Source organism: Lathamus discolor, chromosome 4 (genome assembly GCF_037157495.1).
Source record: "Lathamus discolor isolate bLatDis1 chromosome 4, bLatDis1.hap1, whole genome shotgun sequence".
Lineage (NCBI taxonomy): Eukaryota > Metazoa > Chordata > Aves > Psittaciformes > Psittacidae > Lathamus > Lathamus discolor.
Window position 1 is genome coordinate 93,900,117 of NC_088887.1, and position 72,089 is coordinate 93,972,205.

A 72,089-nucleotide genomic window follows, 5' to 3' on the forward strand; every position below is an offset into this window, starting at 1 on the left:
GGGTGCTGAAGTAGCTGTCAGAGGAGCTTACTAAACCACTCTCCATTTATCAGCAGTCCTGGTCTGGTGGGCATATACCAAAGGATTGGAGGCTGGCCATCATGGAACCTATCTACAAAAAAGGCAGGTAGGAGGACCCTGGAAGTTACAGGCCTGTGAGCCTGACCTCAGTGCTGAGAAAAGTCATGGAGCGCATAATCCTAAATGAGATTACGCAGCGTGTGTGGGAAAATGGAAGATCAGGCCTAGTCAGTATGGGTTCATGAAGGGCAGGTCCTGCTTGACTAACCTGATCTCCTTCTATGATAAGGTGACCCACCTGGCTGATGGGGGAAAGGCAGCAGAAATTTTCTATTTGGACTTCAGTAAAGCATTTGACACTGTAAAGTGTAAAGGTTGGACTTGATTATCTTAAAGGTCTTTTTCAACCTAGTTGATTCTATGAGTCCATGATTCTATCATGGAAATGTAGCTATTAGAATACCAGGTGCCCATTCTAGGATTTACAGACATCACTGTCCTTAACTTCTGTGGCAGATCAGCTTGGCTGCTTTAGCTTAATCACAAATACTTTACTGCTTTATTAAATCTGCCCAATAAGGGTAAAAGTATCCCTACTAAAAAAATAGTACAAAGTCTGAAAATATCATAGGATTGAAATAGACTTACTGTACCAACTAGATTTCTGTTTTAAATTGTTAGATGGGGAAAAATTAAGTATCGAGGCAACTAAAATGAAATGCACTTGTAATGTCAAAAGATGACAACTAAAAGATTGTAAAAATGCTTCCTATATCTTAAATATTTCATGATTCGAACATTTAATCTTTGTAGATTATTTAAAAAAAAATGCTTAAAGGACTGCATATTTTATGCTTCTGACAAAAACCATTTGCATAGTTTCATTTGCCATTTGTTAACACTGCAGGAATAATATCAGTTTCTTTCTTATTTTTTAAATACTGAAAAGCTTTCTGCTAATAGAAAGAAAGCAATGGTTTGTTTCAAGCCAATACTGTCTTGGTCACATGAGTCCTGATATTTAAAGTATTTTAATCAATATGAAAGAATAACAGATGCAGAGCTTTCCAAATACAATGATATTTACTGTATAAAGCTTCTTCGATAGCAAGTTGGAAAAGAAATACTTACAGGGCTTTACTTCACAAAATAAGATTTTAGCCTCAAGGTCTGCATTTATTTTCTAATCTCTCTTTTCTACAAGGCCTCTTGAAACATCAGGTTTCTCTCCTTGTCCTCTTTCTAACACAATTGGCCAGTCTCTCATTTGGCTTCATTTGAATTCGACACCAGCTGCAAATATAAAAAAAAGAAAAAATTGGAAATAGGAAATTCTTTCAGATATCTGTCCCGTTTCTCCACCACCACAAGGCTATTCCTTACTGTACAGTCTACAGCGTGCTGGTCAGTCTAGTTTAAGGGACATAAATAGTGGAAACTCCTGTTATTTTCTGGACTCTGTCCTTTAAACTACAAAATTTTGCTGTTAAGAAGCATTACTTTGGATTATGTCTTCCAATGATTCTTTGTTTCCAGCAAAATACTATTGGTGGCATTAGTTTGAATTGGAGGAAATGTTTTATGTTGTACTGCAAATAAGTGATCTTGAATGCCGTAAGAAAGACCTGTTGCCTCATGTGCGGCATTTCTGACTTCTAAATCATATGCTAGCTAAAAAAAATCCTTATCACTGGAAAGCAACCACTTTTGACTTTACCAGTAAGAAATGGGTGGGAAGGATCAAGGAAAAGAATTAATTTGGGAGCTGAAGATGAAAAAAAAGAATCAAGAGAAAAGAGTAGAAGCAACCACTACAGTTGGATTGATGAAAAAAATGGATAGCTCTTAGCCTAAAATCAATAGTATGTTCAGTCATGTGGCAAGTAGAATTCCATGTGGTTGAATGAGTTATTGATGTGGGAGTTTATTTATTTTGCTGTATGCAAGGTATCACAAGCAAAACTTCAGGAGAGTGATTAATGCGGCTGAAAAAAATTCTTGTAGCATCAGCTGGAGGTTCTGTTTCAGGATGTTGTCTCTGCCCACGTGTGATGGCAATGAAACGGTGTTAGCAAGAAGCACATTTAAATACCTTGGCTTTTGAGGGCTAATTACCAATAGCTAGGGATGAAAGGGAAGTTCTGTAAACGGAACCTCTACAGTGGGGACTTTGATAATTATTTTTTTTTTACTATTAATTTCCCCTGGGAGGGATTGTGGCCAATCAGCTGTGTGCTGCTGAGTTATCAGCTGGGGTCAAACTACGAAATCTGGGCCAAATATGGCCCATTTTAAATTTCACTAGATTTGCCAAATGTGCTAGTAAGGAAATTAAAAAAAACCCAACAATTCCTATACCCAATTCAGCGCACCAGTTTGTAGCCTAATTAGTCAATCAATAATTAACTAATTAATTGTTTATTAATTTAGTATTGTATTATTTTACTGATTTATTATTAACTAATTAATTCATCAGAGAGCCGTAATTCCTAGAGAACTGTAAACCTTTTTTGTCTATTTCCTTGTTATTTGCATCACTGAAGGGCAGCTCTTTAAGGAGAATGCAGTTCCAGCCTTCATAAACATGAATACATTTCAGGAGAAAGGATACTGAAATTAATTTTTGGCAGTTACTCTGAAACGTTTGTCCTGGGTTCAGCAGTACCAGCTATTTTTTCTCCTTAGTAGCTGGTGCAGTGCTGTGGTTTTGACTTTCAGCCTGGGAACAACGCTGATAACACCGATGTTTTTAGTTACTGCTCAGTAATGTTTACTCTGACCAAGGACTTTCTGAATCTCATGCTCTGCCAGGGAGGAGGGGAAGCTGGGACAAAGCAGAGACAGGACACCCTACCCAAACTAACCAAAGAGTTATTCCATACCACAGCACGTCATGCCCACTATATAAACTGGGGGCAGTTACCCGGAAGGGCTAGATCACCGCTCGGCCGGGCTGGGTATCGGTCAGCAGGTAGCGAGTAGCTATATTCTCTTCCCTTGTTATTTCCCTTATCATTATTATTATTGGTGGTAGCCGCAGTGATTAGTGTTATGCTTTAGTTACTGGACTGTTCTTATCTCAACCTGTGGGAGTTACACTCTTTTGATTCTCCTCCCCACCCCTCTGGGAGTGGGGGGAGGAAGGGGTGGGAGGGAGACTGCGTGGCTGACTGAGTTTAAACCATGACAATGTTCCAGGTTTCTAGCTTTAATTTTCTAATGTTGAGGACTCTTCTATCTCCTCATCCTTTCACAGCTTGTGACAGAATTTGAAAGGCATAAATTTATAATGATGGAAAAACAATTCCTTTATTATTGTTTTACACTATTATGAAATAATTAGTATAGTGATTTGTATCCTCTTCCTAACTACAATTTACTAGATATTTTTGTTTAGAATACACTGCTCATTACAATAAAAGATTTTGTTCTAATTTAAGTTCATTAGGTTCTAGTTCTTACCTTTCTTTCATTTGAATTTTTTACCTTCTGTGATATTTTTTCCAACAGAAAATGTTCATCAGAATTTTAAAGTGTCATGAGCACTTAACAAGACAAAATCAGCTTAGTCAGTTACTGTGATGACTATCAAGTTGATTTCATTTCCTGTCAGTTTATGGGTACAGTCTACTAGTCAGAAGTACATGTAACAGTAATTATATTTGAAAAGATTTTATATCAAAATTTCATGTTCTTAAAACAGGAAGTTTTTATTGTGAAATTTTTGCTTTACGTATTATAGAGGAGGGTGTGCTTATCTGCAGAAATTTACACTGATTACTCTAAAACCCTAGTAAACTGGGTGACTGAACAGGTTCTTTTTGGATTTAAAATATGTAAATACATTTTACATAACCTTTACCTTCTACCACATTTATCTCAAAGACTAAGCAGATACAAAGGCTTTCTGTATAATTCTTTTTTCCTAGCAATTTACCATCCTAGCACTCACTTTCAAATTAAGCAAACAAGAGACTTCACAGAAATATGTAATTCCTGATAACACTACCTATTTTTTTTCAATCCTTTTTATGATCTTCATAATAGCAGATCTCATTAGCAGAATTTTCAAAAATACATCGTCAAATGCAAGCATAATTTTCACTTGCTCAACTCTGAGTCTCCTTAAGTGCTGCTGAGGGCTGCTAGTCACAAGAGTTGCTGTCATCTTGCTGTAATATTTATTTATTAATCATCCACTGGCTTTCTTCTCAGTGAAAGCACTTTGCAGAAGTGTAACCTGGTTTTATCCCCATCATTGATACACCATACACCGTAGAGTATCACTACTTGGATGTGGATTCCCAGAGCAGTAATGCTGTATTTCATATTCTTCTTAGAGCACATTTGATAGTCTCAAAAATATAAACACTTCCTTATGAAACTTCCTCCTATCGCTCAACAAAATGTATTAAACAGTATGTCATAAATACAGTAGCTGAACCCTAAATGAGATATTACTGAAAACCTAATGAAAAGATCACAGAATCACAGAATGATTGAAGTTGGAAGGGACCTCTGAAGGTTGTGTGTTCCAACCCTCTGCTCAATCAGGGCTGCCTTGAGCTAGTTACCCAAGATCTTGTGCAAATAGCTTTTGAAATCTACAAGGCTGGAGCATCCACAACTTTCCTCAGAAACTTCTACCAGTACACGGTCACACAGTGAAAAAAAAGTGTTTCCTGATGTTTAGGAAGAAGCTCCTATGTTTCAGTTTGTGCCCATTGATTCTTATCCTGCCACTGGGCATCAATGAGAAAAGCCTGGCTCCGTCTTCTTTGGGTCTCCTTTATCCGTTTATATCCAGTGATAAAATCTCCCTGAGCCTTCCCTGCTCTAAGCTGAACATTTGCAATTCTCTCAGCCTTTCCTCACAGAAGAGATGTTCCAGTACTTTCATCATCTTCGTGGCCCTGTTGTGGGCTGTCTCCAGTATGTCCATGTCTCTCTAGAATGTACTTGTGCCTGGGATTATTTCTCCCCAGGTGTAGGACATTGCACTTCTCATTGTTGAACTCAATCAAGTTCCTGTTGAGGACCCTCTGGATGACAGCAAGACCCCCTAGTGTACCAGGCACTCCTACCAGTTTTGTATCATGCTCATCCTTATCTCATCTTCTTGTTACTGGCCTTTTCCCTGGATAGTTGTTAGAGGAGCATGCTTGGTACCTTTATCGCCATGCACACTGATGTCAATATATTAAATACACAATGTAACTTTAATCTTCCTTTTTTCTCTTTGAATTTCATGACAGGCTATACACCTCGTAGTTGATACATTTATGAGATTAACACCTATGTCTGTGGTTGTGTGGGTGATAGGGGGTGGCTGAATACTCTGAAGGCTAATCAGGGGCTGTTAATTAGGTTTGATTTTGAAATAGTTCCCCTTTCCTGCAGGATTTACATTGCAGCTTGTAGCTCTCATAGTGTCTTCTTCAAATACCTTCTGTGAGAGTGTGGTGAGGCACTGGAACAAGTTGCCCAAGAAAGTGGTAAATGCCCCATCTCTGGCAGTGTTCAAGGCCAGGTTGGACAGAGCCTTGGGTGACTTGGTGTAGCTTGAGGTGTCCCTGCCCGTGTCAGGGGGTTGGAACTTGGTGATCTTAAGGTCCTATCAAACCGTAACCATCCTATGATTCTATGGCTATGAAATACGACATAACCATATATTTCAGGGACTCTCACTGCAACTTGGAAAATTTACATCATAAACAAAAATGTCCCCATGACCCATTTCCAGGATATAGCACATATGTTAAAAGAGACAGATTAAAGGAAAGAGAAAATGAGACAAGCAATCTCTTTTTCACTAACTTTGGGCTTTGCAAGAAAAAAAAATACAAAAATTAGTAGGTATGATAAGGCATAAAAATAATCTTTTGCAGCTATAGTAGTAGCACTTTAAAGTATTTATGTGCTTGAAATCTTCATATCAAGCAGATTTATCCATTGTAAATATAAGAAATAGCTCCCAGTATTGTAGAAGTGAGAGGAAAAAAAATGGGGGGCAGGAAGGGAGGAAGCTTTCTAAGTTACATGCTTTGCTACTGATGTTAACTTATTTACATGCCACAGCATAGAAATCTGAAATATACAACATAAAAAGAAAATAATCTGGCATTGGGAAATCCTAAAACATTTCAGGTTAGGAATGGTTAAAATATTTGTACCTTTTCAGGTCTTTCTTCTGGCACAGGAAGCCAGGAGGAAGAAGAGACAGGACACCTGACCCAAACTAGCCACTATTATTGACTTGGGCTTGACTTTTTATAATTAGTGGATGTAAACAGGCATTTATTTAAGGTAGTTAATTTTGTCTTTAGAAGTATGTCTAAAGTTAAAAGACATCACCTTGATGTTTAATACCTTCTGAGATAGATAATGAAATAGTGAAGACTGATTATGAAATATTTTCCCTCAGGTGTTGTCAGGTATTCATAGCATGTCATATAAGCTCTCGACTTAAACAATCTTAAGAATCGTGCATGTGCATACTTACAAATACATGTATATATGTATGTGTTTGTGTGTGTGTATATATGCATGTGTATGTACAGGTACGTATATGTTCGAAGGATAAAACCTGTATACATCTAAAATATGTATATTCATACTCAAAGCATAACATATTGATTTTAAAAACTGAAACAAGAAACTAAATAAAAGATTAATGTCATAAAAACATTATAATTCAAGAGCATCAGCTAAATATTATCCCACAGCTATCATCCATGTTTACAGCAGAATTTTTTTTTTAATGTGTCTTATCTGATTGCCTATGTTTGCTTTTATTGCACATATCTCTTTGATCTCTAACCAGCTATAATTATGATGTTTTCAACATGTTTTATGTTTCTACAACTGCTGTGCTCTATCAGGTTTGGTACTTATACTGTCAATTCAGGTTTTTTATGTTCTTTCATCTTTGTTGTGGGTGCCCTTTGTTTATGGAATCTAATATTAACATTTAAGTGCATGTTTCAAAGGATGTGGACCAAAAGATGTCAAACATGCATTCACGTTACAATTTATCTATATTAAGCATTTTTTGCTGCAGAAATACACAATAATCACCTAATTGATACGGTCCGATTTTTTTTTTTTGTGCTAATGGCTGTTATTTATTGCTGGAGTTAGACAGATATGCAGTAATCATACAAGGAAGGCTTTGCATCTACAGCCATTATAATTAAATTTAGTTTTCTTTTTGATTCTTTGGTTTTGGTGTTTTCTTCTTGTTTTGTTTTTTTTTTTTTTTATATCCTACTTAGTGGGTTGTATTTGGTTTCTGGTTGTCTTTACAGTGCTCAAGTGTCAGGCATCTTTATAATTTAGAGCCTGAGATGTTCCTTGGATTGGTGCTGAAAGGACAATCGCCTCTTCCTGTCTGTCTGTCTCTCCATCTGCCTTCTCCTTTCCCTCTCTCTATGTGGAAAATTTCAATAATGCAAGAGAACACTGAATGAAATGTTGTTAGAATTTTTTTAATAAAACTTGAAAAAATGCATTTTCCCTTAAAATAATGTTATAACCTAGACACCCAGGTGCTGAATGCCTAATTAGTGCTTGAAAAAAAAATCATCAACAAAATATGTATTATTTAATATGCTAATTCAACTTATTATTTTCTATTAGAAGCTATTATTACAAAGGCGTAAGTCTGATTTCATTGTAAACTGTCAGGAAGAAATGCATTTCACTCACAAAATATTAAGGTCAGAGAGCCATTTATGCCAGAATTAATATATGGGGTCAATGACTGCCATAATGACATCTGAGCCATTTGGAACATTGCATTGCCTTTAAAGTAAAAGCACAGGTGTTACAAGAGGAAGAATTTGACAACCAATACAGAAAATGGTAGCTGTAATTATGTACAGAACTTCCACAGGATTGCAAGTAGTGTTGAATGAACACTTCAGTGAGATGGGTTAAAAGAACATATCTCAGAGGAAGAGAGAACAGTGTAAATACATGGTTGATTCAGTAGGCCCTCCTGCAAGCCCCTACTGAATCCCAGGTGTACAGGTTTCACTTTTCCTAGTAATTAAAAGAGGAATCCATGTGGCATTCTTTTTGTAGTACTTTTGTCTCATAGGACCCTGTAGTATTGGAGTTAATGTGCAGAGGCAACAAGGAATGCCCTGAATTCTTTATATACAAATGCACCAGTTCCTGCAAACACACACACACTAATTTGAACATTCTCTTCTACACAAAAAGGTAAGTGTAGAAAATTCAATACTAGTCCCTATTTTATAAGCAAAGCTCAAAGCCCCTTCCCTCACTCAAGAGAGAATAAAACCCTATCATTAGTAATGATAATATACAATGAAAGATTTAAAAAAGACCGAGATATCAGGGTGGACTACCAGGGTCCTGTAGCTGTATATACAGATATTAGCATCTTTAATTTGCCTTTTTTGTGTGTCATTTTGCAACTTGATAAAATGCTAATACACAAATTTAAAATAATTTATTTTTTTCAAACAACACTGTCTGCTGGTATTTTTATTCTAGGTCTTGAATCTTCCATACAAAACTGGAACGTTGCCATCAAAAATCAGTTAGCAGAATCTGAATTTCTTAATTCTTCTAGTCATTTTATGTGCATACCTACAAAGGTATTTTCTTGGTATACTCTTCCACTTTTGCATTCTTTAGCTGATCTTCCAGACTGTTTGTTGTTTGTTTGCTTATCACAACAAAGTCTTCCTCTCATAAATTCTAGTAGCTTTTATAGTATTCTGGCCTTTTTTTAAAAAACTTTTTCTTAAGAGCTTGTTCTACCTTTCATCACTGTTATTGCAACATATAATTCAGTGTTTGGTATGAAGGAACCTGTTTAGTAACTAAAAGACACAATGCAAGTTAATTCAAACGCTTAATAGAATTTGTGTATTCCTTCTCCACACCACTTTGCTGTAAGCATCAGACTTTTCCTTACAAGCTGTTCAATTTTGAAATTGCCTATAAAGAGCCAAAATTATGAACAGAGATATCAGAAAATGGTAAAAAAGGGATGCATCAGGGTAATTAGACTTCAAACAGCTCTATTCATTTTTGGCACCATTCTATCTATGTTGTCTTTTACATGATGTAAAACATATTTTATTATGCAGAATTAACATTAGGAAATGTCTTAATAGCCAATCAGATTACATTCAGTGATCATCTCTTAATTTAATGAGGATATCATTCTATAGCTCTGAAAATCTAGCTTAGTCCATTTTACTACTTTTATCATAGCAATTACATCAACATAAAGAACAATTAGGTGAATCAACACACAGTACCCAAATTAGCAACTTCCATTAAAGTAGGTTTATAGCCCTCTTGAGTAAGACTTCTGAGTAGCTAAGTGTACAGAGACCAAATTGTTGGAATTTGTTCGGCTAAAATTTCATTGTATACTCTCTTTGGTATTTATATCTATACTAAAAACACAAATCAAAATAATTCTGCGATATGTGTTTACAGTGTGTGAGTGTGTAACATGTTTATTACTTTGAGGGCTGATTCCTTTCAACTGGCTTTTTTATTAAGATTGCAATGTAAACTGACAATTTACCCTAAGGGTTTAGGATTTTTTTTTTCCCCCATCTTTTCAAGAATTGCTACTAGAAGCCATGGGATTTTGGTGATGTTTTTTGTTGTTTGTTTTTTTGTTTGTGGGTATTTTTGTTTCTTTTGTTTTCCAGTTTACAAAACACACTGACTAGATCTGAATTTGTATACATTGTACTACAAAAGGTAAAGTGATCCCTCATGTACCAGATCAGAGTATTTGCATATGCTCTCTCAGAACCATTCATTTGGCACCCCTATGTTATCTCATCCTAGGGCTTTGATGCAGTACCAGTAAATTTAAGTTTTAAAATTCCTCTGGCAAAAGTTCTATCACAAGAGTCCCAGGTTTTTTCTCCTCTGGCTGGTTACTTCCACTTTAATATTGCAGTTTGCTGCTACCTTAGCTGTGCTGACATGACTGTCAGCAGAGACATGCTTTAAATCAGTTCACTGAAATTATTTGGGTAAAATAAAAGACTAAACAAACAAAAAAACAAACAAACAAAAAAACCACAACAAAACAAAACCCCCCAAAAACCCAGAAAAAGTTTATTTCAAAACTCCAATCATTTGGGGATTTTGTAGCAAAGATTTGCTAAGAATTTCAGCATAACAAGGGCCACTGAGCTACTTCAGGGAGGAGGGAAGAATGCCTGGAGGTAGAAGGGTAGGTAGAAACTTGTTAAACATTTTTCAGCTAAGAGACAGCCAAGTATCTGCTTGTGGCAAGGGAGGAGGCAGGCTGTAGGACAGCTTGGCAGGCACTGATAAACAACATCACTTTTCATACATACTTTTAGTGAAAGGTATAATACAATTTCCACTTGTTATGCTTAGAAACAGAACACATAAAAGCAGTTCTAGCCAAGAGTCACACTACATTCATAGAAAGATCATTTATCTGTTTCAGAATAAGTCTGGGCTTTTACTCTAATTTGATGAAGAGTAAATTTTGATCAAGAATAAATATTTCAATTTTTTGCATTAGTTTTCAAGGAGGTCATCAGCAAAATCATGAACAGGCTTCATTTATCAATAGGGTGTCTGTCATTTGTCTCTGCGGTCAAACCCCAGGAAACAGAAGGCCTGGACTCTTAAAAGTCCCTCAGCATCTTCCTACTTCTTGTAGGCATCTTAATTTATAGCCAATGTTTTTCACAACTGATGATTGCATCCTGGTGCTGGAGTTATTCAGCTTTCTTTGCAGTGGCTTAATTGAATAACTTGTATGTAGTACAGTTATTAAACAGATAACAAGCTGTCCTGGGTTCAGAGGTAGCAGTCATTTTTCTCCTTAGTAGCTGGTGCAGTGCTGTGGTTTTGACTTTCAGCTGGGGAACAATGCTGATAACACCGATGTTTTTGTTTGCTGCTCAGTAATGTTTACTCTGACCAAGGACTTTCTGAGCCTCATGCTCTGCCAGGGAGGAGGGGAAGCTGGGACAAAGCAGAGGCAGGACACCTGACCCAAACTGACCAAAGAGGTATTCCATACCACAGCACGTCATGCCCACTATATAAACTGGGGGCAGTTACCCAGAAGGGCTATATCACTGCTCGGTCAGCAGGTAGTGAGTGGTTGTATTCTCTTCCCTTGTTATTTGCCTTATCATTATTATTATTATTGGTGGTAGCAGTAGTGGTTTTGTGTTATACCTTAGTTACTGGACTGCTCTTATCTCAGCCTGTGGGAGCCAGATGGAGGAAGGGGGGAAGTGAGCAATCAAGCTGCATAGCTGACTGGGCTGAAACCATTACACAAAATTTTCAAGAGTCCTATTCTGAATCATGGTGTGTGACAGCTAGATTTTTAAATTATATGAAGGGCGGCCTTCATTGCCATCACAACTCAGTCCTTGCAGCCATGTTCATTTTGATTATGTTTCTCCACAAAGACAAGACGATGAGTTAAACTGGAGCTATGCACTGGATCTCTGATCATTATCCTTGTTCTAATGGTTGTTCAGAGAATTATAGAATCATAGAATCATAGAATAGTTAGGGTTGGAAAGGACCTCAAGATCATCTAGTTCCAACCCCCCTGCCATAGGCAGGGGCACCTCACACTAAACCATCCCAGACAAGGCTTCATCCAACCTGGCCTTGAACACCGCCAGGGATGGAGCACTCACAACCTCCCTGGGCAACCGATTCCAGTGCCTCACCACCCTAACAGGAAAGAATTTCCTCCTTCTATCCAATCTAAACTTCCCCTGTTTAAGTTTGAACCCATTACCCCTTGTCCTGTCACTACAGTCCCTGACGAAGAGACCCTCCCCAGCATCCTTATAGGCCCCCTCCAGGTACTGGAAGGCTGCTATGAGGTCTCCATGCAGCCTTCTCTTCTCCAGGATGAACAGCCCCAACTTCCTCAGCCTGTCTTCATACGGGAGGTGCTCCAGTCCCCTGATCATCCTCGTGGCCCTCCTCTGGACTTTTTCCAGCAGTTCCATGTCCTTTTTCTGTTGAGGACACCAGAACTGCACACAATACTCCAGGTGAGGTCTCACAAGAGCAGAGTAGAGGGGCAGGATCACCTCCTTCGACCTGCTGCTCATGCTCCTTTTGATGCAGCCCAGGGTACGGTTGTCTTTCTGGGCTGTGAGGGCACACTGCCGGCCCATGTTCACCATTTAGCCCTCTCCAAGATAAATATACTATAGAAGAGGCTAGCACAGTGTACTATAAATATAGACAAGCTATATTGCTCTTTTTTTTGTTGTTTTTTTTGTATGTTTGTGGGTTTTGGTTTTGTTTATTTGATTGTTTTTTGGTTTTGTTTTGTTTTTTATATAAATCAACATAAGCAGAGGCTGTTGGAATTCTGTTTTACATCAATCTTTGCATCAGGATAAAGATTGCGGTTCAGCTTCCAGAGCATGATTTTCTGTGATGAACAATTTAGTTTATATGCCTAAGTGCAGGAAAGGATTCCCAGCTGAGACTTGTAAGTAAAAACGTTGTATCATCTTGGGTCTGAATAAGGAACACGAGCTTAGATCTCTGCAGTCCCCATGTTTTTTTTCACATTCTGTGCTGGTATTGGCTAGCTTAGCTGAGCTTCCTGCTCAGATGACAGTCTTCTGAAAATACATTTCTGAGCACTTCATGAAAAGCTTGTGTGCTTAAACTGGAAAAGAAGATAATCTGGAAGCAAACTGCTTAGGGAAAGTGTAGCCAAAAAATGACAAATATTCCTTTACTGCAAGTCTGAGTAAACTCGTAGTTTTCCCAGCTTCTTCCCAGCAGACTCCAGAACTAGACAACCCCTCTGCATGACATCAGGCTTCCAGGAATCCTTAACATATTCTGTTTTGATTTTTTCTTTTTTTTTTTTTTAACTTCAGTCATTGCAATTAATAAGCCAGGCATAAACTGATCCTTTCATACTGTCCTAACCAAAAGCTAGTTTCTCAAACACAACAAAAGATATTACTCTCACTTAAATAAGGACCAAATTAAAATCTGCATATTAGAATGGTAGCCTTCTTAAGTTCTTAAGGTCTTCTTCTTAAGATCTTAAGATCTTAAGATCTTCTTCTTCTTAAGATCTTAAGGTCGATGAGAAAATGAACATGGGCCGGCAGTGTGGGCTCGCAGCCCAGAAAGCCAACCGTATCCTGGGCTGCATCAAAAGGAGCGTGACCAGCAGGTCGAAGGAGGTGATCCTGCCCCTGTCCTCTGCTCTTGTGAGACCTCACCTGGAGTATTGTGTGCAGTTCTGGTGTCCTCAACATAAAAAGGACATGGAACTGCTGGAACAAGTGCAGAGGAGGGCCACGAGGATGATCAGGGGACTGGAGCACCTCCCGTATGAAGACAGGCTGAGGAAGTTGGGGCTGTTCATCCTGGAGAAGAGAAGGCTGCGTGGGGACCTAATAGCAGCCTTCCATTATCTGAAGGGGGCCTATAAGGATGCTGGGGAGGGACTCTTCATCAGGGACTGTAGTGACAGGACAAGGGGTAACGGGATAAAACTTAAACAGGGGAAGTTTAGATTGGATAGAAAGAGGAAATTCTTTCCTGTTAAGGTGGTGAGGCACTGGAATCGGTTGCCCAGGGAGGTTGTGAGTGCTCCATCCCTGGCGGTGTTCAAGGCCAGGTTGGATGAAGCCTTGTGTGGGATGGTTTAGTGTGAGGTGTCCCTGCCCATGGCAGTGGGGTTGGAACTAGATGATCTTGAGGTCCTTTCCAACCCTAACTATTCTATGATTCTATCTCTCTTAACCCACAGAGAAAGAAAAAAGCTCCTCCAATTACAATTTGTGAGTTAGGCTCCTGTTCTGAAACTCCTTCTACCTGTCCTCTCCAGAGACAATGTAAGAAACATGAAAACAGTTACCTCTTTACTTAGGCATAATTTGAGTTAGATATTTGAAGACAGCCAGCATTAGTGTCCCTCTTATTCTCACAGCTATATTCAAGATGCTTAAAAGAAATGCAACAAGATAAAGTAAACCATGAACTTTCTACCACTTTCATATCCTTAATTCATAAATTTGCTTGGCCTTGGACTTAGCGAGTGTCGTGCCATGGTTTAAACTCTGTCGGCAAGTCAGCCATGCAGTCGAGCCCCACCCCCACCCCTGCCCCATATGGGAAGGAGAATCGAAAGAATGTAACTCCCACGGGTTGAGATAAGAACAGCCCAGTAACTAAGGTATAACACAAACCACTACTGCTACCACCAATGATAATAATGATAAGTGAAAATAACAACGGAAGAGAATGCGATACCACCCGCTGAAAATGAGCCCAATGGAGCAGAGAGTGTTGTTCCGGGTAACTCTCCGTTACATCCTGGGCATGACGTGCTGTGGTATGGAATGCCTCTTTGGCTAGTTTGGGTCAGGTGTCCTGTCTCTGCTTCCTCCCAGCTTCCCCTCCTCCCTGGCAGAGCATGAGGCTCAGAAAGTCCTTGGTCAGACTAAACATCAGTGTTATCAGCTCTGTTCCCAGGCCAAAAGGCAAAAACACAGCGCTGCACCACCTACTAAGAAGGAGAAAAAATGACTGCTACTGCTAAACCCAGGACAGTGAGTAATTGAAAAAACGAATACAAAACAAAGCGAAAGAACCCTGAACAAACAAACCCAAAACACTTAAAGCCACCAGGATTTATTTCAAAGAAGTAGAAAATGTAAAATACATGAAGAAATACATGAAAAAAATGTGCAACCATCTGGGCACGATCCTGGGCAACTGGCTGTAGATGGCTCTCCTAAAGCAGGGGTGTTGGACAGGACGATCTCTTGGCATCCCTTGACACCTCAAACGTTCTATGATTCTGTGACAGCAATTTTAAAAATAAATTAGTTTGAGAGACAAATAGCACATTCTAAGGACATAGAGTTGATTTAAGTTTCATACTCTGTAAAAATGTCATGAAAAGCAAATTAATCACCAAAGTGGTTTTCTAGGAATTTAGAGGTCTCCTCCACACCTCACCCCTATCTACTGTTAATATGAAATCTATAGAAAATTATTTATGTAGAGATGGTTGTCAAGTCTGGAACTTAAAGCAAAACTGTGTTTGGTTTAAATTTATATTGTGAAAAACCTCTTAGCTGCAGGATAAAATTTCTATTCAAAACCAAAGAGAAAAATATCCCTTACAGAATCACAGAATCCCAAGGGTTGGAAGGGACCTAAAAAGATCATCTAGTCCAACCCCCCTGCAAGAGCAGGGTAACCTACAGTACATCACACAGGAACTTGTCCAGGCGGGCCTTGAATATCTCCAGTGTAGGAGACTCCACAACCCCCCTGGGCACTTTGCCAGTTCAGAATACCTATTAATCTGGTGGTCACTTACATACACCTGAGATAAAAGAAACTCAGATTCAAGTCCCAGTTCTAATTAATGATTAACTCAATCAAATGGAACATCTGCAAAAGACAAAATTAAGAGAGATCGTACAAATAGTCTTACATCGGTATAATCGCACAGACTCCAAGAAAAGTACTTCTACATTTTACTAATACATGATGAAAAGTAACCTTGTTCTCGTTACTGTGAATATTATCTTTCATCTTCTTAAAAAGTGTATTAGCATGCACTAACTGCATAACATAATCAGAGAACATGGTACCTCAGATTGTATAAATAAATCAGTAAATAAACAAGTAAACACATTATTTTAAGTGAGAACATAATACTTTTTTTTACAAAAAGTCTTTAAATATTGTATTGCCAAAAATAAGGGTAAATGTATTTGTAACTAGCATTCACAATTCTGCCTCTGATAGTGAATATTGTGTTGTTCAGGCCATGTGCCTTTGGCTGTGGACATAATTTCTGTACATTATTTACAAGTTCACAAACTGTCAGATGCCTGGTGGGTTTAAGGGCTGTTATTCTTTGTATTTCTGACTCACTTTGCACATGATTTTTTTCAGAAAACATTTGCTTCATTTTACTTCAGAAAAAGAAAATTTAAAAAATATTCATAAGGTTGGAAAACTTTTTTGCCTACTTCTGCCTATGTGGTAACATTCTGTTTTACAAGGCACCTGTAATAATTAATACTTCATATATTGAAATGTACTTCAAAAAGCAATTTTCTATTCAACACCTTGGGTAATTACAGTGGGAAATGATTGATAACATCAGTTGATATTAAATATTGTACTGCTAATCACCATGCAATCTTGCATGCAGTTATTCATTAGTTACTTCTTTAATTTTAATAGCTGACAATTTACATGGAATGCTTCAGTTATATGAATTATCATATTTTTACTCCCAAGAGAAGCTCTACACTTCATTAAAACAGAATCATTCACATTGCTTTTCTTTCATTTTTCAAGAGCAAAGTACTTTGATTTGAAAGTTCTTTAGCTGTAGTTAGGAAAAATATTAAGTTCTTCATTGTCAAATAATTATATGCAGTACTCATACAGTACAAAGGCACTTCTGGAATAAACAAAGTCACATTGTTATACACTGTTCTGACACTAATAAACAGCTGATTGTGATCTCCAAGAGAACTTCGTGCTTCTGTGTCATATTCTGGGAAATGATACCATGCCCCCAAATATGTTGATAGTATTAGCTGACTGTTAGAGTGGCTGTAGATGCCATTTACTTTCTAAACTGCTTCACTTTATCGCCGAGGGCAGATCATAATATTTTAACACTTAGACGTATATATGACTCGGATATTTAAAACTGTTGAGTCTTCCAAAATGAGCATAAATACAAAATATACTAAGTCAGTTTCATTAATGGGAGATAAACTTGTTTTGAAAGCAACTTGCAGTAATTTGGTGGAGTCAATATATTCCCTGTGAAATATAGAACCATCTGTTGTATGAAATCTCATTATATGGTAATGCAGTGATGCACTCATTGTATAAAAACTGCTTGTTTCTATTCTATGGTCAATGTAAAGGTATTTGCTCATGCACACATGTAACCAGACAATGAAGGGAAATACAGACTTGTGTTATACACTTCTGTACACAAAAACCTGGACCCTCACAATATTAGTTTTATGCCTCCCTGGGATTTACATCTCAGCTCATACTAATGTATTGCTGTTTCACAGGCAATAAGTGCTTGTCTCTTCTCCCTATTGCACAAGAGCTAATGACCTTATCACTGCCCCCCTTGTTAACTCCAGCTCCCTGCGTCATGGTGCTAACTGCTCTTTCCTCTCTACACTATCACTAATTAACATAATGAAGTTAGACACAGAATATTTGTTCCCAACCTGGATTTAGCTTGAAGTTTTCTCCTGTTTTTTACTGCCTTTGTTTCGGCTTTTGCTTCTGATAGACTGCTTGTTTTTATTGCTACCTGTTCCTGCAACCTTTACATCTCTTGGAGAGAGAACCTCATCAAGAGTTTCTGGGAGCCATGACAAGAACAACAGATGAAAGGATACATTGGAGAGATATGCTTTGTTCAACTATGACAATAGCAGTTCACCTTCTTAGATCAATCTCAAGACTGCTGGGCACATTTTCGTTAGTATTTGCTTGGTGTAGGTTTTTGTGTAGATGTGCAGGGTTTAGGCAGTCAGAACAGTTTTGGGTGATGAGGCAAGTATTTCAAAGACGTGCATATGAGCTACTGATTCAATTCTTTATTATAATTTTAATGATTTTTGAACATATAGAAACATGCCTATATCTCGTATGTACAGGTGATACTAGTATGATATACATTTAATTTCTTTTGCTTTCTGACCCATATTCTACCCATACACCATGAAACTATTATTGGCATTAAACTCTCAGGGTAACATTAAATAGATCCCTCATTAAAATACTTAATTTATTCTATTCTCTTTTTTCAAATGTGGAAACTGAAAATTACTTTGTTGCACAATGTAGCAGGAATCCCCTTACTATCAGAAAGTTCAGTGCTGTAAAATCACATGATCCATCAGAAGTAGAAATAGAAATTTTATTTTAGCGAGAGGCTGCAATTTCTATTTTTATGGTAGAACATAAAACTTATAACTAGTTCAGTTACTTCCTGGGTACTTCATTAAAAAATCCATATTCTTATATGTGTAAATGGAACTTTATGGGCTTTTTAATTAATTTTTACAGTTTCTCATTAGTGTCTTCTTGTCCTATACATTTGGAATCGCTAGCATTGAGACTACAGGGAAACTACTACAATAGCAGCAGAAGGATCTGGTAGGAAGTTGTCTCCTCCACACATAAGAGCTTAAAGTAGGAGTAGCTTCCCCAGGATACCAGCAGAATCCCACCAGTGTGCCTAGAGGGGACAAAAAAAACAAACAAAATAAAAAGAAAAAAAGGAAAGGCAGTTTACAGGTCAGGACCTAAAGCTTTACCAAAAATAATTATTGCTTTCTTTTGTGGGCCAGGTTGGAAGGGACTTTGAGCATGGCAGGTGGGTTAGAACTAGATCTTTAAAGTCCCTTCCAACCCAAACCATTCTCTGATTTTATGATTTTGTGATTTTATAATTGTCTTTGCATCAATCTAGTGATCTTGGTGGTACTTAAACTGTATTTCAGTATTGTGTTTACTTAGCATTTAGTCAGATCCCAGATTATTAAGTGCTCCTGTAAAACATTGTCATACAAATATATAAATAATAAAAAAAGTTGGCTTTTATCTAGAGGTAGCATTATTTGTTCAGCCTGAATGGAAAAAAGATAGAGGGTTATCAAGGTGAATTTTTTTTCATTTTTCTTTTCTTTTTTTTAAGAAATACATTCTCTTTTATGTGATAATAGAGCACTATCAGTGAAAACTGGCATCAGCCATTTTATGTAAAATCATTACCACTCCTTATGTGTTTCACTAGATAAAGTGAATGGCATACTGTCCCTGATATGTTTAAACTTTTAGATTAGAGTCTTTGAGATAAAATACTTCCTTTTTCAAGACACATATTTCAGAAAAGCTCACTGATTTTACATTTCCTTTCTAAACTTCCCTTTTATTAAATTCCAGATATTTCCACAACTAAGTTCAGCACTGGAAGGAAAGAATAAAGGGGTGGGGGGGGAAGGAATAAAAATAAAGAACATCAGAAATCAGCAGAAATTTCTTATCCCAAATTGTATTACTTCAATAAGTGTTTCAGTTTAGACTTAAAGAAATGGACCTGTTTTGCAGTTAATGTGTCACAGCTCCAAGCTTTGTATATGCTCTGGTTCTCTACTGTGCCTTATAAGTGTATTTTCTCTTCTTCATCCTGACACCTTTTTGAAACTGTGTTTGTCTCCTTATTTTCTTACTTGAATCTGTCCTTTATTGTCCCAGGCAGCATTTCAAGATTGCTAGTAATGTTGAAGAAATTCAAGCCCCTTTACATATGTGCATCTTTTCTTCTTTTATCAATAATATATGAGTGAATATAGTGCTCAGGAAATTGAAATGCTAATAATCCTGCCTTGAACCTGAGATAACAAGAGCAGGTGTGAAAATATCTCCAGATAACTGAACTGCTGGCAATTTGCCTCATACCTGGCTTGGCATGTGTCTCTCCAGTTCTGGACTTCTGAAGACAGACTGCTAACCATCTCACGTTGGCTGGCATGAAAAACAGGAAAAAGTTAGGCTTGACTAGCCTAAAATTATGAGTCTCATTTTCACACGTGATCCAATCAGGATTTGAATTGAGTCTGTAAGGAGTTAAAAGGTAGCATGCTAACCCACAGTATCAGCAAGCTCCTGATGCTTGCTCTTCTGAAATTTTACAGGTAAATATTAAACTAGACATTTGAATTCAGTCTTACAGATCTAAAGCTTTCATTATTTGGGCTACAGACTTAAGGTTGTTTGACTCTGAGAATTTCTAACTGTTGAATAATTGATATCTATTGGCAGATGAGTAAAAACACATTATTGGTTTCATGCCAAGACATTCTCCTCTTTGGATTAAACACAGGCTTCACTAGATAAGCAATCCTGTGGTAAAAAAATAAAAATAAAAAAATCTCTGCTCTCCTTAACTTTTCTATCTTACTTCAGTAAGCAGCAACATTCCTCTGGAAAGCTTATAGTGTGCACAAGCATAAATGGTGAAAGACAAATTCTAATCTTGATATTATGTCTCCGTATATTATGCTTTTTTCCTTTCTCTTTCATTCCTTTCCAGCAGAAAATAAATTCACTAAACACGCTTAAAATTATCTCCAGTGGCGTATTTATTTTTTCATTAAAACGTTTCTCTTCTAGGAGCATTTAGTCATGGAGCCTGGTTCTCTACTGGCAGGGTCCTCCTTTTCAGTTTTAAAATGGTCAAAAAAACCTGAAGAATGCTGTAAAAATATTCCTTTACAATAATGGTATCCAAACTTAATTCACTTGGCCCAAGATTAAAGTTGACTAACAGAAATGTTTTCAATTAAAGTTGGGATACCATCAACATCTTTTCACAGGCAAAAATCTGCTTTTGACAGCAGAAATACTTTCAGAAGTAATATCTATGGTCTTATTCGTGCCAGATGCTGTAAATTAATGACAAGAAAAAGAAATTTATTTTTGTTGAGCTGCATTACCACATTGATTTCAAAATCAAAGATTCATCTGAGAACAAAACTTTAATTAGTACTAGGCTACTTAGTTTGAACCTGCCCTATGCTTGCTAATAGATAATTGTGGCATACAACTTTTCAGAGGGAGGCAAATGTCCATGTATTACAACTAAATCAGTCAATTTGCACTTCTATTCTTGATATGATTCACATTTTGGACTTTGGAGTACTACTTTTTGTCAGAGATAACTGGAAATTTTTGCTAAGTGGCCAACATAGAAATTAGTAACAGAGGACCAACAACCATTCAGAAAAACAAAAATGACGAAGGATTTCGGTTGAGGATGTTCTAGGTGTTAAACGTGTACCCATCTAATCTGATTTCTTTCCACATTCATATTTGTTTCTAATTATTATTTTATATTCACTACTGATTTTTAAACTAGGCATTGTGACTTTCATAGCTCAAGTGAGCTCTTAGCATGGTCATGTAGTTGATGTTAATAAGCACTATTTCACAGTCTCTAACAGCACAAAAGAAAATGTAATTGGAAAGTAAGGAAAAAATTTCTTTATTAGTTGAAATAACCATCTCTCCAAAAGCACTGAAATTATCTCCTAAATCAAAATTATGTTTGAAATAGACAAGTTATTTGTGAAAGTCTGAAATGACTTATTAGAATCACAGTTGTCTTTAAAAAATGCTACAAAAATACTGTGAAAACTGACTGCAAAAATAGCAGGGTGGGATTCAGAGACTTCCAGGTCAAATCTGTACTGACTGTATGGATAAATGATGGTTCTAGAATAGAACAAATCTCAGCCAAACATTCATGTGCTATGAGAGCCTTCCTTAAGAGAAGAATTTTTTGTACTGAAATTTGTGTATGTCAATGACACATTTGGCAGCTTGCTCTGCTCTGTACAGCTGGAAGCAAGAACAGCATTTCTACTGAATTCTGCTCTCAGACAAGTCTGTGATTGAATCATTCTGGCAATTTGAAGAAATCCTTTGGCCACTCTGATTTTGACTTTAAGGAATAAATCCCACTTGTAGATAATGAGGATTTCCAAACTGCATGGTGCATCCTCTTACCTTCAAGACCTTTAAGGGTGGCTTGATGTCATACTAAAACTGTTCCATTTGTATCATGAGCTTCACAGGGAACTTTGTACTACACCCCCCATGCACTTGCAATGAGCCCACAATAAGGTCTTGATGCTACTGAAAACTATGATGTAAAAATAATGTATAACTCTCCATAACATGCCAGTATGTAGACAAGTAGTGTGTTTCATGTCATTTTGTTCTCAAAAAATTTGGAGATGGAGTGAGAGAGTCACCAAGGGAGAGGCCCAGTAGATAGGGATCTTCCTAGTGCCTTCAAAAGATGAATGTGTTAAAGGTTCTTTGTGCTGGCTCTAAGCTGTACAGGGAAATGCAGCATGTGCTAGTCAAAGGACTATGAACAGCACAATAAAAACAATTATATTTGTTTTGTTGTGCCTATATTACAAGTTCTCTGGCTGGACAATTCAAACTGAAAGGCACAACTTCTCAAGGATCGGACTACTCGGCCAAACTTCAAATGTGGACTTAGATGTGGTTTCAAAGAAGTGAGAAGTAAGTGATCACTTTAATCTTTTAAAATAATGTAATATTGGTTCCCAGAGGCTGGCAGAGGATTGGAATATGGAGACAGAGGTGAGCACCTTGGAAATTTTTCTTCACCGTACAGGACAGGAGAATTTAAGGTAAGTAATCGGAGGAGGAAAAAATGAAAACAGAAATTAAAAACAATGGAGTAAATAGGCAAGCAGAGAAAAAAAAAATAAAGTGTTTACTTCACAGAGCATTGCATTATTGAGAAAATACCTATAAAATTCAACTAGCACTGCCTTCCACTGACCTTGTAACTGAGCAACTTAGATGGTATAGCAGCCTAATAAATGTAACGTAGCAAAATATTATGGTACTGTAGTTTGGGGAATTCACTGATGTCTTTGACATGCTATCTTGTGTTTATCTGTGAGGAGAGAGAACATCATCACCCAGCACTGCTAACTAGAAGAGGAATGGTCTGTTCCCTACTCCTGAGGCCGGGTGGCCCACACTGCCTTATGTTCACACTCTCTTCATACTTGTTCCCTATTGAGAAAACTGGCAGTCCCCACACTAGTCAGTAATTGTTTTCCTTCTGACTCAAACTATGCCCTGAAGAACCAAGCATGAACTTTTGGTGGTTTTTTTCCAATTCGGACTGTCAAAAATAATGAGAGGGCTGTACAGCATCGTACAGGACAGGTGATTCTATTGCATGAGCTGTTAACAATTAATATGTGTTAAGTATCCTAGGAGATAAGGTTATGCAAAGCCTACTGGGGTAGCACTGAAAAACCATATAGGGAAAAGGGAGCTAAATCTAGTTCAAGATCATTCTTACTGCTTCCAGGAGTAGTCCCTGACCTGAGCAATATCTGGAAGCATGCTCAGGATTTGTCTTTGAGAGAGTTAATTAAAGCAGTCTGAGGGAGTGAGCTGACAGTTAATCATAGTGGATGACTGAGGATCAAGTGATTACACTTACTCCCTGGCTTTCTTTTCTTCAGCAGCCTAGACATGCCCTGACATTTATAAGGTTCTGAAATATGTTATGTATCTTCCATATAATGATTAATTTTGTTTCACAAAACATATAGAAAAACAAGTTAAATAAAGAAATTACCCAGCCTATTTTATATATATATTATGCATATTATACATATAATATATATATGAAAAAATAGCTTGAGGATAACTTCACATACCCCAGTGGTCATCAAGACAGTGGGAAATGTAACTTTCCTTTTAGGCATCTGTCAGCCAAGAGTCTCTTGCTCTCACAGATTTTTCTGTTTGCTCATGCAGTGTGGAATGATCAGCTGCTACTAAAGTTCTGCTTTGGGTGGGAAGAAGAGGAAACTGGTTTTCTGTTGGTTTCTCTGTTTTTCCATTTTCTTTGATCTAACCTGCATTAACCTGCTATGGAATAAGAGAAAACCCAGAACCTTATGGTTTCACTCCTTCTGCTCTCACTTTACATGATTTTCCACCTTATTAATTCCACCCTAGCTAATCTTCCACACTTCATTGTAAATACAGGTGAAGAGGACTCAAGGAGGAGAGAAGAGAGGAGCAGAGAAAACTAGTTCCAGGTTTTACAGAAATGTCTTTAATATATGTTTCTGTCATAATTACCAGAATGTTAGACCAAACCTATGATAGTGTTTGAAAATAATGGATCTCTTCTGTGCCACAACTGACATTAGATTTTTGCAGATAATATGCAGATGCTGAATAAATAAGTCTGAGTGCAGGTCATAATTTTTCTGGGGTTGGACTTAATCGATTTTAAAAGGTTCCATAAATAAAACATCCCTAAGAAAATACCATCTTGAGTGAAAGACTTTAATTTTAATTCTTTTTTAAAACTGAAAAAAACCCACAAGTATTCACTGTATAAGTGAAGGAAGGAGAACAAAAATCTATTGTGGAAACTTCATCAGCTGAATGAATAATTTGATTAAATTATGAATTTTTTAATGCTGATTAGGTACAGATGTATTTTCTCTTGGTTTGTTTCTTGGTGTTGGTTTTTGTTGGTTTTTTTTTTTCCTATAACTAATTGCTTGAAAAACCAAGTACCATTTTTGTCCTATCCAGCACATAGGAAAAAATATATTTTTTTTTTAAAGCTTGCATTAATTTAACAAAATTAGTAACTTATCCAAGTTGTGTAGGCTCAAAAGTTTCCAGACTGATTAATGGGATGTGGGGTTTTTGTTACTCTGAGTTGATACCATGGGATAAAATTAAACAGTCCCAATACTAATGATTTTAAGCTCTCTCTTAATTCCAGAAATCTCTCAGACTCCTCTTCTGTTCCCTGTTCCCTATGATACAGCACAAATAGTATAGTGGATAGCTTAGAAAACAGTTTGAGGAGGCTAGTTAAAAATAAATTATGGTAAAAGATGATTCTGGGAAGGTGTGCTAACAAACACAACAGAATCATGGGTTAAAAAGTGCATGACATTCCTGTCTACATTGATTGCCAAATAAAGCTGTATCTGTAAATACAACTCTTTATACATATGGTCTTCTACAGATAACTAAACAAATGTGCATTTGAGCAGATTTAGAGGTAAGGATATCATAAATCATGCTAGCTATTGTATGAGCCTTGTTCTGACCAGCCCGTACCTTTACTAAGGCCAAATGGCCAAGATCTGATGAGAACTAAATTACCTTTCCAATGTAACTTTTTGTTTGTTTGATTGATTTTATTTTTTTTCCTCCTGGAGCAAAGTATTCTTTTCAATGCTTACAAATAAATGCTTAGCATGTAAGAGGGAGATTGGAATTCCCGTTTTACCAGCAGTATTTTGCCATGTGAAACTAATCTGAGTGATCAGAAATAAGGTAATTGAAAAATAGAAATTGTGTTTGGTTCATAAGTCTGGTGGTGGCAAAATGGATATATATGGGGATTAATAATTGCTATGATTGTTTAAGTAACATCTCTAGGCTTACGATATCATGAGCATATATTTTATATAAGAATGGATCAAAATAGCAAGGAGGACAAAAATTTTGGGGACGTCATACAGACAGAAACTGAACTACAGTTTTCTACCTCCGTTGTTCAAACTCTGTGCTCTGTTTGGCTACTAAAATCTTCCAATATATCAGAGTACTTCAGTTTGAATGACTGTATAGCTATCCAACACCTCTGTCTGGCTACCCCAATTAAAAAATACATTTTTATGAACATGTGTACACAGATGTGTGAAGACAGATTCAAACTCTCACTTCTCTAAGCTAACTAGAACCATGCCAGTTGTAGTCCAGGAAGCCATTTCTCCAATCAAGCAATGTGCTCAAGTTACCACTGCATCTCAGCAGGTCTTGTTACATCCAGCGCAGCTGTATCGCGGCTCTTTCATTTAGGACTGACCTTATTCACACAGCTATTTCACTGCATTTTCATATCATTTAGAGGAAGTGGTTTACTTTTTTTTTTTTTTTTTACCTTTTGTGACTATGCAGAAACCACATCAAAGATAAAGAAATATTGGAAAAGACAAAGTATAAAAAACTATTATTCTAGTGAATTATGTTTGTTTAATGATAACAAAATTGTCCATCTTCCATTGTTTTTTTCTCTCTGTCTTCTAAGTCATATTTCGTATGTTACAGATTTGATTCCAAGCCAAAGGCTGCTAGGATTTAAACAGTAGACATGAACAGGAATTACCTTTTACATAATGAATAGATACCTCTGTTTGTCTTATTAATACAGCAAGTGGTCCACTTCAACAAATGTGCCACCACCTGCTGCTTAAGCAAATGTCTAGTCACAGGTTCATCTGAAATAAAGCATTTGAGAGCATTATCTCTCTTGATGAAAGCATCCTCAAATGAATTTATTTGCAGCTTAAGAAGGAGATGAGGAGATAGTGGTCTAGAAACCCAAGACACATGTTTAGGAAAAAAAAAAATTAACTACACCTTGACATATATTTTTCTCAAAGAAAACAAGAACAGAATAAAGCTAAGTATCATAAGAATAAAATCAATATGAAATTAAATAATAGCAAAAAAAAAAATCAGAAATATGTGCTTCATATACTCGTATATCTCAGAGGGTTTCCTTTCAAAAGTAAAACTCAAATCAAACCCTACTGAAATAGAGAAGAAAAATTATTACCTTGCAAATAATAAAAACTCTGATCTGACAATCATCTTGAAAAACCCAATAACTATATATTAATGTACTAAGAACAATTTCCTTTTATTTATGAACTGAGAAATATGATTGGAAACAGTGTCTTACCATGCTTTCAATAGGCAAGTCATTTTGTAGAAAAGTGATATAATTTCTGACAGCTGCAATGCAGTCTGCATTTTTTATTTCATTTAAAAAAAAATCTACAGAACAAAGCAGAGCTATGATTTGTTGTCTACCTATTTTTTACTATAATACTAAGCTCCATAATAATTCACTGGGAGAAAGAATGAATATCCTAAGGCAGTTTAGCAGTCCCTGTTTCTTTCACACTTTGATGAGATGGGATGTTCAGAGAATCACGGACTGGTTGAAGTTGTTAGGGCCCTGTGGAGATTGTTTATTTTAATATCTATGCGCAAGCAGGATCAGCCTGAGCTCGTTGCTCAGGACTGTGCCCAGTCAGGTTTTCAACATCTCCAAGGATGACGACTTCAACCACCTGCCTGGGAAACCTGTCTCAATATTTACTCACCTGCACCCAATACAGTGTTCAGCATGGTCTAATCCACAAGACGTAAATTAAAGAGTAATCCAACTCCAAAGCATTAAAGGTTGCTTTTACTAGTTAAAGTTCTTGGGTTATGTTATAGTCCTTTGAGTCACACCTAATGTCAATTTATAATCACAAGATTTTCTGAGTAAGATAAAACAGAACTGTGGAGTGGAAGGATCATATTTTTGCCTTCCTTTTTATTTACAGATGTAAGATATTTTCGTTCATTTACTTTCCTAGTTCTCCCCAAGAGAAGTATGTTTCTCTTCATGTTTCTCTTCATCCTCTTCTCACTCCTATTCCTCATTCTCGCTCCTTTATCACCCTGTCTTTGTTGAACAGCTTTCTGTCTTTCAAGTGTCATTGTCATGACAGACATTTTGCAAGCATTTTACAAAAAGGATTTGCTTCACAATATGTCCTAAGGTGTATGGATATGAACATGTCAGTATGATGTCTCTCGCTGTCATTCTCCTGCCACTGCTGTATCCTATACCTAAAGACTTAGCTGCTGCAAACTAAGCTTTTCCTATTTAATCCATTCATAGTCTATTATCACATGTTCTTAATTTTTTCTTAACTTCTTTTCTGCCTTCTGCATATTTGAATGCAAATTAATGTAGAATTTCCTTCCCCTGTATATATTATAGTTGTTCCCCTTAACTGTATCACAGTTCTTCAACTGATTGTATTCTCACCTCTTTCATTGCTCATCAAATGTAAAAGCACAGCGAGGAAGTCTGTTTCTTACAGATACATCAAATGCTTCAAAACTAACCATTCCATTTAATATACAGTGCAGAGGGTTTGAACTCTGCAGCTCCCCCAGGGAAACTATGCAGAAACTCTGCATAATTCTTCAGGAGTGTGGTGGTAGAAGTAACGTAGTTGGGCTCTGCTCAACAAATTTTCTTAATGTTCTGCTTTTCTCCTAGGTGTCATCTGAGAAAAAAAGTTGGCTTTGGTTTGTTTGATTGCTTTTTTCCAGCTGCAGGGAGGAGGGAAGAAAGGTGAAGAAGATTTTTTGTTTTGTTTTGAGTATGTACCAATAACTTCGGGCATATTTTTTGACCTTACAGAGACTTTCTTTACTGCCTGTTCCATAATGATCTTTCTTCTACCTAACCTATCCTACTTCAGTCCTTCACTTCCTTATTGTAAAAGAAATTCAGAATGAGTGGGATAAAACTCTGCTGATTCAAATAAGTACTTTGAACTTAACCTGTTGAACTGGGCTCCTTTCCAATTGTCTGTGCAAAAGGGTAGATCCACACGCAGCAATTACAAAAGGAAACTACAGCTTTTCTGTACTTTCTCCCACAATAATTGCTTATCTTTCACACAAAATATTAGTGGTTGTCTCAAATGATTCATTTAATTTAACTTTAGTTCCCAAAAGCTGTGCACTGAATCTAGGATAGCTATACTGGACCCCTCTCCAGCTGATGAAAAGACATCAGTTTCCCTACTATAGCAGTTTCCCTACTCTTTATTGACTACTTGGGCTTGTTTGGATGTGATACTGAGTTACTACATGTCTAAAGCTGGGTGAGATAAATGCTATGTTTATTATCTCCAGACACAACAGTACTGTTCACTGTTCACTGTGACTCTAGGCATTCTGTAGCAAAATCCCGTGTATACTATCCATTAAGAGAAAAAACAGGAAAAAATGTATATGCATGTATTATATATATATGTGAAAGCACAAGAGAAATATAAATTATTCTACCTGATTCTAAATGTTCCCTGCAAAGCTAAACATTATACATATATGTATAAATATGTATATATTACATATATATATTATATTATATCAAATATGTAAAATATATATTATAATAATTATAATATATATTATCTATAAAATATATATTATATATAGAAATATATATTTAGATTATATATGTACATCCAAACAAGCAAACTGAATGAAGTTCTCATTACAGTCTTAATCCTACAGTCCTTACAGTCTTCAAACTACTATTAGTTTCAAGCAGCTAAAGTATTGCAGTAAGAAGGTGAAGGTCACCCTGCCCTTTCCAGAGCAGAGACTTACTGTCTCACCTAGGCAAGAGGTTTAGTTTCTTGCATAATATATTTTGTTATACCCTCTAGTATGATAACTTTGATATAAGATCCTGAACTGAAATGAAAAATCCAAAACATTCTAGACTAAATGGAAACAAGTCTGAGATGCTGACCGATAAACAGCTTTCCATCTACGGGAGAATTTTGTTTCCTGCTAACTGTTAGAAGCCAAGCAGGTTAATACCAACAGGTAATCTGTGAGGAATATGTTATGTATAAAAATAACAGTCTATATAGGCCTTTAGTAATAGCTGTCATCTAAAAAATCTCTGCACATAAAATTATTGCTTTAGTGACACATAGAGAAGTGGACAAAAAGAAGAAGCAACTTCTCATGCATGAAATTAATTTTGTGTATAAGAAATAAATAATGTTTCCTATGTTTAATATCTCCATTTAATTATCTAGTCATAATCAAACCAAACAGGAACAAATGCTGTAGTATTAAATTCTTTACAAATAATTCAGTTTTATAAACATATTTTACTGACACTGGGCTAGTTCTCAACAGTGAAATACTGAGGAGTTTACAATACAATTAAAGCAGAAATCTTGAAAGTAAGTGGGAAGTATATAATAGCTTGTGAAGCAGAAAATGGTTCCCAAAATATCGATGACACTTTGCAATGGCTTAGTAATGCCCTATAGTTCATGTTGCTTTTATACCATTATTAAAAGGAAAGTACTGGATTTTTAGTGAGAATAACAGATTTTATTTCTGTGGTATATACCTTCTAACATAACACATTTTACTTCAGGTGCAAACAAAACCCATCCCTAAGGCATCAATGTTATTTTGTAAGGAAGAGACAATTCTGAAGATGTGTTTTATTGAGAGGCCTGTGAATTTTGAAATATATGTAGTTTGGGAGAACTGATGTTGAGGATTTTGCACTGTGCTTTTAATATTTGAACATTAAAGGCAGTGTAAATCTTTCATTTACTGCAGAGATGCACTTTCTTTGGAGCATTTTGGATGTCATTTATGCTTTCTACATTTGCCCATATACATAATTTTTTTAAGGTTGTAAAAAACAAAATAAATCAAGATCTTCAGATTACAGACTATTAAGGAATCCATAACATTAATTTTGTGATGTTTCTTTTTTTTTTTTTTTTTCTTTAGATCAATACCTGGAAATGTGACAACTTAAATGTATTCTTATTAATTTAAAACAACGGATTTTTTTTTTTTTTTTAGCTTATCTAGTTAAGAAAAAATCTACCGGAACCAAAAGGTTATACAACCAAGAGAGACATTGTAGGTGGGAAAAGGCCATTTCAGTGTTTTGAAGGCTGCATGGAACATAAAGTATTCCATAGATCTGTTTAATTCTATATTAAGCACAACTTTTTCTTTTTTTTTTTTTCCCCTCAACCCTTCCATTGGGCACCTATAAATTTCACTGCAACACTTCTAATACTATATGAAATTAAAATTACAGGGTATTTCCTGTTGTGTATGCACAAAGTATTGTTCAATTAAAAACATCAAGAATATGTGGAGTTAGTAATCTCATAAATATCATCACAGGAATCCTCCAGCAGCACTTGATTAGATCTGTGAAGGAAAAATAGATACTTGACAAAAAAGCAAACCCCACCATAACAAAGTTGGTTAAGAAAAGTAGGTATTTCAGGAGATAGAAAGATCTATAATGTTGCACATGAACAGATGATTTCTTTGTGACATACACTGTTTACTTATTAATTAGTATATAGTGTATAATTAGTATACAGTATACAGTATATAGTATATAATTATATACTATAGTATATAATTAGTACACCGTGTGACATACACTGTATACTTAATACTGATACTTAGGAATTACTGCAAACTAGAGTCTGAAATATTACAGGACTAGGAGATCTGTGACAGCACCAAAGCCTCCTTTAGCATATTACAAAGGAAAGTGGTATTCGCCTTGAGAGAAGAGTCTCTGGAAAACATACAGTGGAAGCTGGCTCATAAATAGCTCTAGGATGAACTATTAGTGTGCCAATATTGAGAAGATGCAGGAAATAAATAGGATAAAAAGGACTGTATTCATTAAGGTGAGATTGGGTGAAGATGTATAGAATATAATATGTGACAGTTTACGTTTCAGTACTGCAAAACTTCATCTCTTTAAAAGGCTGTAGTAGCTGAATGAGTGCTGACATTTATCTAAATTCTCTTACTCTGAGAACATCTATACTTATACTGCCTGGGGTAAAAATGTCTAGGGGATATAAATTTTGACTTTGGCTCTGAGACATAAGGCGTCTGCTAATGGTCTAGGATTAGCAAGATTTTTACCACTGGCATTTAGTTGCTTAATTTGCCAGCTATAGACATTTTCTAACCCGCAGCACAGTATTCTGGCTCTAACCACTGTCAGAAATACTTGTCTGATTCTGGTGCACTCCTAGGTTCTTATTTAGATTTATTTTTCCAAAGGATGGTATCAGGTGATGTTACAGCAGTCACAAACTAGCCTTACTACGTGTCTGTTGGTCTTTATGTCTGTCTTCTGATGGAAAATGTCACTCAAAGGTCTAGCAATGGTAACTGTCACCTTCATATTTCTGAATAAAATGACGACTCCTTCATGGTTACATGAGAAAAATGGTTTGTTAGGATATATGTACCTGCTTCGAGTATGTTAATAGTTTTAACTGGTACCATGTAAACTTTGTCATTTGTTTACTTCATCAAAATGCTCATTCCATTAAGGCAGTGCCTTCAAAATGGAGGCAGTTTGACAGTAAAGTTGTTAGATATTATATAATCACAATTATCTGCAATTTCTTTCTAGTAATCAGTACACAGATGTAAGAAATTCATCCAACAAGGAGGTGTTAACAGCAAAGCTTTTCTGTTTATAATTCTGCTTTTCAGATGCTGGTTTATTTATTTCTGTGGTTTAATCTAGTAACTGTATAGTATGAAGCACTTGGACAGTCCTAAATAACATAAACTGAACTGCAGACCTCTCGGAAGTTTAGGCACCAGCAAGCTACAGTATCCAGATCTCTTCCATTTATTTGCAAGAATCCCACTGTTTGGGATTCTCTTGATATATCTATTGACATTTAGGATGAACAGATCAGGTAGATATGATGCAACACTTATTCTCCCAAAAATGTTCTTGTGAAAAGGAGACTAGAATCCATGCTAGATAGAGCATAGTGCATTTTAAATGGCAGTAGAGGTCTATGTGGGAGGACATGAACTGAACCCTTGAAGTTCATCTGAGACCACTATAAATGCTTAAAGCCTTTTGCATATATTATGATAATGAAAATATCTCCAGGCTCTTATCATCATGTTAGATACCTAAACAGAGGCCTAAAATTCTGGCTTTCACCATGAAACCACTCAGGGTTGGTCAGAGCTCTGCCTAGGCTTTCTCCTTACAATATTACCATTACATTTTTTTTAATTTTTTTTTTTTTTTGAACAGTGAAAACTCTAGGTCTTATTTCAGTTGCCTAAGCAACAAAGACAGCTAAGCAACTGAGCATACCTAAGATGTCTTGTCTAATTTCAGATGTTCTGGGGTATTCTACGTAGCCCTTCCTGTCACTCTAGAAGGCTATGGGTACACTGGAGGTCTTGTGATATCTCAATTATGGAATCTCAAATAGAACTAAACATTGATGGCAACTGAATTAAGCATGGACTGACTATATAAGGCTTAATACAAATGAAGAAGTGTTTATAAAGAGTTTTCTCCTGCCAGCCACATTCTTTTCAAATAAGTCGTTGCTCCAGTACAGATGGCAATCATGTCAGGGGCTTTCCTAGACACAATAAACTCTGTTGTGCCCTGACTAGTCCCAGGAAGGCTTTCTGAGCTAGCTGAGGCCTGACAGCCTGATTTCTGATAAGGCTGCCTGAGGCTTCTGCTCCTCTCAGGAGTTTCTCAGCCTCTGCACGAGCTCTGAATTCCTACAGCTTCCTAGAACTGGTCCAAGTGTTCTTTACCCACACTTCCCAAGGTCTGCAGACTTCTCTAGCTCAAGAAGCTGAGTTCCATGGTAAGGAAGAACCCTCCACTGGTTTAACTCTGCCTACTCTTCTTAAATAACATAATAATAAATTTTAAAATTAACGTATCAAACATGCTCCCTTTTACTTTTTCCTTTTTCTCCTTTGCAGAACATAAAACTTCCAGAAAAAAAGAACATTGTATATTGCGAGATACTGAGATCCTGCAGTGGTGAAGGGAAAACACAGGAAAGCTGAAGCTGGATTACAATATTGTTGTGATATTAGTAAGTCAGTTGTGTCCGTATCTACCAGCATAGGAGGAAGTGTCCATGCTGATGAACATCAGACTGCTTTAGAAAAAGAGATGATGAAGCTGAAAGTCATATAATTCATGAACTAGAAACAAGGACTTGCATTTGAGTAATCCATTTTGAAAGGAAGAATTTGTCTGATAAATCAGTCCCAATTATTTCATGTGATACAAAGTGGGAGCTAATTAGATGCTCAAAGTATTTATACAAATTAAGTAAAAGCCAAAACTCTAAAGGGGGTAATTAAATTTATTTGAAATTAGTATTTCATTGAAGAGGCCTGGAGAGATGCCAGAAGCAGGATACCTCCCTCAGAAAGCCTGTTCTGCACTATTCTATGAGTCTGATGGATGTTCAAATGACTTAGAAGTTACAAGACTCTTAAAAATATATATATAAACCCATGAAGGGTTCACTCTTCGCATTTGTGTTCATATTTCCTCTATTTGTTCAACTAGCAACAAATGGTGTTAAGGGATTATGGAGAGAAAAAACTTTAACTGAGGAAACAAGTTAAAAATAATTCACCTCTTTCTCAACAGGGGTTTCATTTTAACATTAAAGATACTGTTGCAATGCTACAGCTATACTGTATCCTAGATACAGTTTTGATTAAAGGATGTGCCTATTACACATCTCTGCAGGGATGTGTCTAATAGCCACTATGGCTCAACATAGAGCTACTTACCCTACCTTTTACCAGTTGATGCAAACAATTTAGCTTTTGTTAAAATATGTCTGTAGAAAATTATAGCAGGTTTTTTTCACCCTCAGTCCATCAGGAGTAAAGGTAAGTCTTTATTCACCCTTGCTTCACTCCCTACAATCACTCTTGTTTTACTTTTTTCATGGCAAGATGTGTGCAGTGACATTTCTGAACAGTTTTCACACTCCTGCAGAACCATCCTCCATGGGTTATGTACATGTTCTCACCAAGGAAAGCACCGGCTACAGTTTTGTGACTGTCAGGTCTTGCCACTCCGGTGGTGTGAAGTCTGGAATTTCCTGAAGAAATGGGCACTTAACCATTTTATGAACTGACAAAATGGTACTTTGTTAAATCATAATCTGTGCTTTCTGAATTTTAGGAGACGAGGCAACACCCCAAATTCTAAATTTGGCGTGATAGGCAATTTGAAAGGAGAATACATTTATAACTGTCAGAAGAAAATGTGAAAAATGCTTTTCAATATTTTTTGGCTAAAGAAGAAGGAAAAGAGGATCCTTATTTTTCAGAGAGGATCCTTTTTTTTTCAGACTTGAGATAACATATGAGAAAAAACAGTATTTTTGAAAAATCAGAAAACATTTTTTATCATCCTTACAGAAGCCAGAATATCTTCTTTCTCTATTGGATAAAATCATAATACATTTCCCCCAAAGTAATATTTTTTCTCAAACCAATACTTAAATGCTGAGATATGATTCAAATCAGGAGTTTGAATATTGAATTTATCTAACATACTCCTCAGCCACCTCCTTTACCCTCAATATTCTGTTTGTATGATTTGTATCATAGTGACTCCTAGAAAGCCCACTGCAGCACTTGCTCAAAATCTATTTCTTCAAACTCAGAAAAAAAAGTCGTTCTTGCTCCAATTTATCTATTCTTTACCATTTCCTTTTTATGCCATTATTATGTATAGACCTTCTATACTGCAGATCTCTAATAAACTGTAAAACTTGTGGTGTGTTCTTGGACTATGCAATCTGAAAGGATTATTTTTGAATGAAGAATAGATTTACTTAACTTCTGGATATCATCGCAAATCTACTGTAAGTTATTCTATATTTATTTAATGGTGCTTTCTCTCCTTCCTCCTTTGCCTCCTGCCCCGAGGTCAAAAGAAATAAATATGTATAGGATAAGAATATCTGGTAAATAACTTAATTTTACCCTTGTATTTTACTCAACACTGAAAAGGTAAATATGCATATGTACATGCACATCTTTGTGTGTATATGTGAGCAATATTTTTAGGCCATGGATTCAATCTTTTAGTACATTTTATTATGCTGCTCTTTGAAGCAGTAAAATTAGTTATGGTACGTTTATTGATGCTGATTATAGGGATGTCTGATTTCATTTAGCATTCATACTGCACAGTAAGTGTCTTTTATAACCACCTTACTTTCACAGATGATTTGTCCCACTGTAAAATCATTAAGGACATTCATTAGAATTTGTCACTCTGTTCCAGCAAACTAATACTTTTCAAAATAAAGGTTCAGTTGTTTGTGTTTAAATTCAGTCGTGTTTTCTTTCAGGCTTTAAGCTACTTTGTATTTAACGTATTGTTAAGTGACTCAGGCACTGCTTAACATTGTAAGAAGTTTTTCATTTTTATTCCTGTCTTCTGATCAGAGCCAGATTTAGAGCTACCGCGTTTTTCTTCAGTGCTAGGACCCCTTCCTCCTAGTTTTTACATGATTCACTGGAGATTGTTTTCTATGTGTAGGGGAGCCCTTCAGCAAGTCTCTTTCCTTATTGAGAAGCTGCATTAGAGTTCTCAGGCCCTTCAGATCTTATTGGCCCTGTTTTGGCCTTTGCAGATGGGTAGACTACAAAGTGGATGAAAAACTGCAGAAGGCTGAACTCAGAGGATAGCAATCCATGGATCAATTTGGCAATCAGATTAAATAAATTTTCATTAAGGATGGATACAAGGCCTCACCAATGGCCTTGCTGATGGCACAGAATGGAACCACTACAAACGTCAAATATCTCTAGATGATATCAAACTGGGGAAGCAGATGATATGCTGGGAAGATGGATGTTATTCACAATGGCCTCAAGAAGCTGGAGGAATGGACTGACAACATTCATGAAAGTCAAACAAGACAAATCCAAAGTCTTGCAACTGAACTGGAATAACTCCATAGGACTATAAAGGTTAGGGACTGACTGAATAGAGACAAGGTCTTCAGAAAGATGATGGAGAATACTAGAGGAGAACAAATCAACCATAACTCAGCAGTGCACCTTTGCAGTTATAAAAGCTTGTTGTATTTCTGTCTGCATTATTATAGGCATAGCCAGCCATTCAAGGCAAGTGACTGCCTCCATTCAGGACCTGTGAGAGAGCATATGGCATACTGAACCTGGTTCTGAACCTGTTGCAAGACATCAGGAAGATGGGGATGAAAGCATGCAACATATTATAAGGGGTTGAGTGAATTAGGTTTAATTAACCTCAAAAGAAAAAACTGAGGGAGATTAGTTTCATTCTTGGCAACGCACAACAAAAAGATCTCAAGTTTCAGTAAGAGAAATTATGACTATATATAAGCAAAAACAGATTAAAAAGTTAGTGATTAAGCATCAAAGGTGCATGAGTTTTTCTGCAGGGGAGCACAGGTGCATAAAGAGTTTTTTTGTTTGATTTTCAGTGGAATCATCCAAACATATCTGAGCAGCCTGATCTAACTTTAATGTTAGCTTTGCTTTGAGGAGGGGCTTGGATTAGACAACCACGAGAAGTTCATCTTTGAGACCAACCTGTTCTAGGATTCTATGGTATTATTGACTACATTTCCATTAAATTTGTTGACACCAGCCACCTATGTTACATTGGACACCTATTGTTAGGTACCTGCAGATTACAGCATCTACATCTGAGCTAATCATTTTGTGTTCCCTGCCCCCTTTATAGACAGTGAGATCTCATTTCTGCCAATTTCATAAACTACTTCAAAATAGAATTCAAGGTACTTTATTATATCTATTATTTATTATTATTTATTATGAAAATGATAGTATGACTAAATGATGTGGATGTTAATATTCATAGAATACCCAGGTTGGGAACTCAAGTATCATGTGATCCAACCTGCTAGGCAAAACATGGCCTAGACTAGATGTCAAAGCACTCTATCCGGTTGAATATGTAATGCTGGAGAATCCACCACTTTCCTGGGGAGATTATTACAACAGCAGATTGCCGTCATTGTGAAAATTTTTCTTCTCATGTTCCGTTGGAATATCCATGGGAGTAATCTGTGCCCCTTACCCCCCGTAACACTAAAGCTGGGTAAGATGAAATGTACCCTAGGCTTTTTCTGAAGTTACTAACTCTATTAAAAAAAACCCTCTCTCTTCCCATCTACTGGACATATGCACCTTTCTAAAGGATGCTTTTGTTGTTAGGAATAACCTGAAGTAATTAAACAAATCCTACTTTACTGGCAACCAGAATTAGCATGTGACTCTTTGGAAGCAGCTGAAAGACACACCTACAGACTAACAGGATATGGAAATTTCAGTTACTTCCCATTTCTTCACCAGGTCTTTAGTTCTGCCCAGAGTACAGTAACTAGTTGTATTTAAAAAGTGCAAAGAAACCAGAAAGCAGAAATGGAGAGAGCAGAACTAGAAATCCTAGAGGTGATAAAAGCAGCAAATTGAAGAGGAGAGACCTACATGCACGTATGTAAGGCAAATACATTTTAACCATCCAGGGGAAAAAAATCTTGGTCCAGAAACTGCTTCATTTAAAGGAATCTGTTGACTTGAGTAGATTTTGGATAGAAGACAAAATGTACAATTTTGCCATCCAAAGGGACCTTGACACACTTGTGAGGTGGGCTAATGCCAGCCTCATGAAGTTCAATTAAGCCAAGTGCAAGGTCCTACACCTGGGTCGGGGCAATCCCAGGCACAGCTGCAGGTTGGGCAGAGAAGAGATTCAGAGCAGCCCTGCGGAGAAGGACTTGGGGGTGTTGGTTAGATATAAGGAAGTTGTTTAGTGTGAGATCGGTGAGGCACTGGAATGAGTTGCCCAAGGAAGTTGTGAATGCTTTACTCTGGAAGTGTTTAAGGCCAAGTTAGATGGAGTCTTGAGTGACATGGTCTAGTGTGAGGTGTCCCTGCCCATGGCAGGGGGGGTAGAATTAGATGATCTTAATGTCCTTTGCAACCCTAACTATTCTATGATTCTATGAAGTCACTAAAGGAAATATTATGGGGAGGTAGTGTGAATACTCTTTAGCAGACAAAGTTAATATCTTGTTCTTAATAAATGGTGTAAAACATGATGTCAGAACAACCAGAAAAGGCAGCTTCTGAGAAAATACTGTATGTTGAGAAAGTCAAGAGCAAGAACATTTTTCAAAACATGCCATGTCTGTTTTTCTCTCATACCAACGTACTAAAGTAGCTTCAGACCCTAGAAATTTGTTCCTGCTAGTACACAATAGGAGTTTGCCTGACTCACTCTGCACTGCTGACAAAATATCCATATGCTCATGTGTACTCAGAATGCTGTGTTAGATTTCGCAGGGAAGTTGTTGCTGGTTGTCACCGCAGTGGCAAATTCTACCCTGACACTGTTTCTCAATGTTTAGGCCACCTTATTGTGTCCTATATGTGCAATGTTATTCTTTCCTTCCTCCTTTTCCAGTCTGCTACTGAGTGGAAACAGCCTTTGATTTTGTGTCAGATTACTTTTCACCAATGTTTGCATTTGATCAGACAGAACGAGAATGGATGTACTCATCTGCAGTGCGCTGGAAGGCTAAAGCACTAATTAATCATGAGTTAAGTATAACAGGATTTATCAATAGCTAACTGAAGTGCCCAGCTAACTAGGGTGCCTAGGCTCAAAAGCTAAAAGGCACCCAGTTGCTGTATGTGCCCAGATCCAAAGGGACTACAGCCCACCTTTTCTTTCTTCACAGAATATGGGGAAGGGTAATAAATTGGTTACTAGTGTCAGCAAATGTCAGTCCCTTTTATCAATTCACAGGACCTCTCATTCAGCCTTTGTCTTAAAAGACATCTACAGGGAGGTGCCCCTGAAAAAATCTTCCCATGGTTGTTCTGGCTGCAGGAAATGTTAGCCCTAGGGCTCTTGATTCACAAGACCTTTTCAAGAAGCTATGCTTAGTTAAAGCACCAGGTGCTGGTCGATGAGAAAATGAACATGAGCTGGCAGTGTGCGCTCACAGCCCAGAAAGCCAACCGTATCCTGGGCTGTATCAAAAGGAGTGTGACCAGCAGGTCGAAGGAGGTGATCCTGCCCCTCTACTCTGCTCTTGTGAGACCTCACTTGGAGTATTGTGTGCAGTTCTGGTGTCCTCAACATAAAAAGGACATGGAACTGCTGGAACAAGTCCAGAGGAGGGCCACGAGGATGATCAGGGGACTGGAGCACCTCCCGTATGAAGACAGGCTGAGGAAGTTGGGGCTGTTCAGCCTGGAGAAAAGAAGGCTGCGTGGGGACCTAATAACAGCCGTCCAGTACATGAAGGGGGCCTATAGGGATGCTGGGGAGGGACTCTTCGTCAGGGACTGTAGTGACAGGACAAGGGGTAACAGGTTAAAACTTAAACAGGGGAAGTTTAAATTGGATATAAGGAGGAAATTCTTTCTTGTTCCAGTGAGACACTGGAATCGGTTGCCCAGGGAGGTTGTGAGTGCTCCATCCCTGGCGGTGTTCAAGGCCAGGTTGGATGAAGCCTTGTGTGGTATGGTTTAGTGTGAGGCGTCCCTGTCCATGGCAGGGGGGTTGGAACTAGATGATCTTGAGGTCCTTTCCAACCCTAACTATTCTATGATTCTATGAAAAATCCACTCTGAATTATTACACAGTTTCCCAAGGATGAAAATGTCTCAAACATACCCAAAAATATGTTTTATTGGTAAAATGACTCTTACAACTCTGTATATGTTCTTATAATAGCTGAAAATGCACCCATTGTCCTTAGGGTATAAAGTAGACATATATGCATATTAGGGTTCTTATGTTAGTGTATCTTATATGAAAGTATGCTTTTTTCAGTCACCATGCAGATCCATCTGTTACTATCACCATATCTTTTGCCTGAGTTATACTGTTTCCCCTCCCTTCAAAGCTTCATTTTCAAAATATATCAAAGGAACTTTATCATTTATCTTCTGTTTATTTTCATCGGAGTTGCTACAAATTATATTTACCCTTAAAATTTGAATAAACAGGAGACCTTTCTTCATTGCTGATGTATGAAAACTTGCAACAGGAATTATTTTTGGCAATTGTTTTCTGATAAATGGAGCACTTCAGCTTTTCTTTATTGATATGTTGATCCAGAAAATAAATTCCTTTGTGCCCCTGCATTTCCATAATTATTTTATGGTATGGGTGAAATGAGAGAGTTCAGAAAAGTTCTCTTAACAAGAATGGTCTGTAATAATTATTTGGATAAGATAGATGGAGCCAGAATATTTATACAGGAGTTGCTCAAGCTTATCAGTTGACTGAAGGTACAAACATTCATCTTTTAGTCCATACAATATAACGGGGAACTGTAGTCCTACATAGGAATTCTATAGGTTAGTTTTCTATAGGTTTGTAATTCTTATTGTAATTCTATAAGGCTATTTTATCAATAAAAGAAAAAAAAATTGTCACAATGAAAACCTTCCTACCTTCTATCTTAGTTATTTTTTTATTTCTTTTTTTTTAACTAGGGGCATCCTCAAGATGGGTAACATATGTACTTTAAGAGTGGCAATATTAACCGATGTTAGAAATAGCTGCCTCCTCCATCCCCAGGGACCTGCAGTCTCTGATGAGGCTGAGGAATGTAGCTGCTGCTTTATCCTTCATGTGTTCCATCAGTAGCAAAGCTGAACACATATTCTGGAGACACACACACACATAGCCAGTCACACAGAAGGCCACAGACCAGGAGCTGCCTCCAGCAGCACCCACATTCAGGACTCACTATAGACACAAGCACAGCCAGCCACATCTCCTCCTCCCACTCCTCCTCTTCCTCTTTGGCTGGGAGAAGCAGAAGTTCACTAGAATCATAGAACAATTAGGGTTGGAAAGTACCTTAAGATCAAGTTCCAACCCACCTGCCATAGGCAGGGATGCCTTACACTAGACCATGTCACCCAAGGCTCTGTCTAACCTTTACAAATCTCCTAAGCATCTTCACAGGTCCCCAACTCAATGGCTGATCCACCTCTGCACATGCACAGCACACACACACTCATCCCGCAGGCACGCCACATTCACAGGTCTCCCCGAATACCAGTACAGAGACATCCCTCCCACCTGATACCCTTGCCTGGATTAGAGGCATCCTATTTGCCCACTGGCCAGACGAGGGTGACTAGGTACAGAGCTCAGACAGACAGACTAGCTCCATATTGCATATCACTGAGCCCTTTCATGCCATTTTCATACCCCTTTTTGCTTACCTCTTCTTTGTTTCCCCCTGATCTGCTTCCCCTGCATGTTTCCCATCAGCTGGCATAGTCTCACCGGCTCTCTTCAACACCTGGGCTGTTAGGCTTGTATCATTGTCTGTTGCAAAGTCCTGGTTTGCCTGCAGATTCTCAATGGCTCATCTGTTACCATGATTGACCAAGTTTGGTTTTTGTCTTTGTCTTCATTATGTTCACCTGTCAGGTCTGCTTCTGTGTATATTTTGTTTCTAGTTTTCCCCTTCCCTTAGCTTCCCATTTGATAAGGTCTCCAATCAGATAACTTTGCTGGAAGCATTACCAGACTCCCACAAATCCTCATCAATTAGGGTGACAGACCAGGCCTGACTCCCTCTCTTATAATTTGTAAGTTGGATTTGTGTCTCTCTATGTTCTTGTTTATAGCGTCCTCCTTCTCTTATTATACCCCTTCGCATAGAAATGTCCTTAACCAGACACACTTAGAAGAGGTGATTTTCTCCTTCCACATACCGCTGCAGGCAATAGCTGAACAAATATACCATTAGCCATGAAGCAGTAGGGCTGCATCATATAGGTCTAGAGACATGGCGAAGGTGGGTCAGTTGTACCTATTGTTAGAATAATTGATGTAATTAAGAAAACAGAAAATCTCCTGGGCAGCTCTTCTTACTGAATGAAAATCAACTACATCCCAGCAGCAAAATTATGTTTTCCAAGATATTTTCACAACTTCAGCAGGAGATTTTCCCTCCCAAACATAATAGTCAGAATCCATTGATTCCTGTGTTCTATGCATACAAATTCTAGAATACACTGTCTGTCTCCAGGAAAACAATATAGGGGAAACAAACGCCCCTATAAAACAGAATGAACTCTTATGGGTAAACAAGAAAGGATTAAATGCATCTGAAATGTGTTTGTGTCAATGCTGTATGCATTATGCCCCAGTCAGTTGTCCAGAATACCCTAGCAGCTAATATACAGAAACAGCTTTCTTCACAATAGATTCAGATGATGCTTCGTTTCATCCTAAGCATCATAGGAAACAGGGGAGGTGAAACAGTTTCTAGTACTTACCATTCTTCAGTGGCTGTAATTGATATTTTAGACATTTACACTGCAAGCATTTTATAATGTTTGTTGAACTGTACCCCCAAAACTGAAGGAACAATATTTAAATAAAAAACAAACTGAACCCCACACTCTGGACTTTGATTTCTCAGCTCCGATCTTCAAAGAAAAAAGAAAATCTTCTAAGGTCAAGTATAAGAACTGAAAATCCTGTGACTACAAAAACCAAGAAATAATTTAAGTTTGATATTGCGTAACCACACAATTTTCCATGCCCTTTCCCTGAGCTGCATGTGCGACAATTACCCATCTATTTTTTTGTACAATGGAATTAATGATTTTATCATCTCTCCTTCACTAACATCACCTTCTTTAATCCAGTTAGCAATATCTTTTGCTCTTGTAATATTAAAATGATTCACACAAGCTAAAATCAGAGCAAGCACTTTAATGTGGTATTGAAAACTGCTACTCCACACCATAAGAAAAAAATTAAGTGTCCTACAGCTTGTTTTCTTTTCCCATTGACTATATCAGTGTAGGCTCTCTAACCCACAGATATTTGGTAGCTAATATTAATCTTACTTAAAATAAAACTCCATTTCCAAATGCCATAAAGCTGAAATAACAGTCCAAGACCTAATATATTTTTAAGCAATAAATTTATTTGGATTTAACAAAAAATTGGGAAAAGCTCTTCAGAAGAAACTGTTATTAAGGTCAAATTTGATACATATTAACATCAAGACTGCAAGCTGCTCAGGATGATGGATAAATAGGCTTTATACTGAGAGGACATGTGTCAGGATTGGTGGAACAAGAGTATGCTGCATCCTGTTCTTCAAGAGATGGTAAGTCCAAGGCTTTCTCAGAGATACAGGAACCACAAAGTCTATGGAAGTCCTTCCTAAAAATAATTCCTAGAAGTTAAATATTAAATTATGGCACTATAACACTAAAACAAACTTGTGAAAACAAGGCTTTTTGTTTGTTTGCTTGTTTTTACTTTAAATGTTATAGCAATATATATATATGATATGTTTCAGTATGGGTTATGTGATAATTTTACACTCTTAACCTGAAAAAACCCCAAAACAACCAAATCCATTTTTTTATATTAGTATAACTTTGCCATAACTAAATTTATTGTCGTATTTGCTGTACTGAGTGTATTAGCTACATGGATCTAATACAAAGTGCTTTATTGGAGTTATGAGTGCCATGTTACTATAAATTTTTAATAGAATTTTAGCATTTACCTATCTGAAGTACTAAAGTACTTCTGTATTTCTAATTAAATGCATGTCTAAGTCTATATCTGTAGACAAACTTTGTCAGATCTTGACCTAAAATAAGGCTAAGTACTTATAAGCACAGAAATGTGCTTATTGACATTATTTTGTTTTATAAAAGAAACTTATCATAGAATCATAGAAGCACAGAATGGTTTGGGTTGGAAGTGACCTTATAGATCATCTGGTTCCTGCCATGAGCAAGGACACCTTCCACTAAACCAGGTTGCTCAAAGCCCTGTCCAACCTGCCCTTGAACACTGCCAGGGACGGTGCATCCACAGCTTCTCTGGGAAATCTATACCAGTGCCTCACCATTCTCACAGTAAAGAATGTTCCAGTGATAGGACAAGAAGTAATTGACAGTCAAGAAGCAGTGGGCACAAACTGAAGCACAGTTTCATTTCCCAAACATAAGGAAACACTTTTTTACTGTGAGGGTGACCAAGAACTGGTACAAGTTTCGCAGTTGGTTTTGGAGTCTCCGTCCTTGGAGATATTCAAAAGTCTTCTGACAAGACCTGGGCGACTGGCTCTAGGTGGCCATGCTTTGAGCACGGGATTTAGAGCAGATGGCCTCCAGAGGTCTTTTCCAACCTCAGCCGCTCTATGATTCTGTGAATCCTCAGTGAATATTCATTGGGTAATTGGAAAAAATTACAAAGATAAGAGTCCATATATGTCTTGTTCTGCTTATATCTACTTCAGCAGTATTGAAAAGAACTACCTGAAACCTTAAAATTATTCTGTCTAGTATAAATATCCAGCTCCCAGTGCATACAAAAATATTTTCTTCAGTAACAACAGCTCTGTTCTAAGATTGGACCTGTGTAGAGTAAGGGCTATAAGGAAGGACATTCCATTGCTGAATTAGTATATGGGAATTCAGTGTTTCCCTGTAAATAATTTAGAAATTCTAGGTCTACCTAACTATTCATTGGGAAACTAACTAAGCTCTGAAATCATCAGAAACATACATGTTTACCTATCCATATGTTGTGAAGCACATTTATTTGTAATCTTGTTATATTAGGATTCCTCAGTTTGTTCCATAAACAACAAAACCTGATCAACTGTTTACCCATTCTATGAAATTCAGGGTGTCAACTTAAAGACCAGATGTTATTCCCCTGAAGAGAATTCTGTTACAAGATTAGTCCCACTGATTGAGGGTGTGCAGCAGAACAAGGTTCCAAATAGCTTGTCCCAAAAGTATGTATTTAATATATGTGTGCAATATGATACAAAATATGTCAGTACCATTAAAAGGTTATGTAAAAATAAATTGTCTTAAAGTGATTAGAGGGCAACTGTAAAACATTCTGCATGAGGTAAAGCACACTAATTTAATACAATCCCAGTTCCAGAGAGAAAAGATATGGAACACACTACAGAAAAGAGCCTACTAGTTTAATGAAAATATGAATAATAAAGTAAAAGTAATTAAGTAGCAGCTCAATAGGACAATTCCCATGCTTGAGAGATCACCAGTGGAGTCTAACAAGTTCTACACCTGAGCACTTGCTGATTTAAATGTTGTTGGACTCCTCAGTTTTGCACCTCAGATGGTTGTGAAAAACATGATGCCTGGGGTAAAATATTCATGTTAAGTAACCTTTGGGATTGAATGTTTTTTCAGAGCTCCTTGAAAACTGCTGCGCTAAAGAAGTGCCAAGACCTTTCATACATTGCTAAGCGAAATCTTTATTCATACCTTTAGCATAAAAGTTAAAGGTTTGTTCCAGTTGTGCTTCAACACACAGTTTAAGACTATCAGTTAGTCAACAACATATGAACCTCCTTAGAGGAGGTTCCTTAGTGGAAAAGATGCTATTGTGTAAGATTCAGCAAAAGTCTCCTTGAATCTGAAGCATATCTTTGTATACTTTATTGAATCATAACTTAACTTGCCTGCTTCTAGCACTGAATGTAGGGACTTTTTAATTAAAAATATGTAATGTAAAAATCTTTTTCTTTCAGTCTCTCCTGTTGTATTTCTTTTTAGTCCATGCTTCTTCAATACTGTTGGTCCTGTTTTCCTCTTTACCCCCAGTTTTCTCATTTCTTTTATTTATTTTTTTCTTAACTCCTCATTGGCTTTAAAGGCAAAGACAGACTAATGGTATGCCTTAACTGTGACTGCGTTGAAGATTCACCTTTCTTAATGTAGCCTATTACAATGTACCTGTCTACACAGTGGATGGATTCCTTAAACCACATTTTAGTCAAGGAGGATCTAAAGATCTACTGACCTGTCCACACTTAAATGCAATGTCATTTGAGATGCCACGCAGTACCTGTGCACATGGAGATGGCAGTTATATGTTGCATAACATCTCTTGGAAGCATGTACTGCTCTAGAATGGCAGTTGCAGGCCAGGCTGCGTAATCTCAAATGATGTTAGGTACATTTATGTGGGCAAATAAACTGAGCTACCTTGCTTACTTGCAGGCATCCATACAATAAATAGCTCAATTTGGTTGAGTTGAACCCGAAATTCTAAATTATATTCAATAAGGGTGTCTTTTCTCCAAAAATTTGTGAAGATTGATTTTTAACCCCTGGGATACATCAGATAAATACTTTTGAATGTGTGCTAAGTAGTAACCCTCAGATCACTTTGTCAGGCTTTTATGAAATTTTTGTTTCATTCTAAAAATCCACAACTCATGCCCAGAGTATCACAGCCCAGTTGTCATATGAAATACAATAGCTTTATTGATTTAATCTCTGCCTCTGGACATTGATCTTATCTTTTCCCTCCCTCCCTCCATCTCTACATTCCTTCCTCTTATCCTCTTTTCCTTTTTCCTTCCTTTACTGTTCCCTTTCTGTTGTCTCCATCTGTCTGCTTCTGAAATTATATAGACTATTATATGTCTCAAGGGATAGGAGTAAATGAGGGTTTTTTGCATATTTTGTTGATGATGTTGTTGTTATAAATATTATTATTATTACTAATATTAATATTAAAAAATTTAATAAGCGTCTAAGTAATTTCCCTCCAGATTTAGGAAAAAAGCACACATATTCCTCTGGAGCTTTAGTCTAGGAAAAAATCAATATTAAAATACCTAAATTTAGAAAAGTATCAAATTTAGGATAGGTATATAACATATTTATGTGTGTATATATAGATATATATATATATGCCACAAAAAAATATATATATTCTTATATATATATGCCAGGAAAAAAAAATCTTTTCAATATTTCACATTCTTCTGGTTTTTGAAAAGCTTATATATGTATAAAATATAATTAAATAATTGATAGCAAGAGAACAAAATGGTATTTCATCAGCCACATTTCTTAGCTAGGTGACAATTGTACTTAAAGGCATAAGACCCTGGGATGGGATGCCAGTAAAGTGTGCCCAGACCATTCAACAGAGTCAATAGGATATCAAGAGACTGCTGGCCAGTGGAATGAATCTTCCAGGATTAGGAAGGGAAAAAAATGAAAGAAAATGTCCTTTGTGAAAGTGCCATTGGAGTACAGCATAATTGAGAAGTTCCACTAGTGAACAGACGTCTGTAGCCATAGCATCAGTTTTTGAAAATCAGTATATCTCCAAGGGAGACTGGATGTATACTAAATCCAGTTGAGAAGCCAGTCTGATTATCTCCATATACAATGGGTAATTTGTGCATGGTCCAGCTGACCTCTGAGAATTCCTGTCACTCTATTAATGAGGTTTTTCTTTTGAGCTATTGCTTGAGGGTCTAGGTCTGATCCCACTGTTATCTATGCACAATATTTAATCTGAGTTCAATACAAGCAGGTCTGAGCCCTAACTGAAGATCTCAACCCAATGGAGAGAAAAATAAAGTGTAGATCCAGATTGACTGCAGTCTGCTAAAATCAACATTAAATTCTGGTGACAGGCCTGAGGTTTGATAATGAAATTGTGGGTTTCTTGAATCTATGATCTCTAAACAAGCTAGCAAACTCAGACATGGAAAGAAATCCTCACCCTCAAAGGAAGCAGTGGAAAGTTTAGAGAGGTCTGTTAGAATGCCAACACAGTTCCAGCTCAGAACAATTCCAGTCCTTTTGGAATAAAGCATAATTTGAAATTATTAGCAATACTATTATGTACTATTACTGCTCAATCCAAATTTGAAACAACTTTAGAACATCACTAGCAGAGAGTACCTAATTGCAGTCACGGAAGCATAGAATCATAGAATAGTTTGTGCTGGACTGGACCTTCAGAGATCATCTAGCTCAACTCCCTTGCAATGAGCAGGGACATCTTCAGCTAGATCAGGTTGCCCAGAACCACATCCAGCCTGGCCTTGAATGTCTCCAGGGTTAGTGCATCCACCACCTCCCTGGGCAAGCTGTGCTAGTGCTTCACCACTCTCCTTGTAAATATTTTTTCCTCACAAGAATCTCCCCTCTTAGTTTCAAACCAGTACCCCTCATACTATCACAAAAGACCCTGCTGAAGATAGGCGGAGAAAGTTGGGGATGTTCAGCCTAGAAAAGAGAAGGCTGCATGGAGACCTCATAGCAGCCTTCCAGTATCTGAAGGGGGCCTACAAGGATTCTGGAGAGGGACTCTTCCCTAGGGACTGTTGTGACAGGACAAGGGGTAACAGGTTCATACTTAAACAGAGGAAGTTTAGATTAGATTGGATATAAGGAAGAAATTCTTTACTGTTAGTGTGGTGAGGCACTGGAATGAGCTGACTAGGGAAGTTGTGAGTGCTCTATCCCTGGCAGTGTTCAAGGCCAGGCTGGACAGAGCCTTGGGTGACATGGCTTAGTGGGAGGTGTCCCTGGCCGTGGCAGGGGGGTTAGACCTTGATGATCTTAAGGTCCTATCCAACCCTAACTATTCTATGATTCTATGATTCTACGATTCTGTGATTCTATGGTTCTATCTTTATTATAGGCCCCTTTTAAGAACTGAAATGCCGGTGTAAGGTCTCTCTAGAGTCTTGTCTTCTCCAGGCTGAACAATCTCAAGTTTCTCAGACGTTCCTCATAGGAGAGGTGCTCCATGCTTCTGATCATTTTTGTGGCCCTTCTTTTAAACCTGTCCAACAGGTCTGTATCCTTCCTGTATTGAGGACTCAACAGCTGGATGCAGTACTCCAGGTGGGGTCTCAAAGTCATATTCATTCCATCTTGGTCTACATTACATTTGTACTGCATAGAATACTTTAAATGCAAAACCTGCCCTAATAAAAGCTCATTAGCATACTCTACAGACATTTTTTTTTTTCTGTAGGAAATTCAGGAAATTAAATTCTTTAATCCATATTTGTAATACGAGGAGTTGTAGAATTGGATTTTATTGACTTCTATTTTCCTTAAACTTAAATAACCAAAGACACAAAGCATAACAGGTTGTTTCATAAGATACAGTAAGCAATATGCAGATATATCTGCAAATCATCAACTAGTTTAGGCAAGCATATTCCATTTATCTGACATTTTCTAAGTTTCACATATACAAAATAGATTTCCTTGAGGTTTAATATTGAAAGTTTGCCATGATTATAAGAAAATTTGTCAGAAATGTATCCAGAAGAAATACATAAGATATTAACTGGCTGGAGAGTGTGACCTTTCTTTTCGTGAAGTGGGGAGATTCACATGCAGTAAGCATTAAATCAACCACCCTCAGTAGAGAGGCCTGAGATTTTTTATAAATATCCCCAGCTGAAATAATGTGTTGCTCCTGGAAGTTATTAGAAGTGGAGATCGCTGTTTTAACACAGTTATTTATATTTAGAATAACTGCTAGAATTCCTGAAATAATTATAATTGATTGACCATTCCTGTTATTTAGTTGAGTCAGAAAGCTGGTGTGTGTAAGGGCACGCTTGGCTGCAGACAGCCATGGGCTCCTGATACAACAAATGTGCCACTTACTGACTGCAGTGCAGCAAAAACCTCCAGCAGCTCTGATTTTCTTCCAGGACAACTTCTTAACAGATGGCACCTTGTCATTGTCAATGGCTTGCCATTCCAGGGAGCTGTGAGGGCCCATGCAGAGACTGATGCTTTTCTTTCTCTTCCTGAGACATCTAACAAAACTAGCCAATAACAACCTCTTTCCTCTCACAGACAATTCCACCTTATGTCAGCTGATATCTTCCAAGTCGCATCGCTTCCATTCTGCTGCAAGTGTATCGAAAGGACTGATGATGTTTGACAGCTAAGCCATACACCAGCTATCTGCTGTTGGTGAAAGTGAAATGCAGAAAAGCAAGCTAGCTTCTGGTGCTGCTGCTGGTCATTCTGCTCAGCAGCATGAGCTGGCTTTTATCATTGCAACAGCCCTGTGAACATCAGAGTAGACACAGAAAGCAAATAGCTTTGAATCACTTTGAGCGTAATTAAGCATGAAGTATAGCTGAGGGCTTTATTTGATCCAGACTGGTCATTTTATTACTAACGCACTCTACAGAAAGTCTCTGTATCTTTGCTGTGGTGGCTTTCTACAACACTCACTGAAGTACTTATGCTCTATGCTTTTTATTTAAAAAGTAAATTGGCACAATTAACTTTGATTTGTTGTAAAAGTTGCAAACAGTGTACATGAAGGTTTACTCTCATGCAGTATTTGCATGTAACTGTGCCAAAACCTCCCACTGCACACGGTGGAACTTTCTGTAGTATCTCATCCCTGAAGTGGAACCAACACATTAGCACCATAGTAAATAAGATGAATCACAGGTCAGTTATCCTATAAGAGTCTAGAGGATGGATCTAAAGACTCCAGAGATCTTCCTTTTGTTCAGTGAAACCAAAACAGTTGTGCATGAGACCTTCCTCAAGGCAGTGATAAAATATTATTTCTCTCTTAAACTCCTGGATCTTGTACAACCTATTCATAGAGATGTACCTATGAGTTCAATATTTGATGGATGACATGTTCATTGGTATATACTATATTGCTAAATAATTTTATTCTTTTTGTTCAAGAAATGATAATTTTTACTTAAGTTCATCATCCCATTTCTTCTTTCTACAATATGATTTATCATAGAAAAAATGCTGATTTGAAATTTAGTGCACTAATATTTACAGAAAACCCTTTATCTACTCAGGTAAAGTTTAGAAGTTTTATGCTATAAGTCACCTTTGCAGTTACATCAAGGAATTCATGCCATGTAAGAATTTAAACTAGAGTCAGAGAACATTTTTTTATAATTATTTCTAATGCACCAAACCTAAGATCATGATATAACGTTATTACCTTGTCTCACATATAAAAATGCTTTCTCAGTTAAATAAGTAATGTAATTTTTGTATACTGTTTCTGCTCACTTAAGCTCAGTCAAAAATAACACTAGGCAGGTCACTGTATGAAAACCAGTGCAAACATTGTGTAGTAAAGCAAGTCATCTTGAAAACTTGACAGATGGAACTAATGCTTATTCATGAATTGCTATAGCAATTTGGTCCCTTAAAACAAAAGTCCTTTACACATTAAAAAAAAATAAAAAAAAAAAAAAATCTTACACTATCTAAGGGAGAGACCTAGGTCACCTAAGCTTACCCATCTCAGGTTAAGTTATCTGTCTATGCTCCTCATACATCCAGAGCAAGATACAGGTGTTTCCAGAGGGTGATAAATCCCACTGTAAAATAGGAGAGCTTTTGTATTGTTTTCAATTTATTAATTACTATTTCTGTAAATTAGTTACCTTTTGCAGATTTCTTCTTTCAACTGATTGCTTATTCTTTTGCCTGCAAGTAGCTACTGCTATTTGAAATACCCACGCATAGCTGAGACATCCATAAATTACATGCTCATGAGACACAGAATATATAGAAGACTACTAACCTTCTCAAGAGGCAGTTGATAGCCCAGCAAAGTAATTTAGGAAAACTCAACTGTCTTTAGATGCTAATTTTTAGCTAATTAAAGCAAGTTTTAGATTCTCCTTGAGTGTAAGGAGACACAAATTTATGTGTAGATGTGGTGCGTAGAAACATATCTCAGTGGTGGACTTGGCCGTGTTAGGTTAACAGTTGGACTCAATGATCTTAAAGGTCTCTCTTCTCAACCTAAATAATGCTATGATTCTATAAAGGGCATTTAGAACCAAACTATGTGTATTATATAACCCTGTATGCCATGAATACATATGTTCAGATGTTGCATCTGTAGCCAGTTAGATGGGATTAAGCTGATCTAAAATTCCTAAATTGAGCAACTAACTGAATCGTTTGTAAAAAATTATTAAAGAGGTTATGTGTTCTCCTAAATCAAGGCCCAAATAACTTTAGGAGGAAGCAAGAATAAGAGCTGTGTGCCACATCCAAATAAAACTATACAAGTTTGATTGAGTTTTGAGCTAAATTTGCAAATCTGAGGGGTCTTGTGTGTTACTGAAAAATCAGAAATCTAACATGTGTATTATCTTTTTCTTCCATGCTTTGATCCATGCAATCATTTGCCAGATTCATATCTAGATTATTCATTCCAAAGTGAGATTAAAAATTTGCCAGTACTCCCAAATGGTTGCTTTTGTTTGTAGTAAGATAACCTATAATACCTCAATGCCACAGTTCCTGTTGGGGAGTTAAGGCAGTACATTTCATTCATCAGTCAGCCTCACATCTCTCTGCAATAACCTTTACAAGGATACTCTGTCCTGTACATGTGTACAGTACAGGGGGTTAGTACCGAATTCAGTGCACATTTTATGTATCCTCATGTAGTCTGTGTATTCAACTTCCCAACATAAACAATGGAGACTTATGACTTGAGTCATCTCTTGAAACACAGACATCTTGACCTACCTGAGATGTTCTAAAGTATCCAAGAGATGCACAGAACTGGTGATTAAGACACAGGATATGCAGAATACCTGTTTGTACCTGTATGAGTCACCTGTACAAGGCTGACATTGATATTCCTGGAGCAGCAGTTGGAGACCAGGAGGGATAGCTCATAGACTTTCAAAGGGCAGTAGGTATCTTTGTATTTGGACAACCAAATAAATCTCCAGAGTGTCTTGGACCATTATGGCTCATGTACTTCAGTCTCTGGTGCCGTTCTGTCTCATATGCTTCAGTGAGTAAAAAGCAGCTGATTCACCAAGTCCAGTTTGGCACACAAAAATTTATAAACAAATATCAAACAAGTCTATGTCTGAAAAAGACCAAATTCCAAACAACAATATATGTCTTTGGTTTTAGTGACATTAACTTTAGATCCAAGCATTGTTCAATGTAATGAGAAGTTTTGTGAAGACAAATTAAATGGCACAACTTTACATAAAATCGCATGCAACACAGGTCCACCTACCTTCTTCTAAGATAGCTGTAATAATTTTATTAATTTTAATATTTGCTTGTGATGACCTGAGACTGAAGAAGAAATTAAATTATGCTTCTATTAGCTTTGGCAACTGTTTTTTTTATGGTTTTGTTGTGGTTTTTTTTTGCAGAGCCAAATGTTAATCATGGATGGTACAAGGCTGAATCCCACTGCAGTAAAATCCATATGATTAGTTGGTCGAATAAGCAGTTCTGGTTTTGGCCACTTCCTAATGTGCCTAAATGCATTTGCTGCAGGGAATGAGATTTTAAAGGGAGAAATAAATACGCATTGTAGGAGCTAGTGTTAAGTATTTCAGTATGTTACCTGAACCTCTGGAGAAATTGTTGGCAATTCACATGTGTTCTCTAAATACTTTTACCAATGTGACAGGGATGTAATTGTTCTCCACATGGATTTACTGTAAGCTAGAGCACAAATCGTCTATTAATGAAAGTGAGACTTATAGAAGCATCCATGACTAGGCAGCCAGTAATTTCTTATCCTTATTCTAGCGCTAAGCATCTTTATAATATAAGAAAATAATGTAGCACAGTTGTTGGAAACTCAGAGGTCTTGATTTTGTTCTCTAATTTACTTTTGTAGCTCAATTTTGTATCGTGCAGAAATTGCTTCCTATTTCAATAAACAAAAAATTGCACCTTTCATCTTGTGTTTCTTAAGCAAGATGAATCCATGACATGTTTTAATGTCTTAGGTTGCATTATGCCATGTGGTGTAGCTGAGCAAACTGAAACCCACAGCAATATGAAGCCTGTAGCAAAACCAGAAGAAATGGCTTGTGTTCCTGCTCCTCCCCATCACCCCAGAAAGCAAAGACACAGATAATTATCTTAGAACAGTGGGTGGAAGCAGTTTAATGGCATTTTGCTGCTGGCATTTCTCAGACAAAAATGCTGTCAAGCAAAGCCTGAGATGTAGAGATCATTATTTACTCAGATGTGACTGTATACAGATTGACAAGTATCCTTCAGTTGCTGACCTGTAATGTAAATCAGACAAAAAGATGGTCAAAGCAAGGTTAATTCTTGTTCTGTGACCATTACCAAATCACTGTCAACATAATATGAATGTTCTCTGTGCAACTGTGGTTATTGGAAAGACATTCTTATCAGAGTTTTGCATAGTGCGTTTGTGGTTTATTCCACATGATGGTGTGGTGCTTTATTTCCCTTTCTTGAAGAGGATCCTTAGGGAATAATCTGAAGAGTTGGGCAATGAGAGTGACTTCCTGACTTCTGTTTTGTGAAGGAAAAACACAAAAGGAAACAACTTTCTTTTAACTTTTATGAGACTAAGAAGTGTGGATAAACATAAATATTAATCTAATAGACCATACTTTGGAAGCTATTTGTCCATGACAACTGACAGCTATGATGTTCATAAGCAGTCCTATTTTCCAAGCATTATGACATAGAAGTGAAAAACAGTTCAATCTGAATACATAAACAACATCACAGCATAGCACATCCAAGTGACATATTGATTAGAGCTTAAATGAATAGCTTGAATTAAATCTCGGTTATGTGGTGAGTGGCTTTTTAGACAGGGCTAGAAGCATGAATAGCCTCTGAATTAAATGAAAAAGAAACCCCTTTTGAATAAAATTAAATTCTACTTCTGCCTTCTCTCTCCTCTTCCCTCCCTGCCACACTTCTGTACCAGTACCTCTTGAAAGGTTTAAAGAAAATACAGGTTCTGCCTTCAGAAAAAGTATTGAGAATTTTTACATTAGTGTGTACTGTAGTGTTATTGTACTTGATATGGAGATGAAGAATATGCTAGCTTGAGATTGTGCATCATTTTCTCTGATCTCAGCTGGAGGTAGGATTGTTCAGAACTGGCACAGCTTGAATATTGATACAAATACAATTATAACATCCAGCTAGCAGAGCTGAAAAATTAGTAATCAGTTTTATTAATAATTATGTGTGTAATCTTAAGATCCCTGACCCCTACTGAGCCATTTAGGAAACTTTTCAAAACAAAATGTGCTATAAGCATGAACAGCTGAATGAAGAGCAGGTCCGTCAAGTTGTGTCAAAGGGTGGATGTTTTCTAGAAGAATTTTGAAACAAAATAAGTTATTACTTCTATTCATAACACAGACAATACTCGAAGATGGAAACTCCCACTAGATACTGCAAGAGTGGAATAATGTTTATCACCACCACTGCCATGCTAAAAGGAGGAGAAGAAGGAGAAGAAAGACGGGAGGAAGGAGGGAGCTAACTGAAATTTTAAGCTCTTTAGAGAACAGGTAGTGTATGAATTTGATCCCAGTTTGAGGGGAATTTAAGGTGCCTTTTATCCAGAAATATTCCAAGCAATCTCAATTGACAGTTCATTTAAATGTTTGCTTGGGTACGCAAATGTTGAAGCACTCAAAATTGCTAACCCCTTTTAAGTCTTCTTTATAGTTAAAGATATACTTCAATACTGGAAGTATTACTGGCTGGAGACCAGTCACAAGTGGTGTCCATCAGGGATAGGTGTTGGGACCTGTCTTATTCAACATCTTTGTCGGTGATATGGACAGTAGGATTGAGTGTGCCCCCAGCAAGTTTGCCGATGACACCAAGCTGTGTGGTCCAGTTGATATGCTGGAAGGAAGGAAAGCCATCTAGAGGGACCTTGACATACTTGTAAGGTGGGCTGATGCCAGCCTTATGAAGCTTAACCATGACAAGCTCAAGGTCCTACACCTGGGTCGGAGCAATCCCAGGCACAGCTACAGGTTGGGCAGAGAAGAGATTCAGAGCAGCCCCACGGAGAAGGACTTGGGGGTGCTGGTCGATGAAAAAATGAACATGAGCCAGCTTCAGTGTGCACTCACAGCCCAGAAAGCCAACCCTATCCTGGTCGTCATCAAAAGGAGCATGACCAGCAGGTCAAAGGAGGTGATCCTGCCCTTCTGCTCTTGTGAGACCTCACTTGGAGTATTGTGTGGTGTTCTGGTGTCCTCAACATAAAAAGAACATGGAACTGCTGGAACAAGTCCAGAGGAGGGCCACAAGGATGATCAGGGGACTGGAGCACCTCCCATACGAAGACAGGCTGAGGAAGTTGGGGCTGTTCATCCTGGAAAAGAGAAGGCTTCATGGAGACCTCATAGCACCCTTCCAGTATCCGAAGGGGGCCTATAGGGATGCTGGGGGTGGACTCTTCATTAGGGACTGTAGTGCTAGGACATGGGGTAATGGGTTCAAACTTAAACAGGGGAAGTTTAGCTTGGATATAAGGAGGAAGTTCTTTACTGTAAAGGTGGTGAGGCCCTGGAATGGGTTGCCCAGGGAGGTTGTGAATGGTGCATCCCTGAAGGTGTTCAAGGCCAGGTTGGATGTAGGCTTGTGTGGGATGGTTTAGTGTGAGGTGTCCCTGTCCATGGCAGGGGGGTTGGAACTAGATGATCTTGAGGTCCTTTCCAACCCTATCTATTCTATGATTCTATGATTCTAGTGATATAAATTACCATAGACCACTAAAAGTCATACTGACATTATATATACAAGAAATGTATTTTTGACACAATCATTGAAAAGAAAAAAAAAAAAAAAAAAAAAAGAAGAAAAAAAGTTAAAGACTCCTACTGGCTTTTAAAAGGGTTGCCCTGGTATTCTACAAGGAAAGAATTACCTGCCACTTGAGTGACAGGATCTCTAAAGTTCTTCTGCTTAAAATGGAAGACATATGGAAGAGGTGTCTTGTTTGAGAAGACTATATAGCTCAAACACATGCTGAGTGCACATTGTAATATCTGCAAATTGGCATGGCTATTCACTGTCATTCCACAATCACTTTCAGTACAGTCATTAAATGTATTCCTTATATCTTCTATAGATATGCTAAAGATGAGTTTCTCTTTAGGCTGGACTTTCTGCAATCCTGTTTAGATTTTTTAGATAAAATTTGTCTCTTTCTTATGTGACTTCTGTGATGATTATGACTCTTACAATCATAACTCTAGAGATGGTGACTCTACCACTTCACTGGGTAGCCTGTTCCAGTGCTTGACAACCCTTTCAGAGAAGAATTTTTTCCTCATATCCAGTCTAACCCTCCTCTGGCACAACTTGAGCCCGTTTCCTCTTGTCTTATCAATTGTGTCTTGGGAGACCAACACCCAGCTCACTACAACCTCCTTTCAGATAATTGTAGAGAGTGGTAAGGTACGTCTGAGCCTTCTCTTCTCTAGACTAAACAATCCCAGTTCCCTCAAGCTGCTTCTAATAACACTCGTGCTCTAGACCCTTCATCAACTTCCTTGCCCTTCTTTAGACACACTCCAGCACCACATCGTAGCCCTTGTAGTGAGGGGCCAAGAACTGAACGCAGTATTCAAGGTGTGACCTCACCAGTGCTGAGTACAGGGGGATGATCCTGGCCCACTGTGTTCCCAAGGGGCCATATTTTACATTTGAGGTCAAGAAAATGCTATCACACTACTTTGCGCTCCTAAAAAACATATAACCTAGCCATGTTGCTATGTCACTAGTTTTTCATGGACCCCAATTTGTGATGTTCTGATATCTATAACCTGATCCTAAACTGCCAGTATATAGGGCTATAACTTCTATGTATGACAGGTAGGAATGTATTATGGAAAATAGGTAGCCCTGGTGTATTATTGTCATGGTTTTACTACAACTTACATTTTAGCTCAAATACAAACACTCAAAGACTCAAGAACTCAGCTCCAACACCTTTCTTTGTTATGTAAGAAAGCCATACAGCAGGGAGGAAAAAAAAATTGTGCATTTTATTAATTTTATTTTTTTTATTTCTTCTCAGGTACATTTATGCATCCTGCCACTAAGACAGACTTACAAATTCATCTAAATTAGATATAGATATACATATTTACAATTCTATAACACCCTGTACAGAAGATCTAGGGAAATAATGAATTTTTAAGTTTTACAGGCCAAAAAAAGCAAGAAAATCTTATATATGTAGCAGAAAAAAATTCATATATATACTTTTTATACTATCACATACAGAAAGTAAGACTGAAAGTGATACACGTAGTCTGGTCTGTTTGAAATGAAATGTTGGGCTTTTTTCTCTTTTTTTTTTTTCCTTCATTTTCATTTTGGTTTTTTTTTTCCTTTTTTCCATACATTGCTAAATTATAAAGAATAAAAATTTCACATTCTTATTTTAAACAGTAATCAGAAATATTTTAACATTTCTAGAAGTCTAAATATTAAATCCATGTCCAATATTTGGCATTTTTTATGAGACTTATCCAGAAGCTTGTGGACAAAGACAAGCAACTGAATTCAGTCTCATTTTATGAATACTACTGAACCCTTTCAGTCTACATATTTTGATGAACGTGCTGCTCATCAGCAGAATATGTCAACTTTTTTTCTATGTCAGTTTTCTGCTAAATATAAGTAGCTAAACATTTATAATGTTACATATTTCTGTGGAAATGGTTAACACATTATAAGGTTTTAACAATTTATTATCCAGAGAAGTCAGACCTAAATGAAACACTGTACAACTACAATTCTTGTTCACTATAAGGGTTTTACTATTCAGGGATATTTTAATCGTAGAAAGAGAATTTATTTCTGAAGAACTTTTTCATTTTCAGAAATCACATTTGAGTAACTATCCTGGGTTCAGCAGCAGCAGTTATTTTTCTCCTTCTTAGAGGCTGGTGCAACGCTGTGTTTTTGATTTTTGGGCTGGGAACAGTGCTGATAACGCCGATGTTTTTAGTTGCTGCTCAAATGTTTGGTCTGCCCAAGGACTTTCTAAGCCTCATGCTCTGCCAGGGAGGAGGGGAGGCCGGGAGGAAGCAGAGACAGGACACCTGACCCAAACTGACCAAAGAGGTATTCCATACCACAGCACGTCATGCCCAGGATGTAACTGAGAGTTACCCGGAAGGGCTAGGGACTGCTGGGTTGAACAACATATCGGTCGGTGCTTTGCTGGGGGGAGTGGGGCGAGTTGTCGGTTGGCTGGTGCTGAGGTGTTGTATTCTCTTCTCTTGTTATTTCCTTTATCTTTATTATTATTGGTGGTAGCAGTAGTGATTTGTGTTATACCTTAGTTACTAAACTGTTCTTATCTCAACCCGTGGGAGCTGTATTCTCTTTGATTCTCCTCTCCATCCCTCCGGGTGTAGGGGGAGGGCAAGAAGTGGGGGAGTGAGTGAACGAGCTGTGTGATTTGTGGCTGACTTTGTTTAAACCACAACAGTAACAGAGTCAAAAATATCATGCTTGCCAAATACATAGCAGTTTTCAGTCTCAAAGACTATCTCTTTTCTCACTTGATAAAATATAAGCAATATTCTTAATTATATAAGATTACATGAAAAGGCAGCCTGTTGCATTTGGCATGATTCAGCTTTGATTCCATGGTCATCTCTTTTCCTTCCAGCATTATTTATGCAGTCTGTTTAGTTTGCTTTACAGGCATGGCAGCATTCATAGGGTAGACCTATTGAACCAAACCGTAATAGATGTAATACATCAATACATTTGAGCTGAACAGCTTTAATTAGGCCTTCCCGGTCATTTCATCAATTCAGTGGAATACCACTGGGATCTGGATAACACTATGCCTTCTGTAGTGCATGAGAATTACAGCACTCCTACCCCGCTCTGCCAGTCACATCACAAGGTTAGACAATCAACGTTAATTCATACGGTAAAGTGTCTGCATTCCAGAACATAAATTTACCCCTAAAGGAATATCTCTGAGACCCTAAAGTCTTTCCAACCTTAATATGATTTTTAAATTCAATCTATCATGAAATTTCTTGATACAGTGTTCTGTTGTTGCTTAGCAGCAAATTAAAGGTGTGCTTTACTTGAAGATTTATGTTTGTCAGATATAACAAGTGTATTTGTTGCATTAGTCTGGCAGATAGGATCTGCTAAAACTTGCAGACAAACTCCAAAGAATGCTGTTCTGCTACTGCAGTAGTCCTCTTGGTTTGTACTCTGGTTGAGATCTCTTTGACAAACATATCGTGTAGGATTTAAATAATCCTAAAGCAGATAATCTATTCACATGCATTAACTACTATGAGGACAAATTATTCATGTTTCAAAATTATTTGACTATCTGCAGTAGACATTGCTGCTTAAATTTTGTTACTTTTCCTGTTTGTTTACTAAATAGCAATGTAAAATGTATCGAAATCCTTAATCAGAATAAAAGTCGTTTAATTACAATAATAAATATTTATATAAAACAAGCAGATGGCCATGTTATGGCAACCTTTAGACTTCTGACTTTTTATTTTTACTGGACAACACAATAGCCATATTTTTTTCATGTCATTTCCATGGAATTGAACTCTCAAATTCTGAGGTGGATTTCCAGCACATCAAGGGATAGAAATACAGAGACTACAAGCAGAAAAGAATAAAGGTTTGTAAGTACAGAAGAAAGTAATTTGCTTAGCTACGTTTGGAAATTATTGTAGATGGTAAGGAAGATAGAGAGTAGGCCCATAATTCCCTGTGGGCATATCTGCATACCACTCGAATATGAAACAGGGCCAAACATGCTTCAGTTATCTCCTTTAACTAGTTCAGGGACCCACATAGATGAAACTGCCTTGCAACTGGTTTAAGCCTAGGCTTTGAAATACACTGTACATTGAAGTCTATCCTGCAATGGCTTTGTGTTACTTGTCCCAAAAGCTAAGATAACTCTGTCATCCCTACAGAGTCTGAAATTTCTCCTTCAATTGTAATGGCAATTTAAGAATATCATAGTCTATTTATTATGATGTGTAAAACCTGAACAGTTAGGCAGACAACAAATTAATAACAGATAATAAATTCAGTTATATTATTGTATTTCCTTCTCTCACATAGAAAGTATGTAAGCTGGGCAAGTGCTCTTAATTAAGATAAGCAAAATCAAAAAGATGGAGAATGTCAGCAAATTATTTCAATACTACATATATTAAGCAATTGTAACTGGGTATCATTTGACCATAAAGATTACAAAATTGACTAATTAGAAAGTGAAGCATATTAGATGAAGCAGACTGTATATCTTGGTCACACAGCCTCCTAGCGTATTCAGTATACTTAGGTTTGTTTATTTAGACAGAAAGGATAAATCAGACAATCATAGAATAAAAGACTATTTGAGGTTGGAAGGGACCTCTGGAGGAATGTTTTTTAATGCTCAGGGAGAACTTCATTTGTTCCAGTTTGTACACATTACCTCTGGTCCTGTCACTGGGCACCAGTGAGAAGAGCCTGGCTCCATCTTCTTTCAACCCCCTCTTCAAGTATTTATACACAATGATAAAATTCCCTGAGCCTCCTCTGCTCTAGGATGAGCAGCGTCTCATCCTTTCCTCCTCTGATTTAGATTATCAATAAATTAAATTAATTTTCTCGAGTTGAATCTTTACCTATGACAGTAATTGCTGAGGAACCACCTGAACCAAGGGAGGACAAGCCTTAAAAGAAACAGCAGAATAGTAAAGTGCAGCCGTGACCATGCCTGAGCTGGCACTGGTGCCCAGTAACCCCTCATAACACACCACCTCTCCTGTCCTGAGTGAAGACCATAACAGATGGAGCCCAAAGTCATGGACTAAATGATCTCAGTAGATATTTTGCGGAAATCTGTGGACATTTATAGAAATTTTACAGATATTTTTTGGGGATGGTCCACAAACTGAGGGAATGATACCTGTGAACTGTATTAAAGGAGGGGAAGGGTAGTGGTGAATAATGAGGTAATGTATTGGATAGTGTGGGATCTGAACATGACATAAATAGTACGGAATAAGGGATAGAGAATGTGCTGGTTTGGGCTAGGATAAAGTTAGTTTTCCTTATAATAGCTAACATGGGGCTATGTTCTGGATTTGTGCTGAAAACAGTGTTGGGGGCCTGCCCATGGTAGCTGGGTTGAAACTAGATAATCTTTAAAGTCCCTTTCAACCAAAACCAGTCTAAGTTTCTACTGTTCCTATCCCTGTCCTTATTCTTATTCCCTGTCCTTATCTCAGCTCATGAGCTTTTTGTCATATTTTTTCTCTCCCTGTCCTGATGAGAAGGGGGAATGATTGAGTAGCTTAGAGGGCACCTGACAGCTAGCAGAGGTCAACTCACTACAAAGGTAAAGATATAGATGCTTTTCAGTCTGCTAAAATTATCCTATACTGCAACTTTTACATTGACTCCAAACATTGTAGTGCATAATCTGTCCCGTGGTTGTGAACTCAGTCTGGAGCGTATAACAAGGTAATGCTGCCTTCAGTTCCTTATAGATTCTGTAAGAATCAGTTTCTTGAGCTTCTTGGAGAGTTCATAAAGGAAGGTAGTGTGAAGTTTCAGGCAGGCGATATTTTTTAAATATTCTTTTGTGCACAGTACAGATATAACCTATTCAAATTGTCTCGGAGATCATATTCTTGCTTAGCTTCTTTACATATGAAGTGTTCTAATCTGATATTTCTTTTCTCTACAGAAGTAGAAAGGATTAATCTGTAATTGCCTTGATGGAGACACTCAAATTTTAATAACTACAGCCTTAACAGGATTTGAACAATCTGCTGTCTTTCAACTATAATATCGACATTCATACTTCGCTTGCAATTATTTAGAATTTACAGATATATTATTTTAGTCTTAGTATGGGTCTCCTATATTTTTCCAGTTAATGAAACAGAAAGACACTAATATTTCGTTATTGCAGTTCTTGATAGTCAGTAATTTAATGTAAAGGTCAAAAATATAAAACTGTATATGTTATAGTAGTTCCTGTCAGGGAACTCTAATTAAAATCACAGCTAATTTATTACACTGCATATAATTCTTCCCTCAGTTAAAACAGCAAAGAAGAATTCAGAAGAATTTGCCAGTATCTTTACTTTTCACTAGGTGATATTTAAAATTATTTTATTATGCATTAATACTCCTAGGTAACTTGCCTTGCAAAGTAATAAAAAAACCCCACTAAAATATAACTCCAAACCAATAAATTCAAACATACAGAACTTTTTTTTCTTTTGCAATTAATTGGCATAAATGAATATTGAATGTCACCAAAAATACACATGCAAAATTAACATCACAGTATCTGAGTAGTTATTGTTCTTTAGTCTTAGTGCATATTTTTATGTTTTTTTTTTTTTTCACAGAATAGCTGTTTAGACTTTGAATACCTCAGAACTGCAATCCTCCATATCCTTAAGAATTAAAGTACACTTGCACTGATGTCCCTTGTGCCCAAAATGTATCCACCCATGACCTCGGCTATTTTGCATTGCTGAAATCGTAATTTCAGAAGCTTTTGGCCACTGTGTAGGTTGAAATGGAAGGGCAGAAGAGCATGTTGAGGACTGTGAAGTGGGATCTTTCACTGGCTGATAAATCCCCTGACAAGAGACAGTCCCAGGCTCAGAGTGATTGGCAGCTCCTGCAGCTTTTGGACCTGAACAGCTGCTCATTGCAGCTGAGTTAAAAGGGATCATCTAATTATTGCCACAATAACAATCAACTGGTTCTGACCAGAAGGGACCACAACTGAGAAGTCTCTTTGTAAGCTACTTAAAATTTTTCATAGACCACACGCAGTCTGCAGTCTGCCCTTTCTGACATTAGACAGTTTAGTAGCAGTAAAATAGTGCTATGTCTGCTAAGTAATTAAATTACACTAGAGAAATACAGTAAAAAGATTATTAAGGCTGCTCGTTGTGAAGCAAAGGGCAATTTTATATAAGAAAACACAGAAATATTGGAGACAGTTTAGCTTTATTCTTGAGGCTGGATTTTGTCTTAAGTTCTATTCTGAACCAGGATGGTAATGATTATTTAGAGGTGTTTAATACGTTGCAGTCTTCACAAAAAGAAGAGGAAGAAAGGCAAAACCTGACACACCCCCCTATACAATCTGGAATAGTGGCATGATAAGGATGAAGAAGGTAAGATAAAAATATAGAGAGCTTTTCAAGATAACATGGAATACATGTCTAACAACTTGAATATTTGCCCTTCTGATCATTCCAAACTGAGGTTTTTTTTCCCTGAAAAAACCATAATCTTCACATATATTATTTATGGTAAGGTAAATGTAGACCTAGCATAATCACAAAACTTTAATAATAGCAATTTATACGTTCATAGTAAATAGAATAAGAAACCATATTAATTTAAATATTGTTATAGCTACAATAATATTTAATATCATGAATCCAGGTCAAGACATGTCCATTAAGTTTATACAATATTTAACTGAAAAAATAAACAGAGTTTACAAATTCTGACTTTTTCCTGTCTCTAATTATGAAACAGTGCTACAGAGCATTGGAAATAATGTATTTTGTGAAACATTTTTGCTCTCCAATAAAGATATTTATGATCTCAGTTTTACATTACCTGTTGTAAGATATTACCTTAGGAGACTGTGGAATTTCCACACTAAGAGGTTTTCAAGATTTGGCTGAACAAAGCTACAGTTGATGTGATCTATTCCCAGCAATGTTCCCACTTAAAGGGAAGTAGGACTGCATGACTTCCAGGGGTCCACATATTCATTGTCATTAATTACTCAGCAGAAGTAAGAAAAATGTTTGGGGAATATGCGCAACATATAGTAAGTCAATACTCACTGAATTCTTTGCAAAACAGAAAAACAAATATGAACATACTTTATTTACCATAAAGAACTGTAGAAACTTGTTTTAAGTATATTTTAGACCTGATATGTTTAGAAAACAGTACTACCTAAAGATTGCCTCCAGTTTTCAGGAATTTCTAAACAGGCCAAAAGACAGTCTTTTCAAAATAAATAAACTTCACATAAAAATAATTCATTAGGTAATAGGAATATCTTCTTATGTATATCAATTTGACATATCAGGCCTGTTTGGTTTGTGGGATCTTCTTTGGTTGGTTGGTTTTGGTTTTGATTTTTTTTCAGATTGTCTCTATCATTTTAGGAAAGCCACTGAATATCCATACATATCAGTTTTCAAATTTACTAAAGAAGTACAGTAATATTTTTTTTCACTTGAACTGTTGTCAGGATAATTAGTGTAGCTACCAGGTCTAAAAAGACTTTGCTATTTCAAGGATTGAGTCAAATAGTCTAGATGTCCTATTATCTTCAGTTGGATTTTTGCCTGAATACATAATACAATATCAGATTATTATCATCAATCAAGATGTTCTACTATATTTTGATTCTCCTACTTATGCGAAGCTAGATTTTCTTTTTGGTGTGATGTGATGTGATGCTTTTATGTAGCTTTTTAAAAGCCAAATATATGAATAAATGAAAACTAGGAAGCTGTCAAAGTCTTTTTACACAATGTTAATGGCATCCAGAAGTGGGTACTATGGAATAATCAGAAGCATGGTAAATATAACATTCCTTATGCATATGCTGCAGAAAAAGCAATTTTTCAAGACCTTGTTCCAGTTTAAATGAATGGCATACATTTGGCTTGATATCAGCTAAACTTAAGGTTAATCACACTTTCAGCTATCACAGAGTGATGGCATGCAGAAGCTGAAGTGAGACTTTGCATTTAATGGATGAAATTCTATTTGCTACAAACTGATAGCAGCTTTGGCAGCTGAATGATGTATTTCCGGAAATGGGAAGATGTCCTAGAAGTAACTTGTGGCTGTTCCCAGAGATTTATTAAAACTAAGCTGGCACTTGCATCACTGATAGTGGTACTTTTGGAGCTCTTGAAATTCTATTGACCCTAAGATAATGAAACTACCACCTTGTATGCATTTGTATTCTGTGGCATGTAGCATGGGCTCATGGCTCAGAATGGCTATCATTATGTGCTGAAGGAATTCACAATAGTAGCTGAGGGCAAATGCATAGACTTGAAGATATTTTAAGAAAAGTTAGATACGATAGTCAGAACCAAATGACTGCTCTGTGCATAGACAATGATAACAGGTTATTTGGACAGTTAATAAAACTTAGGGCTCTGTAGGATGAGAGCAGCCTTGAACTAAGCTAGTTTCCTTACAGGATTTTTTTATTTTATCCTGTATCACAGCAAGAATTTATATTACGCCCTAAAACAAATCAAATCCAGTGCACATAAAGAGTACCATGAAATGTTCTTAGAAAAGTCTTGCTGAGGCAGAAATATGTGCATATTTATGACACAGACAGCCATGGGCTGTACAAATGAAAGCTTTGCTTATAATCCAAATAATGTTTTTAACAGTATTTTCAGATAAGAAGGATGTGTGTTAAACTGATCAAAAGTATCAAGTCTTTAGGCTTATTCAAAATGTGGATTGCCCATATGAAATGGGATGATTACTTTATACTAAAATGCAGCAGAATTATTAATGAATATCAAGTGAAATCACTGGAACATTTTACTGCTTTCATCCATTTGTCAAAAAAAAGAAAAACAACCAAACACAAATAAAAACCAAAGAACTCTACCTCCTTCCCATGATTTAATAATCACATACACTTGTAAGGTTTTTGAAACTTCACAGAGATTAGAAGAACAAAGCTGATCTGGTAAATGGTCCTGAGGAGACTGATCACCACTGGATAAAGAGGAAATGGTAACCAGAAAAAAAGAAAAAAAAAAAAATATTTAAAACTCATTGCTGTGAATTTGGAGTTATTACAGAGGGCTGGAACCTTTCAATTACAAACTGTGTCTTTGATTAAGCTGTGGATCATGTCAGAAAGGAGATAAGCAATTCTTCCTCAAAGATGCTGAGTAGTAGGGGCAGGTAGGGGCAAGTAGGGGCAAGGAGAGGGGGAGTAATATTTTGAGGAAACTACTCTTGAGGCTGTACTTATCATACAAGATTTCAAGTCTGGGAAGGTTAGTGTCTTTCTTGGACAGTGTTTCAACTGATTATTCTTTATGCAATTAGTCACATAGGCTTTGGTTTGTCCACAACCTTATTAGATGTCTTTGGTGGTGAAATTTTTACTGAAACAAACTTCTTTCCAATAAAGTTTAGTTACTACACTTGTTCCAAAGTGCCACTTGGCTGACAAATTTTTACTAATTTCATTAAGGACTAATATAATGTGGACCTTGTGTTTGAAACATCCAAGGAGCCAATATGAGGCTCTCTGCTACACCTGGAAGCTGCAGTCATCTTTCATCTAGAAGAGCAGAGGAAGGACAAAAATGTCGAACTCCATTGATAGCTTCATGGCTGCAGCTCTTGCATGGGATGGATTGGGTTTATGTTCTTCAACCTGCAGACTGCCTCAGCATCTCCCAGTCTCCCAGAACAATATTCAGTTTACTAAGTGAATGAGGAAAAGGATGGGGTACCCATTCTTCTAGGACCCTGTAGTCATTACTTTTCTGTTTGAAGACATGCCATTAATCTGAATTATCTGAAACAAATAAACCATTTCTGAAATTACAGAAGACCACGTGTGTATAGCATTCACGTGTTCTCAGTTGAATGTGGTGTCATATGATTATTTTAGTATTTTGTTCATAACACTGAACAAAAGTATAGTTGCCTTTCTCTACGTTGCATTTTTTTAGCATAGGCTTTGCACAGACCTGCTTCTATTAGAGGCAACCACCAAAATATTTTTCATTCCTTTTCTACTCCTTTATGGTTTATAAAAATACATCACAATGTTTTCACCACTTTTTTTAATTTAAAGAATAGGAAAATGAACAATTTTCACTGAAATCAGTCTAAGCTGATTACATATCAGTTTAATATATTCTCAATAATGTCTGTTAGAATGTCTGTAATGGGAAATACCCTAGTTTAATTTAAAAAATTCATGTCAGTTAAATCACACAGCTTGAAGTGCTTTAGAGACAGATTCAGCTAAATAGATATAACCCCTTTTAGGGCACTTTCATGTCAGACCCATCAATTAATTCACACAAATTAGAAAATATGATAATCTTCCACAGTGTGCAAGAGATCTACCTGTGAATACGAGTTGGGAACACATATGACTTACCTCAGTTGTGTGAAAGCTAGAACAATAGCTACATCCAATATACAAAATGTATTTCTTTTTTCCTACAGGATTTCACACAGTGGTAAGTACTCTTGTGAAAAAGCACACTTGTCACTAATGAAAACAGAACTCAGTTTAAAGGTGATTTGTTTTCTTAAATGGATATAGCATTGAAGGAATCTTATGTGCTTCCTACTGAAGGTACATTGTCTTAGAACTTTCCATGCTTCATCTAGGTAGCATAGCTAAGTTACAATTGGTGGCACAGTAAAAACAATAACAAAACAAACAAAAAACAAAAAAAACACCCAAGCAAACAACAAACAAACAAACAAAAAAAATCGTCTTTCAAGGTGATCTACTTTAGGGTTGTATGTTGTTAGCAGGATAATTCAGATTGTATGGGAGCTCAAAGTCAAATTGTCCAAATACCAGCTCAAAACAGGGCCAATCTCCAATTTAGATCTAATTTAGATTTAGATGGTAATACATTATTACACTACTTGATGTTTTGGAGCTGCCTAACTTCATTTGACCATTTAATGAGCTGAATTTATGCTGATTTTCACTGGCATTTACCCTGAGAAAACTATAAATTTGCCAATGGCAATTTTTTAAGAGGAGAACTACTGAGATATTTGGATGTAATTTCTCCAGTTTTCTTTTTGTTCTCCTCCCTAAGAGTGAACAAGTATAATCCAGTCTACTCACAACATCCTCTGCCATTTTATTTCAGATTACATTATTATAATTTTTTTTTACAATATGTTGTATGTAAGAAAAACAAGGAAGGAAGTTCAAAACCAATATCTTTTTCACTGTCCAACAAGTGACAATCTGTTCAAGAAGGCAGAACTATCTGCTAAACTATGCATTAATTTTAAAATAAAAATTCATGTTAAAAATATATTAACACTATGAATGCTTTAAGTTGGTTTAAAAGTTTTTAAACAAATTATTCACAAGCATATTCCAAATAGCTTTCTTCTGCATGTACTCTCAGGAAAGATTAGCTAGGGAAAAATTCACAGCTTAATACAAATAGGTTTCACCTTACAGATGATTTGTAAGTATGGATCTATATGAGGCACAATGGTATTATGATAAACATCAACTGATAATGTCAGTCAAATTTTCTGAGAGTCTATAAAACCCGTCATATAATTGGGTTAATGTGTATTTTTAAATGCAGTTGCTGTAATCAAAATATTAATGTTGGAGGGAATAATTTAGCTCTGAGCTTCCTGGAAAGCTGCAAGCTCTTTAGGTCTCCACACTAATATACCACACTTAAATCGAGTTTGTATGTTTGTTTTGGGTTTTTTTTCTAGGCATAGGTATTATCCTCATGAAAGAACCTGGAAAACAGAAGTTGTACTTACACAGTATACCACTAATAGTGTATTTTATCAATGCATGAGTGTACAGCTACTTCTTTACTGGGAAAGTGTTTATTTCCTTTAATAGAGAACCTGAGTTCTTTCCTACTAACAAATGGGCAAAGCACTACTGGAATGTCATTGAGGGAAATCCTCCCATTTCATTAGTTAAACATCAGATCAAATCTTCTCTATTAAAAATACAAACCAGCAAAGGTAAGAATTGCAAATTGAAAAAAAAACACTATTTTTTGAACGGACTTGGTCCAGAATTTCTGATTCTTTACCATGTCTATGAAAGTATATGAGAAAGGTTTTTTTACACTCACTTTGCACTTGTTTATCTGGTTACCAAAGGAGCAATACTCCTCCTATAAATTAATCATGAACTATTATTCCCGAAACAAACATTTTGATACAGACAGATATACAATTCTTTCTCAAAGTTCAAATCAGTATGTAAATATTTCTAAAACCATCAGTATAAAATCCAGTGTTTCATATGTTATTATACCTCCTGAAAAGTCTGAAATATACTACAAAGACTTAATTTTGTCAACTTTTGAATAGACAGAAAATATTGCTGAGAGAAAAAAAAAAAAGCATAACTTATTTGTGAGGAATTAAAGGAGAAAAAAACCTTGGTCATACACTTGCTAAAAAAAAAAATGGTCCTTTCTGTCATAAAATAACTTTCCTCCTCCGTATTTCATTGTTACAAAGGTCATTGTGTGAATTAGGAGAAATAAGTTGTAAGGAACAGTTTATATATTGCAAACGAGAGAAGTTTGGCAGAGGCATGCATGTTAAAAAGTAAAGTACAAGTCTGACTACGTAGATGCTTGTTGAAAATTTTTTTCTAAATCTGTGGGCATTGTGGAGACTGGGTATACTAGGAAATGGCCAAAATGTATGTACTTGAAAATGACTAGTTTTTATGGAATTTTTTTTTTTTTTTTTTGCAGTTCACTGAAAATTGCTTTTTACAGCAACAAAGGAGACATTTCCTTGTTTTGCAGAGGGGAAAGCTTCTCAAGGGCAGCCAACAGCCCTAGCTGAGGACAGAATCAAGTTCTAAGGTGACATCAGTACAGTTTGCAAACTTATCTATTACTATTTTTCTCTTGGATTATCTTTTCTCTCACCTTAGACATTCAGTCTAGAAAGTAAACTGAAACCAGTGAAATGCTTAACTTCACACTAAAGTTACATACATAGGTAAGACTTTCAAAGGTCAAGATCAAAGTCTTTGCCTTTGCCTAGTGACAAGCTATACTAGTAGAGAAACAAAGGTATTCTGTGGTGAATGACCTTTTTAAGTTTATTCTGTGGTGAATGACCTTAAGTTCTAAAGTAAATATTCAATAAAAAATGGTGGTATTAAAAAAAACAAACCAACCAACCAAACAAAAAACACTCAGCAAACGACACTAAGCAATCCAAAGTTTTCTGTTTTGTTTTATTTTTTTCTCCAGATACTGAACGATATTTTCATTTCATCTGCTCTTCTGCCTGTGTAATTCAGTGTCTCAAAAATGCTGTAACATCATTGCCCTATGAACTAAATGCCTGAAGACACAATGAGTCTATGAAGAGCAAAACCCCTCAGGTAGTGTAAACCTTGTGCAGTAAGTGAGCACTAGCATATGTTTGGTTTTTAATTCCTAATACACTTCTCTGCAAGGGTACTATCATACTATTTCTTCAAAAGTAGGAAACTTACAGGAAAGAAAAGCTACAAGATGAAAATTCCTTTTGCTTTTCTCTAGTAGTGGGTTCCCACTACTCAGTAAATCAAGATACTGATATGAAATAGAAGGCTACAGAAATTACCTCCAGCAAAGAAAATATGCACTTGATGAGCAAAAATTGCACTTTAAGCCTTAATTATGGTAACACAAGCAATTTTTGTTAAGAAAATTGTAAGAAAGGGTCTTTGTTGAAGGTTTCGTTACACTGAAAACTGGATATATTTTTTGCAATATTTGTTGCTGCAGTAGAAATGCATGAGTTGATGGTGGTTGGAGGAATAACAAGGAGCAGAAATATGCGTTATTGCTTTAATATGTCTGTCAACACAATGCAATGAACCGAGGAGAAAGAATGGATAATTAAGTCATTACAGATGACTAAAGAGGAAACAAAGGAGGGAAAGAAAATACAGAGACCTGAACAATTAATGCCTGATCCTGTTCATTTTAAACTTTCTCACATAAAAAGAAGCATCTTGTGCCATTTTAGATTTCCTAGTTACCTTTACAGCCTCTAGTTGCTCCTCCAGAAAGGAGCAGACATTCTTGATGGTCTCCTGTCATGTCTGCCATCCCTATGACAACACTTTAAGCAGTTTTATGGTCCTCCTCTGGACCTGCTCTAACAGGTCCATGTCTTTCTTGTGCTGGGGCACCAAAGCTGGACACAGTACTCCATGTGGTATCACACAAGAGTGGAGTAGAGGGGCAGAATCACCTCCTTCGACCTTCTGGTCACAGTTTTGATGCAGCTCAGGATATAGTCCCAACTTATAGGTGCAGCTCTGTAGAGTGAAACTGTGGGTGGTGAATATACATTTCAGGTTTAATGACAAGATTCACATCTGCGGCTAGAAAATGATAAATCTGCTTACTGAATGCACATTCTGG